Source organism: Pterocles gutturalis, unplaced genomic scaffold, assembly GCF_000699245.1.
Source record: "Pterocles gutturalis isolate BGI_N339 unplaced genomic scaffold, ASM69924v1 scaffold16807, whole genome shotgun sequence".
Taxonomy (NCBI): domain Eukaryota; kingdom Metazoa; phylum Chordata; class Aves; order Pterocliformes; family Pteroclidae; genus Pterocles; species Pterocles gutturalis.
The window spans coordinates 58,239-116,605 of record NW_010113119.1 but is presented as its reverse complement, the minus strand read 5'-3'; the positions used below and the strand labels follow the sequence as shown (position 1 = coordinate 116,605).

Below are 58,367 nucleotides of genomic sequence, written 5' to 3'. Positions count from 1 at the left end.
ATGTTTTCAGCGAGAATCCAGACCACTTAGAGAAATCATATCATATATAAAGTTGGAGGGAGAGGGGGGTGTGTGTGTTCTGCGAAGCAGAATGTTCTACTTGAGAGATTATTTTCAGGACAGTGAGAAAAGTCAACTAAAGTATATCTGCTGGAAATCAGTTTTATAGTATTTTGGTTTGCCTTTTTGATGCATAAACCTGATGGAGGTGGAAGCAGCCTCCTGTCAGTGCCCTGTACATTTTCTGCCAAAGAGAAATAGTAGATTTTATTTTTGCAGACATAGGTTTCTTCATCTTCTCCTGAATGTTTGCTTTGCAAGTTTTTCCAACAGATCCAGAATTACAGATGGTTAAAAGAAGCAGACTTTCTGACTATAAAATTAAAATGCATACCTTCCGGAAAGGCAAGGCTGCTATTTATTTTTTTTTCTTATGAGAAGGTAAAGAAGGGGTTAATATCCCATTATATTTATTTCAGGGAAATTTGCATCTAGACCACTCCCATTCCAGCTGAAAATCAACTCTCTGACAAAGTACTCACAGTGCAATTCTGCTTTCTGCCAAAGATTGCTTAAGTATTATAGTCCATCCATGAGAGGGGGAAATTGCTTAGTAAAATTGATGATTTATTGATTTGACCCTCTCTCAATCCTCCCCTAAAAAAACCACAAAACAAAACAAAAAAAACCCAATAACAACAACAAAAACTCAACAACAAAAGCAACCCACCTTGAAATGGTGTTTCAGCTTTCTTAGAACTTGCAAACACACCAATAATCTGATCCCTTCAACAGACACCTTCTAAAAGAGGTTTTATATCTCTGGTAGGGATGAAGGGGAGGGTAGGTAGGGACTGGCCTTTCCTGTTTTTTTTTGGGATGTTATTTCAGTTGTGTGACAGACAAGAATATATGTGTGGGCTTTTAAATTGTATTTGAAAACACTAATTCTAGAAAAAAAAAAAATTGTGAGTGTAAAACCTTTCATGATTCCAAAAAAACACCAAAGGTTCACAGTGTTGGCTACTGCTTAGAGACTGTTGCTGGAGTTGCCTCGTATTATCTTACTGAGCCCTCAAAATAAACTGCAACAGTAAAAAAAAATAAATTAAAAAATCCTCCTTACAGAGTGCAAGAGAAGCAGGGGGGTGTAACTACATTTTCTCTGCAGTCAGTGCCTGCAAGTTTAATAGCAAAATTCAGGCAGCTACACACTACAGCATAGGAAGCAGATTAAAAATCTGGTTATGAGTAGGGCATTTTATTTTTTTCCAGCATTTGGGGAAAAATAGTTCTCTCTCTGGTCATCTAGCCTCATACAGAGCCAAACAACACTGTTTATATATATTTTTTTTTTAATCAGTTTTTCATCTTAAAAGATTGTGAGAGCTATTCTAGTGCAATAATTCTGTAGAGTATAAATGGTGCCTAATTGCTGGGAAAGCTTCCTGCACTTAGTGGTCTTATTGAGACAACAGAACAGCATCCTAGCACACAAGTGAGTGACTCCTGTGAGATTCAGCTGCCTTGTAATTATTGAGCCACCAGTTCTGGACAAACTAAAAGCTGACAGTAATTTTTTTCCTTCTTCCAAGTTTTGAGTCTTTGTGCATTTTACCATAAAATGCCAGGTTTGAAAATGGGATCATCAAATTAGGCGGTGATACATCTTCTACTTAAAGTGAAAGAACAAAACTTCCGTGTATCTATGTATGTGCTTTTTCATTCTGGCAGTAGCAAAAGGACAAAAGGCCTCTCTCTTTTTTCCTTTTTTAATTTTTTTGAATACCCAGTTATATTCCAAGGAAGTTCAACACAACAGCTTCCTTCTTGCTTCATGAACTTAAAGGGCTATTTTTAAACTAACAAGATCTGGTGACCACTACCTCAGGTAAAGAAAGGCCAACAGAGTTGTTCCCATGTTCATTATTAAACTGGAAACGTGGCTGGTCTTGTAGGACTAAGGATGGAGCTTGGACTCTTGTAAACCACTTATCTGGTACATCCTAAAACTGGACTGGCTGTGGGACTGATTGAGCTCAGTTAATAGGAGGCACATATAGAAAGCTGACAGGTGATAAATTGGAAATGGCAAATGAAAGGAGAGAGCCATTCACTGGCTGGGCCAGGTGAACTGTAGCAGTCTGGCTTCTGAAGTACTTTTCATTTCATCACTCTTGTGTACTGCGTGCCTAAACTACCTGAGTGGGTCAGAAGCGCAGGGAGCAGTTTAGGGGAAAGGCTTATGGATCCTCTAAAATTTGGCACTTGAAAATATGTTGAAGTTCTTCAGTTGTTTGAGGAATTATCTCCCAAAGTAGTGGCTTCTCTCCTTTTTCAAATGGCCAGTTAAGTCATCTTACTTTTGTGATAGGTTATATGTGAAGAACGTAATGAATCTGGAGGAGCAGGATGTAAACACCTAATTCTTCAGCCTACTGTGTAGGAGAGGAGTTTGTGGTTTTTCTGGTTTGTTTTGTTTTGTTTTTAACTTCAGCATGCAGAAGCCACAATCAGACAGACTGTACTGAACAGATGACTAATTTGTCAGGCTTTGCCTGATAAAATTTATATGCACTTAATTGTGCTGGGCCAGGCCTCAGTGCATAACCTGGGCAGTGGCTGATGAGGAAACTCCATGTGTCTGGGTGCTGTAATAACTGTTGGGGAGTTAGGTGTGCTGAGAGGTTCTTGACAAAAAAGGATGGAGAAAGAAAAATCACTGTGGGCTGTTTCGAGACAATCTAATCTGAGAATTATGGCAAGCAAGAACTTGGTGGTAAATAATCCTCTTATTTCTTGGACTCGTTTTTTACTTTTTTGTACAATACATTTAGGTTAGGAGAGTGGAAGGAAGAAAAACTCAACAACTTCTGCTTGTTTTCCTTTTCCCTTCTCATTCCTAGCAGCATGCTGGATCCAATAGATCCAGTCTCCTAAACACTTGTAGACACAAACTCCTATTTCATTTTCCTAGCTAAAATACAATTGGGATAAAAACTTAATTTATTCAAAGCTATGGTTTCAAAACAAGCCGAGATGTTTCTGGACTACACTATCACTTGTAATTCTACTGGGTTCAGTGGCATTACTTCTGACTGACTTTGGTGTAACTGAAACCATTATCAGTCCATTTTCTTTGATTCAGGCAGCCTCCACTGGGTTGTAGTGCACGTTTTGAATATGGGTGCAACCAGAGCTCGTTAAGATTGTTTTAGAAGCATCTCCAATTCATTCCTTTTGTTCTCCATCCTGGCACCAGCAATTTTTATCTTCTTTCCTGTTTTAATGCATTGAAAGACTATGCAAAATATGTAACTGGACATAACTTTTTATTATTTTCCCATTGCCCTTCCTACCTTAATGGCTGAGATCAGTTTCTGATTTCTATTCACTCTTCAGTGGTTTTACTGTTGTATCCTGGAAGTGTCTGTACTGGTTTACTTTGCACCATTCAGAGTTGTTTGCTTGAAGCACTGTTAACATTTTGGAGAATATTTGTGTCTGAGATGAGAAAGGTTGTGAATGACATTGTTGCAACTGTTTTAAATTAAAATGAAGTATTCTCACATCTTGTGACTGTGTGGATTCTTCCTTCTTTCTTTCCTGTCTGAACTGAAGAGGAATCGACTGAGTATGTTTTGATGCTGCCTCTTTTCTTACTCTTTGTGGTCATATTTGGTGTTTTACTTAAAAAACCTGCATAGGGAACAAAGAAGTTTGTGAGAGTGTTGATTTCTTGCGACTCGTGGCACTTGTATGGATTAGAAAAAACAAATAAATCCCCAAGCCCTGAGTTTTTTTAAAACAAAAATAGAAAATAAAATTTAAACTAAGATTGATTTTTTTATTTTTAACTTTTAAGCCAGTTGACGTTCTTTGAACCCAAGAGTTGGCAATGTTCACGTGGAAGAGTGTTGTTGCTTAACCTCCAAATTCCTGCTTTATCTTGGTCTGTAATTCCTCTTGGATATTTGACCTACTGTTCAGTAAGGAAGTCTTTCCTCATGTGTAAGGGTGTGACCATTGTGCCTCTTTGGTAGATGCAAGAGTAGGTCAAAAAGAAGACCGAGAGATGGCAACCCCTTTCATCTTTTATAGGATCACGGGACCAGGAACTGGAGGAGAGGCAAGAGGTAAACCTACCAGGCTATAGGTGACATTTCCTGACATGGAAGTAGAGGGAGGCCATGTGAAGTGTTGAGTGATACGAAAGGTAAAGATAGTTCAGCTCCTGAAGTCCAAATTTAATGATCTCTCTTGGTTTCTTTTCTATCACAGATGACCTTTGTGCCCATGGCAAGTCATGCTGCACTGTGTTCACACCACCTGTAGCAACTGGAAGAGGTGGGAGAACGTGGCTCCTTGTGCAAGTTAAAGAGCCCTGTTCAGACTTCATGCAAGAATTCCTCTATAGGATTTGTGCCTGCTAACTTTTGCAGACTGCTCGTGGAAGGCAGTATTGGATAACTGACAAGTTAACACCACCCCTGGTCTCTGTTCCCCCTCACTAAAATGGGAAATAACAGCTCTCTGTCCCTCAGGTGTGCTACAAGCATAACATGGATAAAGGAGATGGTGACAGGTGTGGTGAACGACAAATGCCATAAAAATATTGAAGACAGATAATGCATGGCTGACAGCTGGTGTGGAGTAGGTGATTATATTTTCAGACTTCTTTACCAGTATCTTCCCCAGTGATTTTTTTGAGCAGTTTTGTATGTAGGATTTGGATTTTGTGTGTTGGCTTTTCTCTCAAACACTCCCTTTGTTTTGCTTCAGGACTGCAGTTCCTGGCCAGTCTTTGCTAGAGAGCACATCACTAATGGGCATTCCTATTGCTTCTTTACTGGTACATATGAGCAGCAAGAACTAAACTAACCTTAACACCTCCTGGCAAAACATGCCAATGTCAAGAGCACACATTACTTGCTCCTAGGGGTTAGTGTGTTTTTAGTATTTGTTCCCTTTTCTTATTTAGTAGAAAGTTCTGGTTAAAGCCATAGACAGCCAGTTGGCTTTTTTGACACTTTTCCTTCTATGGGCAAACTGAGGCTGTATCTTCTGTTTTGTTTTGTGGGTTTTTTTTTGTTTTTTTTTTTCTGGAGCAACACACATGTCCATTGAGACTGTCAGCCTTCAGATCCATGTCAATGTTGTCCCGTTTTGTCAGTAGCCCTCTGCTGTAGCTGTCACAGCCCCCTTGCTGGCTGACATATTTTCTGTCCACAGCAGAGCACAGGAATTTTATGTCCCTCTCATGTTTCTGCTTATGTTAGTGACCTGTAGCAGAAGCATAAAGATGTTATTTCTCTTCTGTCACCTCTTTCACCTCATCACATGGAACCCAAAACTGAAAAACACTGCTAGCCAATTCCCACTGTGATTTATGCAAAGTTGCTTGAGTAACAATTTCAATCACTGAAAGTTGGCTTTGTTTTTTTCAGAAAGGTTGTGTTATAATATTATTACTTCTGTTTTAATTCTGAGGTGTGCAGTTGCATGATCTTCAGGGAAAATTCTGATCTACTCTTTTCCCTTTTCCTCCTATGGACAGTATGCGCAAACTCCTTTCGGCCAGACCTCAGTTAGTATAATTTCCAGTTGTAAGTATAATTGATCAACATGTTGAAATAAATTATAAAAATAACTCTGCCTCAGAGTAATGATGAATTTATGAAAAATGTTTGGTAATGAAAAAAGCCTCTTCTGGGCTTAATGTTTAAGCAGAGAAGCACGTTCACATTGTAAACAATAGGATAAAAGACCTCATTAAAAAAACCCCTCTGTTTCACTTGGAGAAATAGGTCTCTCCTTTCAGTTCAAGTAATTATAGTCAAGACCATTTTCAAATTGAAAAGAGACTGAAATATTTGAAGCCACAGACAAGGTTTATTTTTAAAACATATTTAAAAATTGCACAGTTATAAATACAGGTAAATAAATACAATTTAATATGTGGAAAAGAACCCAAGGAAGGCATGCTTCCATTACAGTACAAAAATACTACATTAAATGTGGTGCTCTGCAAATAGTCATCCATGACCTTAATAAATTTAACACATCCAATATGCACATTGTTCATTCTTGAGGAAATAGATTATTTTAAAGAGCAGTGCAAGGAAACATCAAATTAAAGCATCAGTAAACTACAGGTCTGTCTTTAATATTATACACAGCTGATAATGCACTAAGTATACAGAGGCAAAGTTACCTGTAGTAAGAAACTAATCTTTTACTCCATGTGTACTTAGAGACTCAGATTCTCAGTCTGGGTCAATATGAACCTTTGTAACGGAGTGTAAACATTCAGGTGTAGGGCTGAACTCCCACCTCCACATCCACTGCCCGCCTCACTGCTCAGCCTTGCACCTACACTTAACTATCACCACAAAAAGTTAAGTGAGCAATGTAAGTCTTTGCAGCAGCAGGGCTCTTCAGATGGCCCAGGCAAAAGTATCTACCAACCCTATAATCTCCTCTTTCTTGTATGTTGGCTTAAAAATAAAGCCAAAAAAACTGATGCAAGATTGCAAAGTTTTCAAACAGTTTACAGCATATAGAAGAAGCCGCACAGAATGCCTCTCAAAACTATATAGTTTTATTTTACTCTAGATATGTTATACTCTGATATACAAAATATATTTATAAATGTTTTGATTTTTCAGAATTTACAATAGATTGCTGATATTAAAAAGGCTATTTAAATTAAAGTTTTAGCAATGTTGATTGCATTCTGTAAATGTGGAAGGGGAAAAAAAGATCAAAGCACATTAAGTCTTGACCATGCAAGCTTGCTCAGTGGGCTGGCACATGTGCAAGCATTTGTAAAGTTACAGCTTACTTTAGGAAACTTTAGATTCCTTCTGTCTCTTTCCCATGCCTAGTACCTATTGCTTTGTGGGCTGAGGCTCTGAATTTCTGTGGATTCTGTGACATGCTTGTTTTTCATTTTGCCCAAGTTTGTTCAAAACATCGGTGATACCTTCATGCATGGCACTCCTTTTCTCTGATTAATTTCACCAGTCCAAAAGTAGTAGAACTATAATGAAGGAATCTGATTTCTAGCCTAGATGAGGTTTGAGTAGTAGATAATACTGTATTGCATACCCACCATTTTTTTTTCACAACGTGCAGTGCATTTTGTCTATCACTTCTATCTTTGAATACTCTGTATTTTATAAATATTTATTACATAAATTCACTGTACAGACTGCTAAGCTGACAACACTGGTGACCAGAAATCTCAGTTTTTCAGCTGTGCAGGTTATTCATGCGAAGTACTAATATGCCTCATTTTGCAGATGCACATTTGGGCAAAAGAGATCTACAACCAATTTATGTTTCACTCCAATTCTCACTGGCTCCAGCAGGCAATGACTTAGGCCTCAGGCTTTGCCTCTGTGGCTGCCAGTAGCGTTATCAGTTATTATTTCTGTTGTGGTGGCTTTTGTGTCATGGAGGCCTGTGCTTTATGGATGTTCATAGGAGCACCTGGCTGATCTGTTGGTGTTGTCAGGGTCCTTTTCATCTGACAGACAGGCCCAAGTTTTCTAAATTGGCTCATTAGCTCTTCGTGCTCAACTTGACCTTCTGAGCTTTCAGCTGAGTTAAGTGTCTGCAGCTGAAATCAGCGGGTGCAGCAGACACTCAGATCCTGTGAAGTTTTACATCTGCGCATTTCAAACAGGACAGTGAGACACTGAGCTGCCTTTGGAGCTAGTGGGCAAGTTTGAAAAACCTGGCCTGGGGTAAGTGTAGACAGGGACAGTTGTTTTACTGGCTCTGGGAATCTTTTTCTCTAGTTTGGTGCTATCTGGTTCAGACTAGAGAAGAAAATGTGAAAATCCAAACACGCAGCTTCATTGTGAAAATGGTGCACGTTCAGCTTTTTAATTCTTAAGAGGATACTAAACCATGTCTGCAAAAGCCATTACTACAGATGTCTATCATTAATTAAACACTTGAGGCAAACATGAAATCCACAACACAAAGTGATTTCTAAGGATGGGATTTAAAAAGGGCTCTGTGTTTGGTCTAACCTGTTCCAAAAAACATGAACAACTCGGGTTTGAGTTTGGCAGATGCAGAGTACTTTAAAAATATCCCATAGAAGACACCAATCAATAGTTTAAAAATACCCTATGTGTGGGCCTTCTCCATGCATTCTGTAAACATATACTCAAGTAGCATTGCTGCATGCTTTGAGTTACTATTTCAGTGCGGTTATTTGATAATGTAGTTGCATGCAATATTGTCGTGTGAGGTTTTGTGTCATTTGAACCTCCCCCTCAATATTTTTACGTGCTGTGATGTATCACATCATAAGAAAATACCATTAGATACAGATATGTATGTGCGTTTACCTAAAGATCAAATCAATTATTCAAACTAACATAGACCAGTCTATTGCAACAAGGTTTCTAGAGTCATTACGGTTTAAAGAGATCAGCAAGAAATAAGCCTATTGCTTTCATCTCAAATCCTCACTCTGTAATTAATCACTTTGATTTCACTGCCTGTTCAGCATGTGCAGTGGTATCAGAGGCCAGCCCTTGTCTGGTAGCTGAATACACGCACATGAGCTGATTGTGCAAAGCACTGAGCGCTCCTGTGCAGACTACAGACTTTCAGTGTTCAGCAGCTTGGTGGATCAGACTTATAGGTCATAAATATTCAGAAAGCTTTGCAGAGGAGGGACAGTCACAAGCTGGGGTTAGGAAGGCATTTTTTAATTGCATGAAATATAAAATAGAAGAAATACTCAATAAGTTAGAATCAGTTGCCTGGCAGTGATAAATCACCTCTTGAGAAAGAGGGGAATAACAAGAAGGGGACACAGGGTGGGAGATGATGATAAACCATTGCAGCACTCTAATTTGGCATCACCCCATAGATGCTGTACAGTTGTTACACTGAAATGTTTCTGAGTCTCTTCTCTGCTGAAATCGCTCACCTCTATGTGAAACTGCTTCCTTACTTAGGCCTGAACAATCTTGTGTTCGTGTGTTGCCTTTCAATACATGTGAGTGGTGACCTCACCCCTGCAGCCTGAGACAGCGGCACTCCCCTGCTCTCATGTAGTGCCATCACCTGCAGTGGCTGTTACTTGCCCGACTTCCCTCCTTGCACACCTGGGCAAGTTGGGGCTGGCAAGAAGTTTTGGCTTGGTCGAGCTCACAGGGAGCACTGCGAACAGGACCCAGATTGCCTGTCTCTCGGTCTCAGGCTCAGTCTGCTGTGTTCAGCAGACACCTTATTTATCCCACCTCATGCCTGCTTAGAAGTATGACTAGATGAATTTCATCTTCAGGGCATTAACATGCTGCAGCTTCCTCATGTTTCCTCTTGCTGTTTGAGGCAAATATACATGCTCACCACTGAATATTTAAGAAACAGCATGAGGAGGTCAGATCAAAGCTGTATTTGATCCTGACTTCTGCACTCACAGAGCTTGACAGTGGGGGCTAACGGAGGACGATAAAGCTCTAGCATACTGAAGAAGCCCCCAGAAGTACTAAGAGCTGCTGAGTCTGACCCGTTAGAGTGAGATGAGCTCAGTCATCAGCCACTCTCCCACACAGGCCAGGCCAGAACTGGGGTCTAGTATGAGGAGACCTGCCACTGCCCCTAGAAGTATGTCTGCTTTAGTCCCTCCCTCATGCAGTGTCTGGGTCAGTGGTCCATGGTTAACTGGCCATAGGCTAGAACAGGAGAGAACCACGGGGATAATCTCAGAGTGTGCACAACACTTTGGACAGGCTTTGTAGCCTGTGTCCCGTACAGCAGAACTGCAGTGCCTGTGAGGGACTGGGGGCCTGAGTATCCCCTTGGGAGGCAGAGTTCAGCAGTTTATCTCTAGGCTTACACTGAAAACTTTCCTCCTACCAATCACACGGGTGTGGACGTGTATCAGCAGATGAATGCAGTTTCGAGCAGTGCATCTCAGGATAAATCAAAAGCTACCTACTTTGTCTGCTCTTTTTGAGGAGCCTAGGGGTTGCATTAGGTTCTCCTAACAAAATTGCTGTGTTACTCATCCACGTGCTAGATAAGAAGAGGTTCAGTGAACTGCCATCAGTATCAAATGCCTCTTGTCATTCTGGCTATGAGAAGTCAAGCAGTTAAGTTTGGGTTTTTTTTTTTTTATTTGAAAGGTATAAAAATGAGCTCCTGAACAGCTAATTCCTCTGGATAAGCACTGATTATCCTACACCACAGCACAGAGGATATTCTAGAAGAACATGTGTGATGGCAGGGCATCAAGCAAAATCTAAGCACATATGCCTTTGCTTTACAGCCGCTTCTCAAAGCTGCCTCCTTTTGCTCTTATCACTTTCCAGATTCAATTGCACTGCACCTTCTGCTCTGCCTTATCAATAAAGAGTTGTCATCACACACCGCTGTCAGAGCAAAAGAGCAAACTGTTGTCAGCAGATACGCATACAGCAGCCCACTTAGCTAAAATGACATTCCCAGTCAGTCCTTGATAACCAGTCCTTAGGAAAGTTGCAGGAATCAGTTATGAAATACTCAACAGATAAGTAAGAATATATATGTCAACAATTAATTAATAGAAGCACTATTAAAAAATTTCCTGTAGCTGTTTCAGTATCTCTATTCTGTGGGAGAGAGTGAGGGATAAGCCTTTTTTTTTATAATGAGAATTGATTATTTTTATTTAACAAACCATAGCTGGTGATTAGATGCAGTGATTACACTGTCTTACATGGAATTTTCCTTTAAGTGGTTGCTCAAAATAACAGACAGCTGCAAGAAACTTTAGGTTTGTACTGGTTAAACTGTCCAATTCCCACAGAGCTTCCTACTCTGTCATCTGTGCAGTTGGATTTTTTTTTTTTAATCCAGCTGAGCTGTTTTTTTCGTTTAATGCTGTTTATAGGAAATGTGCTATTTTTCCCACTAACACATTTCAGTAGCTACCCTGCACATTGAAGTCCTGACCACAGATCAATACAGTAGTCATCTAATTACACTTTTGGGTTTCCACTGTTCAGGAAAAATATTGAAAATATCAGCAACTGAAAATTACCTCCTTAAAAATTTCTGTTCCTATCTTTGACTGGCACATTCACCTTGAGCTAAATGTGTTTTGACTGTAGCCGAATCAATCCATTCATCATGTGGCAGTGTACTGCCCCCGGTGCTGTTCCCCATTTGTCCATTCAGGGAAAAATAAGATGATGTGTATATATATATATATATACGTTTTTAAGCATCTACAAATATTGATGTTATCTAAGGATTTAGTCTGCTATCATGGAAGTCACTGAGACTTTTGCTACTGCTTGCTGTAACAGCAGGATCAAATCTTGGTCTCAGTCCTACAAGCATGATATAGACCAATTTTTTCAGGGAAAATCTTCCCTTGAGCGTGGTCTGCAGGCATTAACTCCTATGAAGACTTTTCTTTATTTGCAATACAGATCTGTGGCTGATTATGTTCTGAAATGACATACTTCGCATACAACATGTATGTGCATGCACATGCATGTATATGTGTGTGTAGTACCTGATGGATGCATCATAGAATAATCTTTCTAATAGATATTGCAGTTTATATTGTATTTGCATTTTTTAAACATAAAAATATTGAAAACCCTCTCATCACATTTCAGGAAATGATATTTGGTCCTTTATGCCAAAAAGGCTATCCTGTACATTCTGTTGTTAGTAACTAAAATAAAAACGTAGCACTATTTTACAAAAAGAAAGGTTAAAGTGCGTAAGTACATAGATAGGTGCAGATCCTGCTATGAGCTCCTTTGAAGCAGCTATACTCTGTCCAAGATCAGGGATAGCTGGTTTAAACAGCAACAATTCTAGTGCAAATTACCACTTCTGCTAGCAACACTTGGCCTTCCCATATGTACGTGGCCTAATCCCATAGACCTCTATGTAAAATGTTCCTCTTAACATTGCACATGGTTTACAACTCTGTGGGCCTGAAGCATTGGGCCCAAATTAATCAAGGTACCTTTGGAAGTGAAAATTTTCTTGACTGCCAACTAATAAATAGATTTGAAACAAAATACATCTATTTTACATGCATCTGTTTTCAGAGCTGCATTAAAAATGGACCTTGAGAAGACTTTTCAACAAATAAACCAAAGTGTAAGGAATCCATGTTTGTAGGGCAAAGTGATGTCAGCATAGTGTGGTGCTACTAAGCAGGTTCCCTGGATGTATTGCTTGCCATTCTAATGTGCAAAAATGATTATCTAGGTTTGTTCTTAATATATTTTTATTTGTATAGCTGTCTATATATAGAGAGGTATAGCTTGCATGGGATGAAGATTCTTCAGAAATGGCAATTTCATCTAGTTCAGGGTTTTGTCAGATTAGCTGCAGCTCATTTCAATCCTTTGAATTGGAATTTATTTACAATATTTTGTGCTTTTGAACTTTTCCTTTTTGAATAATGTTCCCCTACTGATCTACAGCCATAATCATTTGGAAAATGTGGTCATTCTGAGATGAGTAATAAAAGAGTTCTCTGTTTCCTAATACAATTTAATCAATTTGTGGATACTTTTTATTACGGCTCTAGATTAAAAGCTCTTAACAGAATGTCTAGATCACCCACATTGGCAGCTTGAAATAGTTCTGGCTGGTCCATCATAGACAGAGCAATTCGAAGTGCTGCCCAAATATTGCCTGATAGAGCAGGATGGGGAACCTGTTGTTGATTCCTGCTCTTTCTTTGCAAACTGAGAGCAGTGAGAAAATTGCTGACGGCCTCTCTGTAAGGAAGAAGAAAAAAGAAACAAGCAATATAATTTGCTTAACAACTAGAGTAAAACTTTCTAAAGTTGCTTGATTTTCTTTAAACAAGTGGACATGGCTTGTAGTTAATGCAGAGCTCAGTCTATTCATACATCTGGGGATATTGTCTTCATCGCCTTCATCTTAACTGTCTTAAGCTGACAGTTGTGGCCCTGGAATATCACCCTTGATTCCTGAAGGATGTACTGAAAGTGTTTTTGACAGCATTAGCTACTTGAAGCAGTTTAACTGAAGTTTCCCTTCTAAAGACAGGCTCTTGTATTTTCTTTCAGAAAAGCTCTTAAGCACAGGACTAAGTTTAAGCATGAGAGCAATCCCACTGATTATAGTAAGAGTACTTGCATTTAGAGCTAAAAAAATGCTTAAGCAGCTCGCTGAATGAGGGATTTATTTTCTTTTGATAGACATTCAGTAGCTTTGTTATCTAGTATTTGTGGATATGAGAAAAGTATCATTGTTTTGTTAGTACTTTGTAAAAAATAATCAAAATTTTGCAATAGCTGAGATTATGTAGCTATATTCTGTTTTTTTTTCTTCTTAGCTAGCTCCAGCTAGAAAATGAATTTCACTTGGCAGTTATGATCCCTGACTTCTTTGTTTACACATTTTTGTAACTCACCTGTATGCCCCTAGGTTTATGCAACTTATTCCTAAATTGTATCTGGACCTAATGAAGCCAGGCTGTATTTCTAAAGCACGTGTGTAGGCTTCAACAGCTTCTTCGCTTCGATCTCCATTTGCCAAGGTTGCTCCAAGACGATTCCATAATGTATAGTCCTGGTGAGAAAATGAGTTTTCTACTGTGGGTGTCAAAAAGGGACATAATAGCTCATTTTTTGCTTGCAAAGTAAGGAGGACTGCAGAAAATATCAGTATCATATCTTCTCTTAATTGACACGGAATGTGAGGTTCTGACTCATGATTATAGGCATCTTTATATAACTAGTACAATTAATCAGCAGACAGCTAGAAACTGGACATGTATAAATCTGCTTCTAAATGGGACTGTCTTGTAACTAACATTTCTATTTCAGGTATTAAAATTTTAACAGCTGAAGCGACATCTCATTAATATTTGCCTGATCAAGAGGGGAGAAAGAAAATGGCCTGTAAAGCTAAATTCTTAAAAATGTGAAAGCATAAAATGTACCTCTGGCCGAACAGTTAAAGCAGCACTAAACGCATCTATTGCTCTGTTAAATTCTCCATTCAGGTGGAAAAGAACTCCGAGTCCCGTCTGCAAGTCAGGGTCTATCATATCACCGTTCTGGTGAGCGGCCTCCAGGTACAAATCCTTTACTTCTTCAAGTAATGAGCTAGACAAGGGTGAAAAATAACTTAAAGTTCCATATTATAGTACTTCACAAATATTGTAATATTTATTGTATAGCCAGAAATTAAAATTCTTGTAGTGGATGTATCAGAAGTTATGTACTCTTAAAATTTGATAATCAGCTTCTTCAGCTTCATCATGGCAAAGATTTATTTCCAGGTGCTGTTGTAAGCTCATGTCTGGAATAAAAAAGTTCACCTATATAATGAAGTTCACTTATATAATTAAGAGAACAAGTCCGGTGAGGAGCAGCTGAGGGAACTGGGGTTGTTTATTCTGGAGAAAATGAGGCTCAAGGGAGATCTTATCGCTCTCCACAGCTACCTGAAAGGAAGTTGTAGCAAGGCGCGTGCTGGTCTCTTTTCCCCAGTAACAAGGGACATGATGAGACGAAACAGCTTCAAGTTGCGCCAGGGGAGGTTTAGGTTGGACATTAGGAAAAATTTCTTCACTGAAAGGGTTATCAAGCACTGGAACAGGCTGCCCAGAGAAGTGTTTGAGTCACCATCCCTGGAGGTATTTAAAGTGTAGATGTGACACTTAGGGACATAGTTAAGTGGTGGACTCGGCAGTGCTAGGTTTATGGTTGAACTCAATGATCACAAAGGTCATTTCCAACCTAAATGATTCTATGATTCTATGAAATCAAAGTGCAGCTATGAACACAAGTGAGATAACATGAAGGCTTATTAAAACTATTAAAATTGGATTAGTTTCTCAGACATAAAAGAGTTCTTTACTGGCAAAAATAGCAGTCATTCTTAAGAGGAATAGATCAAGTGACTAGCCAAGATCCCTGAAGAAAGATGCCAAAATTTAATACTTCTGTACCCACCATAGGCTTCATAAAACCTTTGCACTGACAACACCAGATGTCAGTGGGATGAGGCCAAAGTAGAATAACACATTTAGCAATTAAGCGGAACTTGCATATTTTATTTTTGCGTATACTAAATTATCTTGTCAAGCCAGGGCTTGTTAGTGATAAGGATAAAACATAAGGTCTGCCTTCAAAATGACAAGCAGTCGGATAGCCCTAGCGTTCTAGTTCTATAAATCATGTTTATGTCTTTAATCACTTTATCGTGCATCTCGCCGTTCAGGGATACTTATCAGCCTCATTAAATTATGACGAAGGGCTGCCAACTCATGAATTGTTTTGTTATTTAAAATGGCTGCCAGCTCCCTTTACAGTATGCTAGGCTGAAGTCAGATAAAATGACTATGCTGTCTCTTTGGTTAGAACCAGAATGTCTTTTAAACAAGCAGATGCTCCCTCACAGTATTTCAGTGAACTGAAGCTGTGCCCCACTGCAAAATGGCTATCATTCCTGGATTCTAGTGGCTGGCTGGGATATGGGAAATGTGATGAACAGTAGGAAGAACACACACATGTAGAGCAGGATGCAGACGTGGTATGGATTTGGAAGCAGCTGAAGAATGAGGATGCGAGAATACAGAGGCAGCAGACAGGGTCAGAGGAAAGTGATGGGGGTTGAGGGGAAATGTCTCTTTTTTGCTGTTTGTTTTGTTTGTTTGTTTTTTTTAACTTCCAGGGATAGCATAAGATATAGCCTTCAGTTGCTAAACCAAATGTCCTGTGTTGCATTCCCACTCCTGCCACTAGAGACATTGAGTTTTCCATCACAGGGAACAGGCTGGACTTCTACAGAGTGAGGGGGAACAGCATGCACAATCATTTCTAGTGATGTCGTTAAAATTTCTGCCATCAGGATTTACACTCCATTTACCTTTCATCTGATGTCTTAGACATTCTCCTGGTAAGTGCTGGGGACCCTTTTCTGCTTTTTGCTATATACTTGTATTTTGGATTTTGCTTTATCCAGTTTCTTAGAGCTTGATAGGCTTCTTGCTGATGGCCAGTGTTAGTGTAACTTACAGCCAGGGCCATCAGGGCTTTTAGGTTGTTTGGCTGTAGTTCCAAGCACCTAGGCAGAAGATAAAAATACATTGCGGTATTTTTTTAGCCAAACACAATTCTTGGATTCTTCCAAAATAATCTGTGTAAATAAAAAAAATCACTTACACAAGTAAAATCTACGCAATAATGCTTTTAAAGAAGGAACTTTGTCTTATTTCTCTGTGATAAGTGGATTATGCGTATGTATACACACATGTACGCATGCACGTTGCTGTGTGTACACACATATGTACATGAACACATGCATACAAGTTTTGTTTTCATCCTTCTGGTTATGAGTAAATGTAAGTAGATTCATTTTTAGAGTACCTGTCTAGCAAACAAAGAGAAGCTTTATGTAAATTCAGGCAAACAGTTTAATATGCCTTGCAGCTATACAAAAAAGTGTTTTGAAGACAAAATTTTTTCCAGCCTTATGAATCTTAGTCATCCTAAATTCTCAGTTTTTCTTTGATGAAGCTGGAGCCAATCAACTCAAGTAGTCTTTCTATGGTTATATACCATTAACTGAAAAAAGAATCTAGTCTATTTGTGAACATCAGTGTTGCCTGTTTCAAAACTGTGGGGATGAGCAAGCCCTAAATCAGGCAACTCCTTGGATTTCTATCCAGGTAAGCTAACAAGTTACATATAAATAGGTTGGAGTATCCTTAGGTGAAATGACTTGGTGGTTAACATTGCTAATGCAATTGAATATGGAGAGGGTACTTGCTTCAAATGGAAACATGAAACCCACTACAGAAAGATAATAATACTACCGGTGTTTTGGAACTGACATTTTACATACAAGCATATTGTGATCTACACATTGCTGTCAACCTAAAAATGTTGTCAGTTTAGTATTCAGCAGCTGAAGGGAGCTCGTTCCAATTAAGAAAACCTCTTCATTAAAGGACAGACTACAGAAAACATGCCAAGTGGCTAGAATATCAAAAAGGCACTTTCTTTACATTATGCCTAATTCATGTTTGTCAGGCAGTGAAACTTTTATTTTGTGTAGCTACTTAAATTACTAGATTTAATATTGCACTTATGTAATAAAACTGAAATATTAATCACTAGTCATCCCTCTGAAGTCCCTGAAGAAGACAAAGATTTGCCTGTCTCGTATGACATTAAATATACCTAGGCCTCTATTGCCTAGTAGTCATCACACCCCTCACTTAGTGCTTATCTTCATTTACCTTTGGAGGGCGACAATGGCTGCCTGCTCGTTTTCATTCTCTGCCTGTGTTATGCCCAGGAACTGCCAGGCCTGCAAAAATAATCACCATCCTGTTATTTTGTTAAATATACCCAACTGCAAGCAGAGTTACAACTAGTATCACTGTTAAGCAATCGAGTGAGTAAAAATAGCAGATCTGTCCAGCACTAACTACAGATTTTCTACAGCATGGATACCAACAGTACAAATCAATGCGATTTTGAATATCTTTGGACCTCATAATATTTATAATAATGAATGCAAAAGTATTCTGTCAGAGTATGATCACACACTGATTTCTTAAATTTGAATTACTGTACATATTAAATGTTAGAATTTTATGGAAAATGGTGAAGAACAATTATTAGGTTATTATAAGGGATTCTAGAGAGTCTGGGAATTCTCTCTGCTTTTTGAAATACTGCTGCTTAATTTAATGTAGCAGTAGATTCAGAGAGACCTAGATACTTACACTGTAAATATTTTTCATGTTTCACAGAAAACAGACTAAATATATACTCACTGAAAACATCAATGTTGCGGAAATTGATACAACTTTTAAAAATTTGTCAACATTCTTGTTAAATCAAAAGTGTTCACCTTTTCAATAACAGTGTTTAAAAGATAGTTTGAAAACATCAGGAAAAGGAGGAAAGGTCTGAAATATTGTCTCCTTTGAATGCTTTTAAATAATATCTTGGAAATTCTGTAATATAAAAAATAGATTCTTATGAAGAGCTCACCTTTATCTATTTCAAGGCATACGCTATTCCAAAACCACCATTAGCGTTCAATCTGTTTCAGTCAGTCATGGCTAGCAAAGGTTTGGGCACTGAAATCAGTCCATCATTGCATACTAAACGAAGTCCCCTTTTCTTTTATCAGTAAAAGGCACGTGAGTGCGTACCTCTGCATCATTGGGTTCTTGTAGAATAGCAGCCTCCAGGTATAAGATTGTAACTGGCAGGTCACCTTCTTTCATTTTTTTCAGTCCTTCCTCAAAAGCACCAGGCCAGTCTTTGAAGGGATTCTCAGTATGGAAATAATAACCCTGGAAAAGAGAGATAATGGTCCCATGATGAATCACTGTAGCAAGGAATGGCAACTCCATAAAATTAAATGACTCACTGTTTTCCAACTGGATATAAACATCCTTTGTTCTATGCAAACAGTATGAGCTCCCCCATGAAATTTCAATGACAAAAAGTGTAAAAATATCATCACTGGGCATTTATGTTTCTGCTCTCTTTGTTTTTACTTTAGCTCTGAAGTTACACTGACTGGTAGTTATGTTGGGCTCTCCTGGTCCCATCAAAGATAATGGCAACAGCTCACAGGGACTGCAGCAACAGCAGAACTGAACCTAGCATGAGCCCAGTACATCCCATTTGATGGTAAATAGGACTCATCAAGCAGTCAACTCCCTGCAGTGCTTGTAACCTAATGTCTGTTCAGTTAATACCCTGAAACCTTCAATTAACCTTCAAGATACAGAACACTGTTGCAAGCACCTGCATTTATTTTAGAATTTCTGTAAATTTTGCCTTTTTCTCTTCCTCTGCTGCAGTGTAAAGACTGTATGCTAATATCAGCTACGTTAATATAAATCAAATTAAAACATACAATAGAGGGAATGAAGAAGAGAGACAGAATCTCTATTCTTAAGGATATTTTTATCCTTAACAGTGTTTGAATGTGCCAGCCCAGATTTTTTTATTTGGTGCTCTTTCTTAAGTGCCCGTCTTCAAAAGTGCTGCAATTCAGCAGTTTACTTCATGATCCTTTCAACTGAATTCAGGCAGTGTGCAAGTCTGAATGTCTTCTCGCTATGGTAAGGTCTTTTAAATCTGCCCCTCTCAGAGACACTTAAAGAGGATGAGCTCTTTTGGGTAAAATCATCTTCCGTGTCCAAAGAGTTTTCTTGGGTTCCCTTGAATAGCTGAAGCTCATCTCAAAGTTTCACAGGAAGGGTGTACTGTATGAAAAAACTTTGTGGTACCTTCTCAATGGTTGAGATGGTGACTTGCCCTGGTGCTTCTTGGTTCTCTGAAATCCAGTTTCTGCGTGCCATTTCTTCCCATTCTGCTTGCATTTTATCCCAAAACTCTGTGTCTGACTAGACGAAAAAGAAGAAAAGGGAAGAAAATGAACAAGGAAACTTAAAAATAAAATGGTAAGCTTTTAATTTCTTTCTACCAATGGTCTGAGTCTGACAATTTTGCTGAGCAGTATTAATTCTATTAATAATCATACTGACTGAAATACTACAGCACAAATTTGGAATTCCATATAATTAAACTTCATCTCTTATAGAATCATATCATAGAATCAAGGAATCATTAAGGTTGGAAAAGACCTCAAGGATCATCAAGCCCAACCCAACACCACCTAACTCACTAAACCATGTCCCTAAGCACCACATCTACACATTTCTTGAACACCTCCAGGGATGGTGACTCCACCACTTCCCTGGACAGCCTCTTCCAATGCATTTCATCAACAGAAAACTTTATCTCAGAGACAGTGTTTGTTCTATTTGAAGCAGGATTTGCAGCAGCTTGCACTGCATCTTATTGATACTAACAGCAAATTGTTACATAAAATTTAGTCCCTGCTAGTCCCTGCCCCCCCCCAAAAAAAACAAAAACACCAAACCAAAACGAAAAAATACAAAATCAACTAAGCATACATGCTGAAGAATAACAATAGATAAAACAGTTTAAAAGAGAACAAGCATCCCCCTTTGGTAGATTCAGCATGATTTTCAACTGTGTAAAAGAGTAATGGCAAAGCTTAGACAGGGGACGTTTGCACAAAAGAATTAATACAAACGGGGCTTTTTGACATAGTGGAGAAATCCTAATATTGCATCATATACTGTGCTGGTGAGAGGAATCTATAAGAGATTACAAAATTGTACAGTAAGATTAACATTCAGCTCAAAGACCAGAGGGAAAATTGCACGTAGAAGAGAAACAGAAATGAAAAAGAATGAGATTTAGGATGTGTAATGACCAGAATGAGGGAACCACTGTGGGTAAATGATGCCAAAACCCAGAAATAGTATTAAAAAAAAAAAAAAAGAGGGGAGAATCCAAGTTAAGGTGCTGTTTTTTCAGCCTCCACACATTACTCATAAGCCCTGAAAAGCAGTTCCATAGCAGAATATATGTGAAGCACTACGAGCCTTTGCAAAGTTCTCGAGTTCCTGCAAGGTCGTGGCTAGAACTTCAGTGACCTGACACTACTGGGGGCAATTTCTCAGCTTATTTGTGTCAAAGACAAGAGCACAAATAATTCTACTGAGGTTTAGACAGACCTATTTGAGAGTAAGGTGCTAATCAAAATTAATTTAAAGTATTATAAACTGGTCCAGATAGTTTTGTCTGAATCTTCATTACAAGACTGACTGCTTTGCTACTGCTCCAAGGCCAGGCATGATTTGCAAAAATAGAGCTTAGTCGGTGATTGCTTGTATGACTTCCTACAACCCTCCTTAGGTAATTGGGAAAAGGAAAGCACAGGCTATTACTGGTATCTAGAATGAGTCAGCAATGAGAACATTTGCGATTAGGAGCACTTGCACTGGCTAACAGTAGGTGTGGTTGCTGTAAATTGTAAGGTGGTTTACAAATGGCAAGGTGCATTCCCTGTCTAGAAATCTAACAGGCATTTCCCTTTGGCTCTTACTGTAGCAGGTGCCTCCTGATATCAAGGACTTTCTTCGAGGAGACTCAGAATTGTCTGAATTATGTAATTGTATCTGTGAAGGTACCTGCTATGTAGCTCTGTGGACTAGGAAACAAACATAGATCATTCAGTGCTGGAGAGAAGATTTCACTCTTTGTAACAGAAGTGAACAGAACATGACAACTCTGTTATGCAACTTCCAAGGTTTCAAAATTTGCTTTCATTCCAAATTTGATGGAAATACAGTCTTTTAAATAGTTGTGAGATTGTGCTGATCTATCCGTTTAGGGTTTGAAAAGGCTAGGATAATGAATCAGATTGCTCCCTCTTTTACTCTTGAGTCCCTTCAACTGGCCTGTTCAACAGATGTCTCTAGCAACTGGTTTGCATTCAGTGCAAATCTGCACAGCACTGAAAAAAAAAAATTACTTGACCATGTTTTTATTAGCAGCAATTCTGAGATTCAGGATGAGGTAAAGGAGTGGAAATTTCCCTTTTCTACAGATTAATATTAATAAAACTACTGAAAATCAGTAATGCCTTTTAAAGCAGATTAATTTATAGGCCTAATTATATATAGATATATTTATATATATGAGTTTATATTAGAATTTTTGCTTATATTTTTCCCATAAAAATCCGTTATGAATTAATGGTTGGGAAGCATATCAAATCACATTTCTGCAGATTGTAAGCCAGCATATAAGTAGTTTTAGGTCTCAAATTCAAATTCTGCTGCTTAATTACATATTTATAATTCACACAGAAGTTCACTCTGTGCACACTCCACTTGAAAAGCTAATGAATTACTATGCATTCCAGTGGCTATGCTTAATGTCTGTCTCAAAGGTGGAGAAAAAATGTAATAGGGAGATATGCTTTGCTATAAAGTCTCTCAACTTATCATATGCTACTTGGACACAGGCCAGGACCCAACTGTTATTTTGCAACTATAAGCAAAGATTTGCTTTTTTGGGCCAAATGGGCTCCCAGCTATGGCTTTCTGAGCACATCCAGCATGTGGGGCTTCTGCAACTGGTGTGCCAAAGCTGCAGAGCAACTGGATCATGCACAGTTATGGCACTGATAAAATGCTATAATGTCGCCGTGGCAAATAACAACGTCAATAGCAGAGCAGTCTAATGTCCTTGAGGAAGACGACCATAAATATGACACGGTCTTTGTTGAAGGCTTCAGTCTATTTCAGCTGTGGTTAGTAGCAATTTTTTCACTGATTTCAGTGGCAGGAGGCTTAAATTAATATTGAGTGTTTCTGAAAATCTGGCTTTGGATCAAGGCTGCTAGATCTAATTTTAACTCTGTTTGCTGTGTGACTGGTGCCAATTACTTCATTTCAGCGGTTTTGCTACCTTAATGCTGGCAAATTACTTTGGACAGTACCAAAAGTTTTCAGAGCAGTTGAACACTTTTAACACATTCTCAGATCATCCAGAGCAGGTAAGTGGAATGACAGCCAGGAAAAATGTTGGTACCATCTGACTACTTCCAAGCAGAATATTCTGCACGTTGTCAAAGAGGCTATTTTTATTCTTTAGTATTTAAAAATATGCTGAAGCAGTTAAACAAATGGGAGGCAAAATATTTCCAGGATCTTTACTTCCTACGATACAGTGAGGGGGGTGGGGTGTATTTTCTGAATATTGCTGGCTAATTCTGAAACTTACTTATTTTCATTACTTTAGGAGTAGAATTTTGTCTGTCCTGTACTGCCAAAAATGATTTTGCAATGTTCCTTCTTGACCAATGCATGAGAAAGGTTCTGTGGGTCTTTGAGTTACTGCATCAACATACTCTTCAACATGAAAGACACAGTGAGTTAAACTTATGTGCTAACTACATAAGATTTCCTTAGCTGATATCTTCTCAAAACAAAATTTGAAGTGTGCCTTTTTGGTAAAGTTTAGAGATTAAAAACGTGTATCAAGGTGAAGATTCCCATTGTGATTTGCGAGAGTACCAGATAAAATGCATCTGACTGACTCAGGCTCCTAGATCCCAATTTAAAACGTGGTTTAGGCAGTCTTAGGCACATGCAGAAGGGAAGTCGAAATAGTGAGACAGGAATACCATAGGTACAGAAAGGATTCTAACCAGTATTCATGGGAACCACAAAGCTGATGATTCTGGACTGTGTTTTCCTAGGCTAGAATAAATTAATGCCTTTTTCTTCCTACTGTTGTCACATAATTTAGCTGTAATATGTTATGATGCTTCATAACAGTATATTATACAGCAGATGGCTCATGTGACATGGCGGTGTACATAAAATGATGCTGAGAAGGACAGCTCAAAATTTCTTTTCCGTAAGCTCACAAAACAGTGTGGCACCTGCAGTTTAATCTCTATATCAGGGAAATATGGAATCAGAAAATATCAAAATTGCTTTTTTTCCGTATCTGAGACATTTCTCAGTTGGAAGTTTTTGCACTTTCTTGTTTCACTTTTATTTATTCTAACTCATTACCAATGGAATGGTGGATGATAAAACAATCATTATAACATAATGTAGGTACAGTATGGATCTGAGTCCACATACTGGCATTTTTAAAAAAAATTCAAAAGCAACAATTTTTGGTAAAACACAGCTAATTGTTAGAAAGATTACGTTAAAACATATTTAGTATAGCACTTGCAAATCATGAAGAATTTAAGCTATTTGTGCTTCCCTCATGTGCATAGCAAAGGGATGAGGCAAAAATCAAATCCAGTTTCCAGAAGACAGAAAAAGTAGCCGTGTCTGCAAGCGTCCAATCACTGCAAGGTGAATCTGGACCCTCTCTAGTATAAAAGCTAATTTAGTTACCTCTTTATTCTTTAAAGATGTCCTAATGGCATAGACATCTTTAAACCTTCTTAAGAATTACCTCACAGACCTTCATTAATCTCGAAGTTTGACACCTTAAAACCATTCCCAAAGCTCTGAAGTGAATACTGGGTGGAGGATAAAGTTTGGTATCTTCATTTACTAAATTGTTAATTAATTCCTTTTGAACTAGGCCACAAAGAACACGAGATTTGCTTCCTTTTCTTGAGCAGTTTTCTGGCTAATCTTACCACTTGGAGCTTTCCCAGTTGAATATTACAGAAACGTCCAAAGCCTAAAAGATGAATTTTTTAACTGTATCTATTCTCTGCTTAAGAAAGCACTAATCTTTCTGACATGGGCTGCAATTTATTTCAATCATTCTAGCTTTCTTACAATTTCATTTTAGCTAGGATTAAAATTCAACTCTTTTCATATGCAAATGGCATTAACTGATCTGTAAGGTCTTGGAGAATCCTTTCCTTTACATTTTAACTACCTGGTCCAAATTTCTATTTTAAGCAGAAAGAATAACTTAAGACTGCCAGCTGCATAGTTAGGGCAACATTTAATTAGGTTCTTTTTAATAGCTGTTTTTGAGACTACATTAAAGCATTTTAACAACTTTTGTTGCCTCAGAAAGACCTTTTAATGTGCAGGTTTTTTTTTTACAATATATTCGCCTCCTTACTTTATTCTGTAAAGTAATTCAATAATGTCTTGTAATCTGTTGTTGGCCTCAACTCATTTTTCTTTCTGCTGGATGTCTGGGAACTCCCCATCACACGTGGTTTCTGGCAATTGCAAGAGTACTGACATCATTTGCTTAACCACTAAACCTAATGCAGAGATGTTCATCATCAGATGCCCTGTGTCAGTCACAGACTACAGCACAACATGTCCCACCTTAAGGATCAAGCTGCAGTGCAATTAGGAACATCTGGAGCATTTTAAGCAGTGGCAATGTGAAAGCAAGTCTCTCCTTTCCTGCCTGGAGCAAATGCGTAAGATGTGTGACATCAAAAAACCTATTGTGCATCATCAGCAGTTGTTTATAAAGAACCTATTTGATCAGGAAAAAACAATGCACTGAGAAAATACAAGAAAAATGCATTCAGTGTACAGTTAATAAAACAGCTAACGTACTGATTGTGTCCATTTTAGCCTTGTACGCTGAGACAAGAATTTTTTTGTGTGCAATAAGGTCCTAAGAAACCATGGTAGAAACCACACAGCCTTACCTTAGCATATCTTGAAAAAAACCTACAAATTAAATTCATTTATTAAAAAAGAAATTGTGTTTCTAGCTAGAAGCCAGTATATGATTTAGGCCTAGTTTTGTTTGTAGTCGACCTATATTAATCTAGAATAGTTCAGCTGCCAACACTGGAATTACAATGGTATAAAGCCAGTTAGAAGAGTATTAAAATACAGACAGTAAAAGTTAAATCTAACCCCAAATATCCCTAAAGTGTTTTAGATGCTCGGAGACTAATGAGACTGCAGTTCATGCTAAAAATAATCAGTTTTGAGGAATTGGTTTCACAGCCTCATCCTTTCCACCCTAAAAACTCATTCCAGCGGCTGTTACATAATTCAGCCTGAACTTTCATCCTCAGTGGGATGCAATTATTTTGGCTCTTTGTGGCGATGGGATTTCAAAGGATTACCAACCGAACCCCTGATAAGTTACGATCCTAAAGATCGATGCTTGTATCTAATTTTTTATTGGATTCTGTTAAAAAAACTGTATCCCGCCGTGTCTCTAGATAGGATCAGGATTTCAATTGAGACTAGTGGTATAGAACAACATTCAAGAGACATTTTTCATCTTGGAAAAGTGGTAGTTAGTGAATAAGACAGAAGCGCCATAGGAGGACTATCCAAATACCTGCATCTTTTCAAACTAAATTGATTTCTCAGGAAACGAGAGGACTCCTGTGCTTAAAATTCTGCCACTAATTGTACAAATGCATTGGTGTGTGGTTACTGCTATACGTGCAGTTTCGCTGTGAAGAATTGGTTTGTGTCTGAGCTTAAATAACTGCACATATTCCGTTGCCAGGGAAAATATGTTTCACTCTTATACTTTCAGTTTGGAAGTACTTACATTTATGGGGAATTTTTCTTGACCCACTTGCTATAGCAATATAAAATTGAGCTTGAAAAGTTGTTTCTGTCTAATCTTAATTTATAGCTAAGCCTTTTTTTTTTTTTTTTTTTTTTTTTTTTTTACCTTTTTTTTTTTTTTTTTTTTTTTTTTTTTTTTTTTGAGAGAGAAACTGCTATTTTAAGTTAGTAACTCCAGGAAACCTATCTTTCCTCTCCTTTAAATAATCTAGTTCCAGCTTTCTCCTATTGCTGTGCTGCAAGATCAATAAGAAATACGTATAACATTAGCTGAAAATGAAAACAACAAATGAAGTAATACCTCAACAGCTGCCTTTGCTCTTTCAAATTCCTCTTCCAAGGAGTGATTTCTGGAGAGAAGAGGCCCTCCCCAACGCTGCTCCTTAGTTAATCGTGCCTAAAAAGTAAAAGAATAAATCAGAAAGGGATTATATACTCTCTGCCATATTTCTGAGTTATTTCCTTAACTGCCTAGAGCCCCAAATGGCCTTTTTCTTGGGCAAAACTCATTGTGCCCCTGCATTAATTCATCTAAACTCTCTTACGCTGTAGCAGAGATCATTCCTCATGGCAAGCAGAGTAATTTTTCTTTTCCAGACTTTTCACTCAAGATGCATGAAAGACAGATATCCAAGAAAAGACAATGCAAGAGTTGGGCTACATAGGGAAGAGCTGACTATTTTGTGTAAAACTTTTACCTTAGTTGTTCCTTCTCCTGTTTCATGACTGTTGCAATGCGTTCCACTCACTATGCTCCAGGAAGAAAACATCTCATTTTCCCTCCACATTTTGTGGTTTTCTTTCAGGTTCTGCTTTGGGATCACATTGGAGAGCCAGGTTTGCTATAAATGTCACTGGAAGGGCAAAGCCTTTTTACAATCAGTGGCTCTCTCTTCTGTGCCTTATTATCAGTTGATCCCATTGGAAGTACATAACAAGTTTCTCCATGTTCTTTCATTAAAAACATTGTAATTTTTGCACAAAAGGTACAATGCAAAACCAAACAGTATTCACTGATGGCACAGAAAAGCACAAAGTGGCCTAATCTTGCTAATCAGAGCTCTGACCGCTAATCACTTCCCTCATGTTTGTCGGAGCTTAAACTCATTAGCCATTTGCCTGACCATGGTCTCAATTGCATTCATTTATGTGATTATATTTCTGATGACTGTACTCGTAATATTCAATTTCAATGAGCCCCGTTGCTAACAGACTCATTTTGCTCACTTCAGACTTACTGGGCTGTATTTGCAAGTGTTGGAATGAGCACTGCTGGGATGAAACACCCAAAACATTCCTGGGTGTTCATATAAGTAACGTGCAATGCACAGGCAAACACATATGTCTGTGTGTGTACACATGTGGCTTTTGACCTACAAAGATGACATTCATTTGTCAATCTATCCCTGAAGTTTCTGATTTGTTCCCGAGTCTTTCATCTCGTGGGTAGAAATTGATGAGAAAAACGTATGTTGGGTTGATGATACATATTTCTGATTTGTTCCCGAGTCTTTCATCTCATGGGTAGAAATTGATGAGAAAAATCTATGTTGGGTTGATGATACATGTACGATTAGGAAAGAACAATACAGCACAATTTTTGTGAGAACCATGGAGGGGTGGGCACTCCGTGCAAAGAACAATACAGCACAATTTTTGTGAGAAGCATGGTGGGGTGGGCACTCTGTGCGTTCTTCTGTGTTGGCTTCTGGACTTTGCTGCAGGTGTCAGGAAGCACAGAGCGTGAGGGAATGTCTACGCTGAGGAGCTCTTGTTTCTGTTTTCATATCTACTCCCTCTGGTCCCCGTTGTTTGGAAAATATTTTTTTTTCAGGAAGCACAGAGCGTGAGGGAATGTCTACCCTGAGGAGCTCTTGTTCCTGTTTTCATATCTACTCCCTCTGGACCATGTTGTTTGGAAAATATTTTTTTTTGTTGTTTGGTGAGGCCAGGAAGAGATTTCAGGTTGTAATTGAAAACATACCAACAACCAGTCCTATACACAAAACAGTTATTTTTTTGACTAATAGAATTTAGAAAAGAAAAGATAACGGGTTCAAATCATCTGTTGGTGAGGCCAGGAAGAGATTTCAGGTTGTCATTGAAAACATACCAACAACCAATCCTAGACACAAAACAGTTATTTTATTGACTAATAGAATTTAGAAAAGAAGAGATAACGGGTTCAAATCATCCTGTTGTCTGTATATCACATGATGGTATTTGTCACTCAACACCCACAGGACAAAACCGACATTCCACAGAGAATAAATCGAGGTTGTCTGGAATACATGTCTTTGAGGAAGGTGCTTGGATTTAATTTAAAATTATCAAGAGACCTTAATCTTATCACTTTGTCTGCAAATTTGTTTAATTGCCCTCCTTGTTTTTCTTATTAGTTTTAATTTGTTTCCAACTATCACTTCTTATTCTTTTTTCAGTAGTTTAAAGCACTTTTTAGTACCCCTTATTCTCTCTGTGGAAAGATACCGATGACTTTAATCAGGTTTTAATTGTCTTTTAAATGATATAAAGAGATTGAGATAAGTTCTCTCAGTATGAGGCATTTTATTCAGACTTTGACCTGTTTTGTGTCCCTTTTACTCTCCCTCTTTATTCTTTTAGCACTTGATTTTTTTTATAGCCATACAGTCAACCAAAGTGAACCCTATATCCCAGTACCTGTCTTGCTGTTTCTTTATACAGAAATCATCTGGGAGATCGGCTGTCTCCCACTAATTCTGTCTGCTTCTACACGCTCTTCTTGCTACAGTACTGCAAAGGGAGCAGTCATGTTGACATCCTCATACACTCTGAGCCATAGATTCCTTTCAAATTGCCTTCCAGCATAGTGCTGTAAGTAGAGCCTGCATTCTTGTTCTGAAATGTATGATTTTTCAAGGGACTGTATTGGAATATATATTTATACAGATGTCTTGGTCACCAGCTTATTTCTATGACTCTTTTATTTCCATTTTTTTTCCTTCCACTGTTGCATCATATGCAAATTTTATCAGGAATGGCTTGCGTTATTTATTTTCAGATCAGTAATGTTGAAGATCATTATTTCTCTTTGGAATCACAGAAGAAACCCCCTGTGATGACAATTCCTAGCAAGTAACTACTGTATTTTAGAACTTAAGTTAGCCGGTTCTAATCTGTTTAACAGCTGCTTTATTCATACTGTACGGTGCCAATTTAAAAATTAGGATAAGGTATGTTAATTAAACATCTTGCAAAATATCACACAGCAACATTTATCAGCCTGACCTGTAATCTGATCAAAGAATTAAGTTTGGTTTTATTGACACAAAACTCTGTTGATAGACATTAATTATGTTCCTAGCCTTTTCATTATTTATGAGTTGGCTCTTGCAAACTGCTTGATTACTTCCGCTTTTTAATCTTTTGTTTCCAGTGACTGTGATTTCCTTAGGTCAAGGACAATACTGTAAATCATGATGTTCGACTGAGTAGAACTGCAGAAGGGGAGAGGGAGCTTGTTGGGGTAGTAGAGACGTGAGTGGGAAGAGGACAAGGAGGACAGAAGTCCCCTCCTCTGCCACATGTCTCAGAGTATACACATTGTCCCTGCATAATCGCCACAGAAATATACCTTCTCCTCCATTAAACTAACATCTTCCTTCAATCAGAGGGAAAAAATAAGTAATTAACAAAACCCACATAAGCTGCATTTACACATAGAATCATAGAATGGTTTGGGTTGGAAGGGACCTTAAAGATCATCTAGTTCCAACCCCCTGCCATGGGTGTTGGAACAAACACCTCCCACTAGCCCAGGTGGACCATATAGACAATGCAGAGTCACGTTCTGAGTTCTGATACCCAGAAATGAAAGACCCACATATAACAAACACGCTGCCTTTCGGTAGTGCAGGAAGAGAGGGGATGGGAATGGAGTGCTAGCACTGGAGGACTTCTTATCTCCAGCTGGTGATGGGGTGGGACTCTGCAGTTGTGTTCCTTAAGGGTTGCGCAAGGTGGGGTGTGGGTCAGGGTAGGACAGGTATGTCTGAGGCATGGACACTCTGAATACGCTGTGGTTTGATATGCTCACCACTCTACAGTGGAGGTGCTGTAGCTGATCACTGGCTGCTGTCTTCAGGGACAATATCTTCCATTCCATTGCCTTTGCACACACTTTCCTGTGCTTGAAGTCTGCTTATGTGCTGTTGGACCTTAACTGTTGATGAGAGGCTGAAATTATAGTCTTAACTTTTGAGCAGATCTTCAAATAATGAGCTAAATCTGTTCCTTGTAACTCCTCATTTCATTAGAGTAACTGGCACATCCAAGGAGAGCTAGGGCCTTTAGTCCTACTATAGCTATTTGGGAGAAGTATAGATAGCTATATAGAAGTAAAGATAGCTATATCTTTATCTAAGATTGCTGACAGAATTAGGTACAGTTTTTTAGCATATCAGGGTTTTTGTGTATGTATTCTGAGTGAGCACCAAAATATCTAACATTCCCAGGGAGGCATTTAGAGAGTTGAAACATGAGCAGACTTTATGCATATACAATTAAACATATTATCTTCCTCTGCAGTTTGTAATTATAAGAGAAAAAATAAGCCTGCAAAAAACCCAGACACTGTAGGATATCTCAGTACTAATAAAAGCGTAACAAGGAACTTACCAGAGTGTCAGATAAAAGAAAGAACAAAGATACTTTGGGCCAATGCAATTTAAGAGTTAATAATAGGTAACGTATGATGTGAGTAGAATACTGAGAAGTAAGATGGCCACATCCAGTGACAGCCACCATGCTATTGCCCATTCCAGCCTTCAAACACATTTCTTCCTTATTAATTCAATGTTTGCCTTTGTGATTTTGTATTGGCATAAGTGCTGGTAAACACAGGCTTTTATTAAGAAGATTGCAAAATTTTATTGAAAAATATGACCTAGTTACTGAGTATTTCACTTTGAGGAACTATATCTAACATGTCAAAAATGAGTGACGAAGGTGACAATTGTCTGAGAAATTGCTGATGGAAAACTGCAGCAAGTTTGACAAGATGAAATCTTTAGGGGTATGGAAGAATCTGTTGCATATGCAAAGGTTACCCTTAAATGAGATAGACAAGATCTATAGAGGACAAAGTATGGAAAACATATGCTTTGATAAAAGCTCTAATGTGATTTCTTTTACAAGCAGATTAAGAACTCAGTCAAGACAAATGAGCCTGTTTGTTGGGAACTGACAACAGTCCAAGTATAAGCAGGAGGAAGCAGGTAGTGAATGAAAACGCTACATTTCTAAGTAAACTACCTAGAGTAAGAACACAATCTCACTTCAGGTCATTTCTCTGCACCACTAATTACCAGTTTAACAACATTTCATTACTTGAATGGATCACAAGTTTGAAAAAAAAACAGCCTGTAATAAAACAAAACAGAACATAAAATATACGAGAACAACTGATAAGAATTTTAAGCTCTGCTTCTTTTCCAAGCTGACTGATTCAACTTCATATTTTTTTTATTTTGAAATGCCGGTCATTTTACAAAATAATATGGAGCCTCAACTGACTGAACTTACACTGAATTAAAAATGTGGATTTTTGCTTCTGCAGTTATTCTAGTGGAAGATAAACAGGAAATAGACCATGTAAAGTAGAGATGTTATATACTAAGTTTGTAACGGCTTTTAAAGAAAGCCACAGCACTTAAATTCTGTGACCGTCTACTTAATTTAAACACATCTCGGTTGAGCACAAACTTCCTGGCATTTAGATCTATTAGGCTGAGGAACAGTCTCCTAAAAAGGGGTTAGAGGTACTTAAAGATAAGCTGAACAAAGCATGTGAAAACACGCTGTCCATCTCAAGTGGATGATCTTTCCCATTACTAAGATGTATAAATCTATTGCACTGAAAGGAAAGATATCATACATTACAACCAGTGTTAGGCTCCAAGGAGAGAAAAAAACCCCTCTCTGCAATGTAGAGATGACAGGGAGCTAAAGGAGACTTTTTTCCTAACCAAAACACAGGAATTGATCCTGATAACTGCGTTCTGCTTTTATTTTCTGCAAAAACTGGTGCACAATCTCAGGAAAGACATTTGGCATTTTACTGTTTCATTTTTCCCTTTTCAAATGAGGCTATTATTCTCCATTAATTGCCAAAATTTTCCATCTGACAGAAAGGTTTTGAAGTCCAGGCCTAAAAATAGCTGTGGAAGAGGAGAAAATCATTTTCAACTGAAAGTTAATCCACCAAACAACTCTCTCTTTCCCCTGCCAGTGGCACTGTCTGAATTAGAAATTTTTCAGTTAAAAAATAAGAAGCAAGAAAGAAGGTGTATAAGCAACCTGATCTATGTGAATGCATATATAAACATATATTTGCACATATATATGCATACATACTTACTTAAACCCATACAACTCTAATCGTTTCCACAAGATCCTGTCCAATCTACAGTATGACAGTGGAATTGGGCAAATCTACAAATTTATCAGCCCAGAGCCCCCTGTATTAGAGTTCCTTTTCCAGCAGGGAAAAGTCCTTTGACCACACTGCTCTCCCACTTGTGGAGATAAACTGCTAATGAACCTTGGTTCAATGATTCCTTCCTGTATTCCTTAGCCATTTCCCAATTCTGGGGATTCCTGCTTGACCAAGAGACCTTGAGAGTAGATATATTACAGGGAGAGGGAATCATTAGAAGTCTGAACTTCAGAACTGGAGGAAAGGAAAAAGGATGATGCTGTAGATTGTAGTTTGCAGTCTTTCTCTCTGTACAGGAAGGTCACAGTTCACTGTAGTATTACACTCTGAATATTTGAGATTCTGACATAATCAAGTTAGTTTCATAACATATGAATTTGGAAGCTGTGTGAAAATTCGTCTGTATGAGTCTTTTAACTGAGGATCCTGAAAATATCCCTTAAATAGTTCTTCCAGAATGTCAACAGTTAGCCAGGGGGACAATTCCTACTTGCCTTTTTATTGTTAATAAATCACAGAATCACAGAATGTTTACCAAATCTTCTTACCTGTGTTGCAGGTGCAAGTTCTAATTCTGACGTTGAATCAGAATCCAAGGCACTCTTAACATTAGTCAGCTCAGACTGTGATCTGTTTTCTGTGGACCTGGAAATAATGCATTTACATCCTCATCACCGCACACTAAGACATGCTCCCTGATGTCTTTCAGGTTCATAAGCACATACTGAATAATTAGGTTATTTCTTTTAATTGAATTGTTTAACTTGCATTTATCAAAATTGCCTGGGCCCTTCTCAGTGTTCCCATTCCTATGCTTTTCAGTGGCATGCAGGCAATAGTTAATACAACAGAACAGAGTCAGGCCTAATTTCCCGGTAGAGCCCTGGGTATATATTGGCATGAAACTGGGATAGTGGAATGAAGACTTTGTCACTACCGCTATGCTTCTATTCCACAGCCAAGCAATATGTTAGGCACAAGACTGTACCTGCAGTCAGTGTCTAAGAATCAACCACCACATTATAAGACTTCACCTTGGCACACGTGCATTTTCATGACGCAATATCCTAATATTCTTTCTTCCTAGAAAATGAAACCCTGGAGACCAAAATCAAGTTAACTGAACAAAACTTTTGTAAAGATTTAAGTTAATAAAACACACAGATAATGGGCCGGTTATGATACAGGATAAGCATCATTTGGTCAGAAAACTGCTTCCAGTGTATGAAAATGCTAATTATGGTCCCGCATAATGTAGTGAATAAGTGCCGCTTACATATCAAGAAGGCAGCAGAATTAATCTACAGGATCTGTTCCCAAAGGCAAAGTCCAATTCTTCCCTCATTTACATCCCCTGCAATTTTAGTTGAACTGTGTGAAAGACAAAGTACTTGGCTTGGATATTTTATCTTGCCTCTTCCAGTCATACACAGAAATTCTGCCCTCTTGGTAGCAAAATCAAAATACACTCGATATCCAGTGACTGTCAAATCACTGCCCAGTATCTATTTTTACTCCTTTCACTCGCATGTTTGTAGTTGGTTTTGGATCACTGCATGTCTCTAGAATTCTTGCCACGATTTGTTTAATAATTGCACCTGTTACTTCTCACAGCACTAAAAATTGCTGGCAAAATGTCATTAAGTGTACTTGCTTATGATACATGGTCCAAAATGTCTGCTTGAACACAGTCAATCATAACCGATTTAATAATATGAGTTGTCATCAAGTGAGCATTTCTGTGAATTAAGAGAGCTGGACTGGAAATATTTTTGTAAGGAAAGCAAAAAATTGTACCATAAAAGCTCTTTTGATGGAGCTCTAGATGATGATGATGTTCGCTCTGCAGAAGGGTGGACCTTGCTGCTCCTCTCTCCGTGAAAGTTGACGTCATCCCATTTCTCTAGCTGTGTCTGAATATGAACTGAAAAATAAAAAAATATTAATCTTTTCAAGAAACTACTGCAGAAAATTCTGTCTCCTCTGTAATGTAGGTTACAGAGAAAATGGTGTCACCAAAGACTATATTTTAGTTAAGGTACAGTATACAGAAATGTTGTGCACCTTTCTAGCTGATATTCTGTGAAAATATGTGGGAATTCACAGCATTTTCCTAAATCTATTAGCATTCATGGTCAGAATGTCAGTGGAACTCTTGACTTAAAATCAGTGATTTGTATGTAATTTAGATCTGGTGATAAAATTATATTAAGTATTTTATAGTTTGGGATATTTTTAATTTCCTAATTGTTGTCAAATTGTAAAAATAAAACTTCTTTTAGTGACTACCATTTAAAGATGACTGTTTAGGCAACTGATATTATTCAGTCTTATGTTAGCATGGCTTTGCAAAAATCAGATGTTCAGCTCCTGTTTGAAGATAAAGTTCTCTAAAAGAGTTTCTGTGCTGAAGAATGGAAAATTTGCTACCTTGGTATAAATTACATTTACCTTGCAAATTTCTCAGTTGTGGTGCAAGTAATTTAGTTTGAATGGAACTAAATTAAATTTACCTTTCCTGAATCTCATCTATAGATCACGCTTGGCAGGATATTGAGTTGTGTTTGGGATTTTTTTCAGTCTGTACAAATATAGCTCTTTTGTCAAGAATGGATTTTTTTCTCTTGTATGCATAGATAGAGCAGTATTTACAAACATCATCTGTATTTCTGACATCTGCAGTTCTGAAAAGGACATCCACTATGGGCTGCCTCTGCTTTGTGTCCTTTACCAATTTCTCATTATACCCTGACAGATTTTTCTAACATTTTACTGCCCCTGACTAAATTCTTTTCTGAAATAATACTTTCAAAACCTTATTTGCACATTTAGTGGCAACTTAGTAGATATAATGGCAAATGCAAAAGTAAAATATGTTTACAGTGACAGTGTTTCAAGTAGTTTATAGCGTGGAACAAAGGTTACATTCCCTGCTAAAACAGGGTGCGACAAAAATTCTGCTGTTGTTCATTATTTTGTGATAGTAGAAAGGAGAAACTTGTGCTAAGCAAGGCTATGTAGGACTGATAAAATAGCTGCTCTTACCTAAATCTAATGAAGACTTGTCTGAAACTCTGACAGTCTGGAGTTTCTGCTCAGTATCCACACTGATAAGGTCAGAATTGTCTGTCTTCTTTCTGTGGGTTGAAGCTTTTAAGCCTTCACTTCTTGATGGATTCTCTGATTTCTTTGCTTTGTTTTGGGTTTGTAAGACAGGTTCACTAAGATCCAAGAGATCCAGACCTGTTGATAATACTTAGAGACAAAGTGTTAGAATCGAATGTTGTTTCAATTCACATAGCTCACTTTGAAAATTTTGTTTTGATTGAAAAAAAAAATACTAATGTATTTGCATTTGTTTATAATAGATTTATATTTTCTGGCTAAAGATGATGACCAGCATATTCAAATATGACTAGGGATTTCAGGTGCTTAACTGGATGCAATTGAAAAAAGCTTGATTTGCATAAAAAGCTTTTCCTCTGAAAATGTTAAAGACATCTTAGGTCTTAAGGCTTTGTCCTTACTCCACAGATTTTCTTATGTTGTGAGGGTTCCCTGTGCATTTGAGCTTTTAGATAGGATTTAGTTTAATCTTATGATTTATCAAGTACTGGTAACCACAGCTTGGGGCACTACTGCTGTGCCACGTGCCATTATGGAAAAAGCTGAAGAGTAGGCAGCTTCTCGGATGGACTTCTTGGGTCATAAAGGAATAATGGTATGTCTAGTAATGATTTCTACTGTTGTTGCTGTTTGTCTTCTGGGGATAAATATTAAATATAAATTCTACTGCTATTTCTATTAAGGACTACATCAGTACAAAAGGCATATTGAGTCTGAGTTCTTAGTTTAAAAATTGTTTAAAAAGTAACATTTAAAATTCTTTAGCACATAAAAGATAGAAAACCTCCCTCTTTATCATCGTTTTATAGGGCAGGTGTTTTTGACAGATCAATCTGTATTATCTCTTGCAGTGCTTTATTTGTGTTCTTGGTATATCACTGAATTTCATCAGTCTTCATAGAATTTTTTATTTTGTTAATAAATAAATCTAATTAACCTCCTCAAATCTGATAGATATTCAAGGCAGATATAGGATCTGCAGATATAGGATCTACAGATACTTTTTAACAACAAACACCACTCTTAAACAAGCTGAAATATTTCTACTCATCCCTCTAATAACTTTAGCTATATATAAAAGGAAAAAATATTTACAATTGTTTTTTTAATTCATTGTTCCATTTCTCATTATGAGAACTTGCATATTGCTTTAGACACATATTAATTAGATGTGAAGATAATCACCCAGCTATCAATTAGTAATTTTAATAATTTGCATGTATGTAGATTTTAATTAAATAACTTCTAACAAGCCAAGTCATTTTATGAGACAGCCATAGAACGTAGTAGTGCTACGCTGGTTTTATTGTATCTCAGTTGATCTGCTCAACCGCTTTGATTACCTTTGCACAAATACTGAATAGGAGGAGGCCAATTTCTAAAAACACTTCCAAAGGACAATATACTTCAAATACAAATATACTACAAATACATTACAATATAATTCAAAAGGCTTTCAGGATTCACTCTTACCTTGTCTTATCTGCTCTACTATCTCAGTGCGACACAAAGGAGCTAAGAAATGTATTAGATCCTTTCACTAATAAAGTGTCCAAACTCTGGACTCCTGGATAAACTGGTTTGATATCTCTTCCCTCTTCTCTGACATCCTATCCAAGTTTTTATTAAAGAAAATACTTCTAGAGTAAGGAATGGGTTTGGTTAGAACCAAACCAGATGTGGTTTACTCATAGGCCAAAAATTTTGCAAAAACAAAGGTTGAGAATTGGTCAAACTGGTATGTACTTCCTGTTGAATTTAAACAGGTTCCCTTCGATTCACCCACAGAGATCTGCTAGAATACATGTGACTCGGATCACATCAGACTTGCCCTCAAATGTAATGAACGAAGTTTTTTCTACTACTAGATCAGGCAACTATAATTTAATACTAGCTGGTAATTTTGTGCTAATAATAACAAAACAAGAAATCACCTGAAAAAAATGTACCATAATTAAGATAAAACTAAAATTATTTCTTTCTAGGGAGGGATAGTAAAGAATTTTGTTTACCTGCAGTATTTGATGTTACGGGTCTTGCAACAGCTTCTGGTTTAGTTTCACAGAGGAAGTCATCAATGGAGGGGCTCAGAAGGGGTCTGCTTTCTTGTTGCTCATTCACCAGCTAGCAACAAAAGAACCTAAGGTCACAGACTGTTGTTGGGATGCAGAATTTAAAGAAATAAAACATATTCTCACAATATCATGTGCTTTATTTTTGTTTGTGAGAGTAAGAGATTGCAATTAGAAGGCGTATAAATATCTCTGAGCTTAAAATTAAAAACTTCAGTCACTCTTTTGAGGCAAAAATGTATTCCAGTTTTACAAATTGCACAAAAATAAAGCAGCAAGGTGATTTTTCCATAGCAGTTATTGCATACTATTGCTTATAGGGCTAAAGTATACAAGGCCTGATGTTTGTCCCTTCAAATCAGTGGGTGAAGTTGGCCTTCTCTGTCCCCAGGAGACTAAGCAGGGCTTGTTTAGTATTTGGAAGTAACATGCCTCCCCACAGAACTTGCACAGTACCATTTCATCTAGCAAGTGTGCATTAGCCCATTAAACAATAACCTGCTGAGACAGAAAACACTTCTCTGCGATACAAAGACATATGAATGACAGTGGATGGAGCCTGGTGAATGTATGAACTTCCTGCATGAGTTTTGACTGTGTGAAGACTCATAATACAGTTTTTATTTATGAGCAGTTTTCCCTTTTTATTGTAATTGCATGAATACATTGGTTTTCTGCTACCTAAAAGAAATCTCTGTATTACAGACTATTTCATGTAAGTGGGATTAAGAAGACAAAACAGTAAAACAGCATCATAATAGAAGTCTCCTCTCTGCAATCTATCTCTGATTGGAGGATCAAGACCTAAGCTGAGCTGGAGGGAAGTCTGATGGTGTGGCCTGCATTTATTTTATCTTTAATAATGTGAAAACATGTTTTCCCTCTGTCTGTTGCTTTCTCTGGAGCTATTTCAGCTTTTATCCTCTCTCCTCTCCATTCTGTTCTCACTCTTCGTTCACTGCTGAATTTTCAAAATTTTCTCTCAAATATTTGAATTTTTAAATTTAGGATGCTAACATGGACTAAAACTGTCAAAAAAGGTATTTACTCATCCTTATTTTATATTTGTTAATTACTGGCATTGAGCTGTTCCAGTAGCAGGATTGCCTCTAAAGTTCTTTCAGCAAAACAGCATAGATTCACTTGATTTCTGTATTACAAAGTTGCAAGGAAATACTGGAGCTATTGAATTTCAAGGTCCATTGTTTTGATGGGTCAAACATTTAAACTGGTACCTAACACTGACTGACTGTATAATATGTTCACTTATTCATTTGCCCAGGAGCTTACAGTTTTGCTCTGAAGTACCAATATATGTGAGTAACATGGAAGACAGAGGAGCGATTGCTTGCCAAACTGCACATAGCAGAATGTGCAAATCTGGGCACTTAATTTAGAAATCTGGCAGTAATACTGTCCCAAACTAATTCTGCATATGTTAAACCCAAACTGCAGATGCACCTTACAGGGGACTTAAGCATGTGGGGTTTTAACTCTCTGAATTGATCGTCCAGGTTGCTGCCTCATTCAATGCACGCAAGTTACTTGCTTAATTTGGTGAATCTCATCACTTGATTGGAAATTGCATTATACCAGCTGCACACCTTTGATTTCCATTGAAGGTAGTTCTACAGTACCCACATTATCTCCAGGTCTATACTTTTACCTAATACTGACATTTAAGACTTAAAAGGACCTTATTTTTCTGTTTATGATTTGGTAACAGTCCTCAGTCATTTCTATTGGTGAAAAAATTATGTCTGGTTAATTCCTGACCAAATTACTTGTAATCTTTTTGAAGTTTCTTTGTGATCAACTCCAGATATCAGCAAAAATTGCTTGAATAGATTTTCCTTTTTGCATTTACATATCCCATTCTAGGTAGTAGCATTAGTAACGTCTGATGGACTTTTGCAACAAGTTACATATTTGGGTGAACATGGCATCCAGCAGAAAGATTGTCAAAGCTCTGGATCAGCTGGATCTTCAGTGATCTAATCTGTGATATATTAATAACACAAAGTCCTACACCATTTGAGGGGAGACAGGAGGGAAGAAAGAAGAGGTTCTATAGGAATCACTGTAAATGTAAAAACTTCATAGGAAACATTCTGTTTCTGTATCTATGGGAGTGTATCAATAGGGTACATTATCACGTAAGACTTGGATGCTTATCAAGTTTCCTATTACATTTCATGTAAATTTTCTTTAATGAGAAAGAATGGGAGAAGCAGGGAATGAAGAAGGATTATGGGAACAAAACCAGCCAAAATCACTAACAGGAGACAGTGAAGAACAGAAAATCTGAAGACCAACTGGAATTATGGATTTATTGCCCAAACCTGTTGTGGGGGTAAAGAGGGTAAACTCTGGGAAGACCACAAGAAGTCATGAATGGGAAGGAGACTAGAATCAACAAAGATCTGAATTTCTACAAGGTTCAATGGAAGTATGAAGTAGCACGAACGTGGCAAATATTTTTATTTTCAAAGCTCGTTAACACCTCCCTAGTAATTTCTTTATTATGTTGTTCATATGAGGAAGACTGGCTCAGTAACAGGCCTTCATTAGTTTGATACCAGCAGTGTATCGTTCAAAGTCCTTTGATAAAATTGTACCATTAAAATAAAAGATTGATGGTAACATCCTCTTCTTCAAAATGGCTTTTGACAAGCTTTCTACATGGCTGTGTACGGTGTGATTGCTTTTGAGAAGTGGACTGTGGCCCATAGGATCCCTTCCAGCCCTGTGTCCCATGTTCCATGACTAAGGACTGGAAGCTGTAGGAGCGTCTCATTAAAAGGATTGTTCCTGTGAAAAATAATCTGCTTTGAACTGAAATATCTGGGTCAAAACAGACAGCAAATACATGACCAAGTCTACTAATTCTCAATAAATACAAAGTACATTTGTATAGCAATAGAACATATTGGAAAAATAAGTTTTTGACATGAAGCACACATGTCCTGGTGAATCAAACCTTAACAGGTGAGAGTGCCATGAGCTGATATTTTTGCTGTGGGTAAGCAGGCAGTGGGGTAGGTTTCTGACACTACTGTGTATGCAATGCCACTTGGTAAGCCCTCGGTCTCACACTTGGAGTTTCATATATTGTACCGAATTTATTCCTACTTTAACTCTGCTCAAGTTATTAGAGTTATATCAGGCATGAATTTGGAGTAGTGCTATAAAACATTCATGAGATGAAAACTATTATCTGTATTAAAGTAATAGATTATGGTTCTCAAGCACCTTTTAGGGTGAGTATCACAGAACGCTTTAAAACATTCATGAATCAAGCCTGGCACCACCGCAGAGCCGAGCAGTATTATCTCTATGCTGCAGACAAGAGAGGCAAAGGGAAATTAAGCAATCTGCCCCACGTCACCCAGCGCTGGAGGAGGCCAGGCGGCTGTCGCTGCATGGTATTTATCTGTGCGATATTTGTACACACGCCAAGCCATATAGACTGAGCCTGTGAAACTCCTGATTTCTGATTTAGCCAGTGCCATAAACGCTCATAACGTCTCTAAGAACTTAATTTTTCTTTATAAAATTCATTTTAATTAAAGAAAAAGCCCACACACTCCTTTAACTGAAGGATATCTAAAATCTGTGGGGGGTGATATTCCCTACTGCTAATACATCTGCGAAGACTCACCCATGGTACAAAATACTCCCTCTAAATTCAAAGGAACTCTCTGTGCCTGGCTTCTGCGGTTGGACAGCACAGCCGGGAAAGGTGCTTTTTCCTCTCTCCAGTACTGCTAGTGGGCCTTTTTGTTCCAAAAAGCGTATCTGTGGGGTTTGGTGCTTAGGGAGAGATACAGGGAGAGTCAGAAGTGTTAACTGATGGCTGATATCAGCCCTACTGCTTAAATATACAGAAAAGGAGGGTTATTTAGCCAAGATCTGAGCCAGGGCGCAGAGGCCAGGGCGGGAGGTGGCCGCGGCAGTGCTGAGGCCGTATTTCCCTCAGAGAGTTCTGCAGCCCAGGGCACTGAGGGGAATCACCTGCTCTCCACTTTCTGTGCCCTGTCTCTTGCTCCATCTCCAGCTGCCTGTGTTTATTCAGCTGATGTAGTTTATTACCTGCAGCTGGCCTTGGTGGTGAGTTTTTCCTTTCCCTATGCTCTGGTGTGGTCAGGGGTCTCCGTGCTCCCCCCAGAGCTGCTGTGAGGTGAGGGGGAGGCAGCAGCTCCTCCTGCTCATGGTGGTTTCCTCTCTGGGTGATCCTCAGGTATGAAGGGTAGGTATGAGCCAAATGAATGCTGCTGGTTTGGGGTCAAAAATATTAAACCCTCGGTGGGCCTGGAGGTGGGTGTTCTGGGGCAGGAGGGGAAACGTTGCTGTGGAGAGGCACACCAGGGGGTGGGCCTTATTTTCTCCCTTTGTCCCCACAGAAGCTCCCTATCTGGTTAAACACCTTCCTGGAGCCTCAGCCCTGGGGAGCTGCATGGGGCACAGTGATGAGCTGCTGCCATGGCGGCAGCTCTTCTGTCCTGTAAAAGCATGGTTTCTGCTCATCTTCACTCCCTCTGGCTTATGGTTTTAATGCAGCTGCCTCTTGCAATGCTGGTGTCAGTGGTGGTGTATTTTACTATGCCTGAGGCATAGTATACAGCAACTGCTCTGGCTTTGGTTTTGGTTTACTCCCAGTCTGCATCTTATGTTGTAGTAAGAGAGATGAAATACCTAGGGAGAAGCCTGATTTAAAATTAAAAAAAGAAAAAAAATAAGGAGGGTTGGGGAAGGCAGTTAACAGGGCTCTGTTATGAGAAGTTTCCACAGAGCAGCTTAGTTTGGCCCTAAGGCAGAGAGAGCTGGAGCACACCTGGTGCTCGTGGGAACAGCTGAGAGGACCAGCTTCTTACCTAGTGTCCCATTTACAGTCCATCATGTTCACCAGCACAACCTGCCCTGCTCATGGCTACAAGTGGTTTGTCTGCTTTCTCTTCCTAGAGCGCTGGGCTTACGCTGTGGGAGTGCTGGAGCATGCTGAGGCTGTCAGTAAGGTAGGGTTCTGACATTTTATATACTGTCTTATTGCATTCCTGATCTCGATCTGCTTGCGGTGCACAATGCACACTGTTTTATTATTTTTTTAGTGTTAGTAGGGCATAACATAATGCTACTCTTTAAGATAAATTGTTTGGAATCTAAATTGGGGGGGTTACAGTTAGGCATAGGCAGCTAATTAGCACCTATGTTTTGAGCACATCGTGAGCTACCTCTTTTAAATGAAGTGCCTAAATTCCCTCCATGTTCAATAGGAAGAGATAAATACCTAGAAAAGCAACTCCAGAGGGAGATCCTGCCTGTGTAATTTAGGCTGTCCCTCAGGAGGCTCTCAAAGGCACCTAGCTTTCCCACTGGCTATATATGGAACCTATTTCAGAAGGACTGGTTCAAGAGACACCTAAAATTTAGATGCAATTAGCTACCTGAGTTAGCTGGATTGGATTCTGCCCATTTTGTCACCTGAGGCTGACTAAATTACTCAAGGCACTAATTTAGAAAGCCCTGAAGTATTAATGGGTGATCCCCTGCACAGTTCAGCAGCAAAGCTGCTCCTGGCCACTTACACCTTTTGCTGTACTGCCTAATCAGTGTGTTGGTGACAGTGTGGCTGGGCTGCTGACTGCATCAGTGAAATGATCTGACCTGGAAAGCTCAGTGTGTGGAAATGAACATGTGGTAAATGAGCATGGGAGAAGGCAGGAACCTTTTAACTCAGATTTTCTGTTGGGGAAATTGTATTTTTGACCTTTACTCTGAGAAACTTCTCTGCTGCTTGGGTGAGACTGGACAAATAGATGAATAAGTTAGATAAATTTGAGTAGTTTGTAAGTGTTGTACTATTCCTTTAACCATAGACATCTACTAAGACATCAACTAACTTCAGTCACTAATTATTTGTATGATACATAGCAATGGTTTCTTGATAGATCTGTTAGTTCTCTGTACACGCTTGGCACATGATGATCTTTGGTGGCACTCGCTAGGAAAACAGGAAATAAGTGGATTAATTTCCACTAACTAGCTATTTCTAAAAACTGATAATTGGGAACCATAACTAGAAATTGAGGTTTTTGTTCTCTAGAGCAAGTACTCGCCTGACAGTTGTGCCTGCAGGTCATTATCTTGGCAGGATAAGAACTGGAAGACCTAATTTTCTGGAGGTTTGGAAAGGGAACTTCTGATGAAATCACTAGTCTCATGTTAAAAGTTCAAATTGCATTACTTATGTTTTTCTTCACCCACTTTTCTAGCATATTTATAAACATTTCTCAGTTAAAATTGCCACTTCACATACTTTATTTACTATTGTATAGGAAGTGTGATCACTACTTGACTTTCTGCATCATCCTTGTGCCAGGGTCATACTAATTTTTTTTCTGTCACTCTAGTGTGAATTTATGTCCCAACAAAACTGATATGCCAGCCAAATACTTGATTTTCACAAGAACAGAGAATCAATTCACGGGGCACACAGTATAACTGACCTCCACCTAACATGAATTACAAAGCTCTAAAACTGAGACAAACTCACTTCACCCTCCTGCAAAGAGCAGTTTGGTGTTGCTGCCTCTCTGAAGACTGGTCTTGCTCAGCAGGTGATAACCAGTACTCTGGTGCTAAGTAGCAGGAAGTGTGTGGAGTGGCCTGTGAATCAGAAGTGACAATATCTTACCTGAAATCACACAAGCCAAGTGACCTCCTGGGGCTTAATGCAAACAATTGAGAAGGGCTTGTGTGAAGTTAGAGAAGCTGTGGGAGGATGACTATAGACACTGTACTGGATATTTAAATTCACACGCCGACTGCATTGTTTAAAACCTATGCTTGGTGTCTAAATTGGTAAATGATAACATGCGTGCATCTTCATAAACAACAGCTGCATTTCTTGGTGAGAACTCTTGCTGTGATCACTGTGTCACAGTTGTAGCCTGTCTATGTTTCTAAGTGCTGACCTATACAAGTTATGGAGTATTGTTGCAAGGTATCTTGCGGTTCACTGTCTCCTTACCTCTGTTCCTCTCGGTCTGACTAAGGGAAACTAAACATGGGAACTGTAGTTGTATCTGGCTCCTGCATTTTGGCCTTGCTCCAGCAAGGCACTTAACCTTGAGTTTTGCAGGACACACTTAAGCTGGTGCTTAACAGTCTTGCCATGGGGGAAAGGGAGGAAAGTTCCTCTTGTCATATTTTGACTGTAACTGCCAATTTGGTCTTTACTACTCGTAAAAATGTGATTTACTGCACATCTGTCTGTTGCATTAATATCTGCATGATCTATGTACTTCTGAAGTAAAGGAAAACCCCATTTTTACTAAAATGGGGTGCCTCCCTTTCCTGGGTGTTAGATTATTTTATTTATTTATTTCTTTTCCCTTGCTTGGCTCTGCATTGTCTTCATGGGGTTACCCTGCAGTTGATGTTTTAGCCTCTCCCCTTCTCCCATATCACTCCCTGGGCTGGAGAACTAATTTACAACAGTGATCAAAGGCAAAATGAACTCATCATAGGTTCTCAGAGATCCTTGAAGTAGTATAGTTGCTAAGAAATTACAAAATGTTCCTTTAAATAAATTGTTTCTGCAATGTTAGTTTATGGAAGTACCTAGTCTGTGCTCCTAAAATGGCCTGCTAGTTAACTGAGGGATTAACAAATTTGGCATGTCAACTGAGTAGATTCGGGTTGGGAAAGGGCTACAGAATCCAAAGTTATCTATTGAAAAAGCCTTAAAGAAACCCATACTGTGGGAGGAGGCACAAGTGTCATGACAGTATCTACAGACAAGCCGTGGTAACTCATGATGGTACTTTCTGGTTTCTGTGTTGTTCATTGAAATTATTTTTTGTTTGGCAACTCCAGCTGAAGAGGAGGTCTGACTTTGAGAACCACAGTTCTCAAATGTTTGAGATAAAGTGCAGGGGAGAGAAACTAGAGGAGTCCTGTTTCACTCCCACTGCAGGTATTACATTTGCACTCTTGCAACATCTCTAGGGGCAAGTATGAATGAGGATTCCTTACAAAATATTAGAAAATTATGTAATGGTTTTCATTAGCTGAAAGTGCAGAAGGCTGCCAGCATATGGAACTGAGCTGCATGTACAATTTTTTTTGTGAACCACTAGTGATCCATAGATAAATTCAAGAGTTTCAGGAGCAGTGGGTTGTATATAGCCGCATGTGCTATTCTGAGTATGGTACGTAATGAAATGTCAATTTAGATGAAAGATTTACAACTGCTTCTTTTTAAAGACCAAATCTTCATGCTATAGCAGCATGAAGACTGTAAAGATGAAGATGAATTAACAATATCAAATATATAATGCTTATCACAGAATTTAATTTTTGCAAAGCTTATGCCATTTCTACTGATCTTCAACTGTATTGAAAACGTCCTTTGTTCATTTCCCATGCAACAAAATTCATCTTTTACTATACCCTTGCTGTATCTTTGCATGTTGACTGTACTTTGCAATCACACAGATTTTTCTTCTCCTTTAGGGGTTTTTCTTTTAAAACAGTTCTGTAGTGTATCTAGAGTAAGGCTGTGGTTTTGGATGCATTACTGTGGGCAGTCATAGGAACCAAGTCATAATTTCTCTTTAAGTTATACAGCCTTTCTCTGCAGGGATCTGTCATGGTGTGTGTGCTTGCTTTGAAATGTGTTTGCAGATTGAAAAACTTGAAAATCGAAAGCTGTGTTTGAATATTTTGGACTTGCAGTTCAGTAGGACAGTTTCACTGTGCAAACAGGAGTTGAAAATAGAACAACTGTAGCATGTGGTTTGCAACTCCTTAACAGGGTAGTATATTTTTATTTAGACTATTCATGAATGAAGAGCCAGCAAATTTCTGAAAATTAATTCCTATTTACAAATAATGAATACTAAAAAAAAAAACAAACAGGGTTAAACTGGCATAATACATTATTCACAAAAATCTTTGGCCAAATCTTTCTGTGATTATGGAACGCTAAGGTGTTTTAAAATGTATGAAATGGTATAGGCAACTTTATTTTATGAAAGAATTACACTGTGAATTCCCATGGTAATTTCAAATTAAAACTGTTATTTCATCGAAAATGTATTTCATTTATGTGATGGAGAAATTTGTATAACTTTAGGCAGGCAGCCAATTTATGACTTTTAAACAGATTATCAAGGCAACTTTATTATAGTCATGAGAATATTTCTGCTGAAATTATGCATACTGCCCTAAAGCAATGATAGTGTTAAGCAGTATTTAACTTAGATGTAAAGAATCAATCAATATTTGTATTGCTAAGCATGCATTTATGAATTTTGTATTTTCTCTTTTACTCTTTTGTTTGCCGTTTTAATAATAGATGAAAAAGTTATCTGTAAGACTCAAGAAGTGTCCCCTGCTAAACGACTCAATTTTATAATAAATAGAATGGGACAGATTTGAGAAGTATGGAAAATAATGCATTTATCATGAATCCTTTAAAAAGAATTTAAAAATATGATCTCAGGTCTATTCCTTCTAATATCAGTGAGGAAATTGCCACTGTTCTCAGAGAGCAGACTGGAGCGTACAGCGAATTATTTTAGTCCAAATTTAATTATGGTCATTACCTAAAACTGGCATAACTTTTGCCTTTTTTTACATTAATATATAACAATTACTTAAAATACAGATAATTCTGGTGTAGGTTGGTATAAAAGAGAACAGAAGCTCATTACATTCACTTTAACTTTCTGCCATTCTGTTATAAAGTTATTTAGTAAATGTTTATGGAGTAGACTGTAAGTCAGTGCAAGTCTAATGCTAAGAAGCTTACAATGAAAATGATTGATTCAAATGGAACTGTTAACTTTTATATGGAAAACTGTGATTATGTAATCAAATTCATGTAGTGAGTCCTTGATACACACATCAGAAAACCCACTAACAGCATTGGGCATTGAATATTAGCTATCTGTATTCTGTTGTCTTTACGAAGTTGAAAGGAAGCATTTGAAATATCTCCTATCAGAGTTTAAAAAACAAAACAACAACAAAAAAACCCCCAAAGCAAACAAAACAACAAAAAAGTCCCCAAAGCTCAGAACAAAACAAAAAGCCCAATCAAGAAAAAACAAAAGTGGAATTTACGCAGCGGAAGTGATCGAGTGTTTTACTCGTAAGCCCTTGAGCAAATGTAAATATGCTTGGATCTACAAATGGCATGCAGATGAAGTTCACTTAAAAATGTTCCTACTTTGAATACCTCATAGACAGGTTATGAAAAAAGCCTTAAGCATCTGGTAGAGTTAATTGGGGTGTAGTCAGGAAACACATCTTTTTTTGACAACTTGTGTGCTGTAGCCTGCTTTTTTCATGGGATAGGATGAATTTCAGCATGTTTCTTATCATGTAATTTCAACTTCTTACATTTCTTTCAAGTTCAAATTCTAAAACCTAAGTGTTCTGTAGATTAACTTTTTAAATTACAAGCAGTAAATATCAGCATTGTACTCTGAGCAATGTCTGTGTAGTTCATGTAAATTCTGAGTAGGCAGCTCCCATATTTTTCAGTTATAAACAGAAGCGGGGATAGCTTTCAATATGCACTTTGCATTTCTTTTTCCTATTGGTGAATTTTTCATGGACTCCCATTTCTGTTCCATATAATACCAGAGTATATTTGCCATAGGGTCATCTTGGGCATGAATCGCCTACTGCGGGTCTTATTTCCTTCTGTCTTGACAGGGATCCTACCATCATCACTAGCTTTCCAATTTATGTACTCTGATGAAGAATCTAAGTTAGGTGTGATGGATTGGGGACAAAGAACTCTCATGATGCTGTGCAATTAGTTTAAAATCAGGGTGGCAAGGCATTTAAAAGCACTTTTTTACTGCTCAGTAAAGCATTTAATTGTATTTTAAAGTATAAGTGTGGATCGAAGTACCTTATTGAATGAGATCTTTTGATGTTCGCTGACCTGTAGTAAATTGGGAATTTTATAGCTGACTGTACAATTAAACTTTGACTTCAGGGGATATTTAGGTTTAAATTTCTCATTAGAAAGTAATTCTGAAGTGAGCTTTTTTCCTCCTGACAAATGCAAAGAAGCTGTGAAAGAGGTTAAAAATTTTATTTTGGAATTCAAATAAAACTTTTATTCATGATTTTTCTCATTTATTTCTCTGCTTCAGTTAGCAGTATATTTGCTCATAGCTTAATTTCTACTTAGTCTATGAACATTCAGCAAAATTTCTTTTATTTTTTCTAGGTTCTATTAATATCAAACCCCCTTTTTAATTTGTTCCAGTCTCTTCAGAATTATTTTTAAAAAGAGAAAGGGAGACAGCAACATAGTATAGAGTTATGTTCTACAAAATTCCATTAGTACTCAAAGCTCACTCTCTGTTGATGTTTGAAGTATTAAATTTGGCAACTACTTGGTGCTTTCTCACACCAATAACGTGACTTTCAGTGAAAACAATTGAGATGAATCACAAAAAAAAAACCCCAAAACTGAAGGGCCTACTCAGTTACCAAGAATACTCCTCTGCTTATTGTAGTATACTTGTTACTGCTGGAATGATGATCGAGGCTCCCAGTTGCCATATACTGGCATAGCCCCACTGAAGTCTGCAATACTTTTTTGGTTCATGTTATTTGAAGATTTGCTTCCAGATCTGATGATATGAAATAATGCCTCATGGTATAATCTCTGAATTGGAAACTTCATCAGAATTTAATTCACAGTATTTATGACACAACTAAGTGTCATTTTATAAGCAAGGCCTTGCTAGGAGCATAACAACAAAATGTGAATATTTCTCTGACTTGTTCTCTGTTGGATTTGTTTTTAATGTTTGCCAGCGGAAGAGAGCAAAGAGTCATCTCTTAAAATATAAATTCATGGGCCTCCCTGCGTTATAACTAACTATGACAAAATAAGGATTTTGAGTCTTTGTGTATCAGATTCCCCTTACGCATCCTGTGGAGTCTGCCTTCGCAGTCAGACATGATTAATCCTCCACTCATCAAGGATTTTTGAAATGGGAGATGTTCTGTGTGTTTTTTTTTGTTTTTTTTTTTTTTTTTACTTTTCTAAAAGCCAGTACCCGTCTATCTGGTCTTGATACTTGCATTTTACTTGCTGGTTTCTTGCTTAGTTTTAGGATGGAGCAGCATAGATACCTAAGCTATATAATTCCTTCCTAAGACATACAGGTGCCTGTACTGGGTTTGGTGGTGGTGGTAACTCTGGAAGGCCCAGCCCTTGTTCTCATGACCCAGTCTGATCTGTCTTGGGAAACCTGTCTGCAGCCAGTTTGGGACTTGCATGTTTCACCCTATGAGCGGCGACCACATCCATCTGTTTCATCACATAAAGAGCAGAGACAAACACTGTGGTGATGGCTGGATGGACATCACAATGTAGTGGTGCGTGATTCCGAATGAAGGGTCTGAATGAGAGGTTTACACGGACACACTAAAGAGGAAGCAGCTCAAAACAACACTACAGCCAGACAACTAGGATACAAATGATGTGTGCAAATACGGTCACATAACTGCACATCACACATACATGACGCAGAGATGGCTATGGAAAATACTCACTTTTTCACTTGATTCTGCTTCCTTTTGGCTTCTGCACCCCTTTGGTGCATAGCAGGGAAGTAGGTATTTGTGTTTAGTGGAAGAAATTACACTGACTAACAGACACAAGCATTTCACTCATAAATTTATCAGCTATTGCTGAGCAGACTGACAGATAACCACTACAAATGATGCATAAACATTGAATGAACCCAGGCTGAGCTCCTGCCCTGTTGAAGCCTATGGAAGTTTTGCACTTTTTTGGGAGGGTGAGAGTGTGGGAAAAGGGGTTAGGATTTTACGTTGTTAGTAATTCAGTAACAAATGTAGAAATGATGCCTTAAAGTGAGCATCCTTTTCCTTTGTGAAGTTACTTCATTGACATTAGAGTTCACCACAAGGAAAGTCTGGTGTTCAACAGGGCTGAGGAGGCGATTGCCAGACCTGGTTTCCAAAGTGAATGACGATATTTCTACAACATGTGTGTACTAGTGCAGCGCATCTGTGATGCACAGTAAGAGAAGTATGTGCTGGACTTGTGCGCATCTCAAATACCTTCCAAAAGTACAGTAGCTGTTATCCTAAAATGTGAAAGGAATAAGACAGGACTGTGGATTTTGTCAAAGGTTCTCACGTACGAAGAACTATGTGGTAATATTACTTCCATTAAACCTCCTATGGAGTAGGAGTAACTTGTGTGCACTAAATATTAACAGTAAACTAAATGCACTTGCTTGGGGAAAAAATTCACATATGGAGCAACAGGAGTGAATAAAATCTCGCAGCAAGATAAAATGCTGTTTTAATGTTCAGTCACTGTCTTCAATAAACTAATGAAACCACCTGAGGCTCGATGGGTGCTCTGAGGTTTGGGGTGATGATATGTCCTTCCTTTGACTGAAGTTGTAGATGTGAAATCAATGGGGTGTGCAAAGTAATGTATCTGAGATACTGAAAATGATACTACTGTGCAGTGGCTGTTTATTTTTTTATATATGCATTGCATATGAATATTTGTGGCATAAATACTGACAGCGTGAACTATAATCGATGTTTTAGTTTTAGATAACTTTCTGGTAACTGACATACACTGTACTTTCTACAGATCCCTTTATTTGGGGAAAAAATGCATTTTTGTTTAAACCTTTTATCAAACCATCTAAAACCGTAAGCAATCAGGTTATTTACCCCACGCTATTTTCCCCTGTGTCTGTGAGGAAACATTATGGCACTGGTGTGAGGCCCTCTAGCAGGTGGGTTCAACCAGCACCCCTAAAGCTGAAACTGCCCCTAGGGGAAGCCGGGGCGTGGGAGAGGCTCCCCTTGGGCTGCGTGTGCCATGTCTGTGGGGGGCTTGATCATCTCGCGCATGTCCGCGGCCTCCTCAGAGCCCCGCGCTCCGCCCACCTGTGATGTCATAGTAAGGAGGGGCTTTTCTTCTGCAGACTCCTCCCTCGGAATCTCCTTCATCACCATGGCAACAGCCTTATCTGCCGCCCTAGAGCCTTTCCCCTACAACAGGGAAATCAACAATGGCGCGAGTCAGCAGCGAGCCCGGCAACCACCGCCTCCCAAAAACACACCCCAGAACCAGCCAGTCCTTAAACCCGTAGTGCTTACAGCTGGAAGCAAAGCTTGGTTGAAAGTAGAATACACAAACACTGTTTAGAAGTAATAAGAAATGATCTGTGAACTCACTAGTTAATGACATGGTTGAGGTCTAGCCGTAGTCTCGTGACTCATTAGAGTTGCCCCATTGAAGTCAACGGGAATACGGCACTGCCTCGCTGGGGCAAGGCCTGCTGGAAATAATCCAGTGTGGATGGAAGGATTTGGACCTTTTGCAGGACAGGATCTCCATTGGATCGAGGTCTGCAGGATCAGCGCCTTGATTTAATTTGAGTTACCCAAAAGTTTCTATCTGAAATACCCCGGTTTTTGCTTAAGGATAGCATCAAGCTGATTTTGCCAATAAAGCACAGACCCTCGTAGTTTGCTGAGGCAAACTCTCCCTGAAATTTGAAAGTATAACCTGTAGGGCTGGGCCCATGCTGTTTATGGCTCTAGTAACATTTTAAAAAGCAATTTACATCATATAAACAGTCTGGTTTTTGCTAACAGAATATATGGAGCCAAATTCTGCCATCATAGGTATTGCTACAATTTAAACTTCACTTTTCTTAAAATTCACTTAATATATTGTAAATATTAAAGAAAAAGTCAAAATATTTTAACAATATTTAATATTTTAGATAAAAAATGCACTACCATTATGTGCCATGCTCTTTATTTAAAAAGGATATTTATCTTTTTGAATTCACATGGATTTCTGAATTTTTATCTCTTATGCTTGTGCAAGTGAGAAAGTTGGAGAGTGCACATAAAGCATAGCAGCAGAAGGGTGTTATGCTAGTGACCCCGGGCATGGCCCTACTGTTATCCTTACTAAGCTCCCATTGATTTCCCTGGAAGCTTTAGCTGTGAGAAGACTGCAGGATCTGGCTCCATAAAAGCAGCATTTTACACTAGACTTAAATATATTTAATATGTAAAAGTCTATTAACAGAAGGGGTTCGTTAATACCACATCATATACTAGAATTCCTTTCACTAACACTATAACCTGCATCCAGTAAAAACCCACAGTTGCTTATACTGAACTACAGCTTGTTTCAGGAACATTTCATCGATTGCAGGTGAAAACATTACATGCTATTGCAGTTTTTGAACGGATATTATTAATCATCAGGTCAATGTTAGGTTAGCTTGCTTGTGCAACACATCAGTTAGCCTACAGAGAGTTCTTTGCATGCTGCAAGAAATTCTCAGAGCAGAAGTGTCGTAAATGATAAGCATGCTGGATTTGTGATGCCTTTGATATCTAAAGGACTGCAAAGTCATTGTAAAATTATATATATTGAATTCAATGAGAATTACTTCTAATTGGTAAGCATATCAAAGGTTCTTGGCCAATTGTGTATTTATTCTGTTAATGGTTCATATGACATATTTCAGGTCTATGAAGCTTGTTTATAGTATGACGCGTGGAGCTATCATTAGCTAGCACTAATAACATGCTATTTGATCTTTATAAAATGTAGTCCTCTTGTGCTGAGTGCTGGAACAAAATAGTTTATCAGCTTGAAAAGATGCATTGGAAAGCATGCAGTGCTTTTTATTTCTTGCAGAGTAAAAACCCACCAAAGCAAAGGTCAGGTCACTTTTTTGAAGAGAGAGCCACTTTTTCTTCAAGGTTTCACCTACTGCCTGAAAAGAGTCATGATACTCATATTAGTGCCTGCTGTTAACTTTTCATTAACATAACTCTGCAAAACCCTGGGAGTGGTTGATACTATATATAATCAGTGTCATCAGTTTAGAGTGGCTATAGTACAATGCAGAACAGTAACCTGATGGATACCTGTGTGCTGGTTTTTATGAGCAGACTTTATTTGTTAATTAAAGCAAGTGATTTGATGCTACTATTTTTTTTTATTAGGTCTTTTAGCTTTCCTGAAAGACCATGTGTAAGTCAGGTTGATTTGTTTCTGGATACTCAGCCTGTGTTATGAAAAACAGGATTCTGAAACTAGAAGTTAGCAGGCAATTTCCTGGGTACCAAACAGACACTGCAGTGGAACAGCTTCAATTCTCAGATTCTGGTAAGAGTGATATACAGGTGACCAGATAATTGGAAAGTCCAGGGTTTCTATTCTGGTGACTAAAAGTTGATTTTTTTTTTTTTTATTTTTTTTTTGTCCAATGTAAGGTATGTAAGCTTGAAAATTTTGGTCTCTGTATTCACTGTAGTGAATCCTATCATATTCAGTCCTTGCCTATGAAGTGACTAGGCAGAAGAATTGGAGAGGAATAAAAATAGTTTGGGATCACAACTTTGTCACTGTTGTGAACTGTATCTGGAATGATAATCTCTAGCACTTTTATTTAATAACTGTTGAAGGATTGTTCTTTAAAAAAAGGGTTACTGTTTATTTGACCTCCTTCAATGTTAGGTGTTTTTTATTAGCATTCTGGCTTGCTGTATGTATGTATCTGCTACAGTCACTTACTGCTCAAACCCTGTAATTCTGTAACAGGTAATTTTACACCTGCCAGGTCTTTAAAAATGAACAGCTTGTTGACAGTGTAGATTTGCAAGGTATGTTATTTTCTCATGTAAACAACAGTTTAATAATTTAGTAAATGAATTTCATCATTCCCTGTTCGTGTGCAATATATAGATGGAAACAATTGTGATGCGGAATCTGACAACCTGTGTATAAATCAAGATGAACGTGAGTTGATGAAGGAAAAAGAGATGATTTGTTTTCATAGAACATACTGCTGAAGAAAAACTGAGAAACATGCTGCTATTTCATTATTTGATACACTTAATATGGAACAGTTCCTTTAGGTAAAGTCTCAAGAGCAAAATAAGGAGTAGACTTCAGAGTATTCCCGTGATGATAAATATTTATAATAGAATTGGCTTCAAAACTTAATAATGGTTTCTCTAGGTTTGTCCTTTGGGATCAGATAATGGATGGTAATAGACATTTCCAAAGGAGTATGCTGATTAGGCAGGGGTGTGTAAGGAAATACTCTGTTTTTTGCAGCTGGTGTTTCTGAATAGTTCCAATTTAAATTTTGTACAAGTCACACTATTTACATGTGGTACTTATTAGTGAGTATTTAATTAAACTACTGTAAGAGCATATTAGTGTAAATTTGTAGGGCAATATACAGTTTTTTTTTTTTTTTAAATCAGTGATGCATATAGATTTGTAACCTTGCTCACATACATTTGCATACACACATTTATTCTTTAAACACACCAGTCAACAGATCACCTTCAAGTCACGATGGGCAGATCAGTTAGAATAAATGCATGGTTATACTTGAAATACTATGTAATTCTGTAATTCTTTTCTTCATTACAGTTTTTTGCAAATTTGCTCATGTATATGAAAAGCCAATGGCCAGTGACTTGTAAATATTGAACATTTTGACAACAGTATTTAAACTATAGTGATTAATTACAGAAATTCTGTCACCTTCTATGTAATAAAAGGATTTTATCTAAATCCATAACATAATTTGAAGTTTGCTTTTGACTAATATTTAAAATACTTGAGTCCCAAATTCAAATTGAGTGAGTTATCAGGGGGTTTTTTAAAGTGTTTATACACAGAGAAAGATATTCTGCTTTTAAATCAACCTGTGCTGTTCTGTTTATTTTCAAAAGATCCTACCAAGCTGTTTCACCTTTACTTGACACCCCACAATGCATCGCTATTCACTGAGCTACTGGAAATCATCTCAACATAGGCATGTTTAAATTTAAGCTTTTGTAAAATAGAAGTTTCAACACAGCTTCCCTTGTAAAGAAATTTGATAGAAAAAAAGTGATATGCAGACAGTGCTAGTATGTGTATTATATGATTACTGATTTCATGTGGCATCTATCCTTTCTAGTTGAGGAGAAGCATAATAACGACTTGCTGTATTTATGAATATAATGCCAAAAACCTGACCAGCTATCCTGAACTTTTAACATTGGGCTATTGAATAAAAGTGTGCCTAAAAACAAAATAACAAAAAAATCACCGAGTACTTTTCAGTCCAGAATATCCTGAAGTATTGATCTGCTGTTTTAATAGGGCTAGGGAGGGGTTTTTAAAGCTAACTGTGAAAGATGCATTAGTGGTAACTTTAAGTTGTAGTAGCTGTAGGCCTTCTATGTTAGGAGAAAGAACAGAGAGGGCTACTGTACATATTGAACTTGGGATGCTTGGCTGCTCTCCAGATCCCTGGGCAGCTGATATATTACACTTACAGTACCAATTAAGCAGCCTATTCAAAATGGCTTTATGCACCACAAATCTTTGTGTTTTGTGCAATTTAAAAATAGAAATGAAGGGATAAACTTGGCTTTACTGTTAACAATTATGCAGCACTGACATTTTCACCTCCCAAAATGAGCACACACAGCTATATGGTGTTACCATGAGAGGTCTAGTGTCCACAATATGCCTGTGAGATCTTGATTTCTCATAGGATCTGTTTATTAGTCTGTATTTTTCCCTTCTCAGGCTTTTCTGTTCATGTTTTCTCCATATGTCTTTTCATCATCTATGCTTTTCTGCTGTTTTCTAGTGGTGTTATATCTTGCATCTTATATATCATTAAAAATAATGAGAAACCATATGGCAGGCAGTTTTATGAACCAATACAAGATGGATATTTAAAGAGAAAATTCTGTTTCATAACGCTCTCAGTAGTTTTTTACTATGAGCTTAATGAAGTGAGGTACATAGCTAAGGTATATGGGAACATAATTCCTTGAGGCAGTGCTCAGTTGACTGTGGTGCAGAGACATGTGAACCAGCTGTATGTCCTGAACTGGGGGCAGCATTGTCAAGGCAGACCAGGTTTCAGGATCTGATCTAGTATTTCCATATTGTACCTGCATCCTTTGGAACTTCTTAGGAAGCTGTTGGTAATGGTCCAACCTCTCTTGACTCATGACATTTAACAGCTCATTGTTATGAGGTTACAGTGAAATACCGATAGTGCTTGCTGCAGAGGAGGAATCCTGTATGGGAAGGCTTGCCTAGGAAGTAATTTACAGGAAAGCAGCTAAATCCATATTGGCTGAGTTCAAAGTGTGCTACTCATCCTTCATTCCTTTTTTCATTCTTATGTTGATGGAATAATAGATTTCAGTATTAATATGGGAAGACTTTACTGCATACAAGAAAATTGGCAAAGAAAGAGAGAATAGCTGATAAAAGGTAATCGGCACAAACGTCCACATTTACCTTCATTGGGTGGTGTCTTATGTCCATTTAAATATCAGTGCTGTGGTTAAATTGCATTCCAGTTTGAGAAGTATTTGCATTGAAATTGGTATTTTAGATTTTCTGTTTGTTGACCATCACTAGCTGTTGCGTTATGTGTGCTCCCTTTAGAAGTTGCCTCATTCTGATGCCTAGAGGCTCATTCTGAAAGCCAAGCGAGACTGCTTCCAAAGCATCGCCAGTGAAAACTCTGCAAGACCCATTTTGCTCTCAAGAACTTATGCAAAGTTATTGTACTTAATGCACGTGAACACATATTATGACTGGAAATTGATAAACAATTCTGTCAAATCTAACTCATTCTCTGTAAACTATTGTGATTCCTGCAGGCTGATAGGAGGAAGATGTGGTGAAACTCGGTTGGGTTTTTTTTTTTTTTTCTCTTAAGTCAAAAAGTTTTATTTAGAACATACATAAGGAGTGTACCTTTTGAGCAAGGTAACACTTTGTAATGTTGGAACAATAATGTTGACTTAACTGTAAATCCAGTGTGGAATGTAGAGCAAGGTTGGTCAGAAGAGTGAGGTCTGGGACAGAACTACTTAAAGGTTGTTTAAGGTTCTAGTCCTTTTATGAATGAGTTACATAATATAGCTGCTTGTGATCGCAGGCTTGGATGAGACCTTTTGCAGTCTGTCCTTTCTTTGTAAGTGTTATCTTTTAATAAGGCTATTGTGAATATGTAGAAGCTATTTTTTTTAGCATTTATTTGATTGACTTCTTGATAATTTGGAACTGCATTAGCAAAGGGGCGAGTCTTTCAACTGCACAATGGTATTTGACTTCAAAAATTTTGCGGAATAGCTTTAGAATTTCTTTCATCTCTGCTTAGTCTGTGTCAAGGAACATTGTGAAATCATTGGATTTAACAACTGGCAATTTCAAATTTGCTTGGTAGTCTTCAGCAGAAAATTAATACTAAATTTTTTTCTCTCAGTTGGTGTTCATTTTATGTTGACTTCAGTAGCATGAGCCCCAATCACAACGTACATGTAATAACAACAGGATTAGTTTATTACTATGGTAATGCATCTAGTGAATTAGAATAAAGCATTCCTCTGGTACTAGTTTGGGTGAAATTCAAGGAGTTCGGATAACTTTTTAAAATAGACTGCTGACTAATGTACCATCCATTGTTTAAATGTGTGTTTACTGCACACATGAAATGTAAACTATGTATTTTGCTCACTTTCTCCCAGCACATAATATATTGTTCTCTAAAGCGGTAGGGGTTCCTCACCTCTGAAGACTGCTACAAAATCTTTAATGGCTTTGTTTTATGAAATGATCAGAGAACTCAAACGAACTGTCTGCAGCAAATGTAGTGAG

General features: G+C 38.0%; 1 protein-coding gene across 2 annotated transcripts; it reads right to left on the bottom strand.

Annotated features, from left to right (window-relative positions):
* Nucleotides 1–12,553: 12,553 nt before the first annotated feature.
* Nucleotides 12,554–53,442, bottom strand: PEX5L (peroxisomal biogenesis factor 5-like). Of its 2 annotated transcripts, XM_010074350.1 has the most exons (14): nucleotides 53,380–53,442; nucleotides 51,587–51,691; nucleotides 37,547–37,658; nucleotides 35,454–35,663; nucleotides 34,206–34,332; nucleotides 32,957–33,053; nucleotides 26,232–26,327; nucleotides 19,286–19,402; nucleotides 18,194–18,337; nucleotides 17,267–17,337; nucleotides 15,892–16,089; nucleotides 13,958–14,123; nucleotides 13,427–13,584; nucleotides 12,554–12,764 (listed from the first exon to the last, which is right to left on the bottom strand). In XM_010074350.1, exons 2-14 carry the CDS (start codon nucleotides 51,653–51,655, stop codon nucleotides 12,560–12,562), a joined length of 1,770 nt encoding a protein of 589 aa, XP_010072652.1. In that variant the 5' UTR covers nucleotides 51,656–51,691; nucleotides 53,380–53,442; the 3' UTR covers nucleotides 12,554–12,559. The 2 variants fall into 2 exon arrangements, with proteins under 2 accessions (XP_010072652.1, XP_010072654.1); XM_010074352.1 differs by lacking the exon at nucleotides 35,454–35,663.
* Between the last annotated feature and the right edge of the window lie 4,925 nt (nucleotides 53,443–58,367).

Excerpts from the sequence above, each read along its gene's own strand:
- PEX5L (XM_010074350.1), bottom strand. The coding sequence starts at position 51,655 with ATGGTGATGAAGGAGATTCCGAGGGAGGAGTCTGCAGAAGAAAAGCCC. Across the intron at positions 34,333-35,453 it reads CAAGTCTTCATTAGATTTAG|TTCATATTCAGACACAGCTA; the intron begins GTAAGAGCAGCT and ends TTTATTTTTCAG. Across the intron at positions 13,585-13,957 it reads CTTTAACTGTTCGGCCAGAG|GACTATACATTATGGAATCG; the intron begins GTACATTTTATG and ends TTTTCTCACCAG.